Source organism: Spea bombifrons, chromosome 12 (assembly GCF_027358695.1).
Source record: "Spea bombifrons isolate aSpeBom1 chromosome 12, aSpeBom1.2.pri, whole genome shotgun sequence".
Classification (NCBI taxonomy): domain Eukaryota; kingdom Metazoa; phylum Chordata; class Amphibia; order Anura; family Pelobatidae; genus Spea; species Spea bombifrons.
Genome location: NC_071098.1, coordinates 33,277,001 through 33,328,504, shown reverse-complemented (window position 1 = coordinate 33,328,504; position 51,504 = coordinate 33,277,001). Strand labels below are relative to the sequence as shown.

Genomic DNA, 51,504 nt, shown 5'->3' with positions numbered 1-51,504 from the left:
GGCTGGATTGGGGCAGATTAATTCTTTATTTTGTTGTGCATGTCTTCACTGGAGATTATGCAGCGAGACGTACACCAACGCTGACCGACGCGTGTCGCTAAAACTGTGGCGGTGAGAGCCGAGTCCCGGCACTAGGGGGCAGCAGATTAACACACGAAATGGACTTCGCTTGTGAACAGGAGCCTAACCTGCCGCTCCCCGCGGGGTGACCCGGTGACGGCCACGCAATGATGGGCTCAGCATGGGGGCAGTTTAATAATCGAGACCCCCTCGGCGTTCAGTGCAGCAGGGGCTAATCGTGCGCGCTCTCATTCCTCATGAGTAGACAAGGCTTTTCGGAGCTGTCTCGCGTCTCTCTCTCTGCCTTTCACCGAGCGCCGGTGGCAGGAGACGCGTTCCTGAAAATGACAACATCGCCGAGGGAACGAGCCCTTGTTTGGTGACGTCGGGTGACCTTGGGCAGTCCTTTCATCGTTCCGTGTGTTTACTGCCAGTTTCTAAGAGCGTGGCTGACATACAGTGACAGTGACACCTCGCGTTAACCCCTTCCGCGAGAGCCACGCAAAGCAGAAACATATATTTATATATAACGTGAGCACGGAGGGGCCCGCTGGGGTTTGGACCGATTCTACCCGCGTTACCCCTGAGAGGGAACCGCCGTCTCTGCCCTGACGCACCTAATCAAAAACATGCAGCAATCTGTGGGAAAATTCCATTGGTTGCTATGGTAACTGCACCAGTTTGCAGTAGTGTAGCTATTTCAACATAACTCCCTCTGTATAAGAGATAAGGGAGCATGATGAGTTATGCTGGGGGATAAAAAGCGGGGTACAGAACACCCGGGTAAACTCAGCAATGTCAGCCCCAAGGGGTATTTGATATTAAGCACACAGAGTACATGGCGGGCAAATCCAGGGGTGCTGGCACCATATTACCTAAATATCCATGTGCTGGTAGTACATACCTGTATCTGTGTATTAGGCGTATGCTGGTAGTACATACCTGTATCTGTGTATTAGGCGTGTGCTGGTAGTACATACCTGTATCTGTGTATTAGGCGTATGCTGGTAGTACATACCTGTATCTGTGTATTAGGCGTGTGCTGGTAGTACATACCTGTATCTGTGTATTAGGCGTGTGCTGGTAGTACATACCTGTATCTGTGTATTAGGCGTGTGCTGGTAGTACATACCTGTATCTGTGTATTAGGCGTATGCTGGTAGTACATACCTGTATCTGTGTATTAGGCATGTGCTGGTAGTACATACCTGTATCTGTGTATTAGGCGTGTGCTGGTAGTACATACCTGTATCTGTGTATTAGGCGTGTGCTGGTAGTACATACCTGTATCTGTGTATTAGGCATGTGCTGGTAGTACATACCTGTATCTGTGTATTAGGCGTATGATGGTAGTACATACCTGTATCTGTGTATTAGGCATGTGCTGGTAGTACATACCTGTATCTGTGTATTAGGCGTGTGCTGGTAGTACATACCTGCATCTGTGTATTAGGCCAGTGTGTGTTACTAGTTGTAATTCTCCTCTATAGCCACAGGAGGGAGCCTTTTCGCTATCTAAGTTTAGAATGGTAGACCCTGCGCTCTCGATATATTTCCATATGTGTTCCTTATGTTTCTAAATGTTCCTAAATGTTCCTGTACGTTCTTATATGTTCCTGTATGTTTCTATATGTTCCTGTATGCTCCTATATGTTCCTGTATGTTTCTATATGTTTCTATATGTTCCTATTTGCTCCTGTATGTTTCTATATGTTCCTGTATGCTCCTGTATGTTTCTATATGTTCCTATATGCTCCTGTATGTTTCTATATGTTCCTGTATGCTCCTGTATGTTTCTATATGTTCCTATATGTTCCTGTATGCTCTTGTATGTTTCTATATGTTCCTATATGCTCCTCTATGTTTCTATATGTTCCTATATGTTCCTGTATACTCTTGTATGTTTCTATATGTTCCTATATTTTCTTGTAGGTTCCTGTATGTAATCTTCTTTGAGGTGACATTGAAGGAAAGGGGTATATTTACAAAGTTTAGAGTTGGAGGCAAGTCAAACCTCCTAGGGTCATCTGAAGAGGGACATCTTGTCTATTTAATTGCCATCTTCACTTACAAATTCCTGCTCTTCAGCTGACAGCGACTTCCCGTGAAAAGCATTATCACCGCGTCCGTCAAGCTGAAAAATGCCCCAAACTCAACCAAATCAGGCCCAGGAGGAGGCAAAGTGACAAAGAACTGATTAAACTCAACTCAACGACCAGCGTCCAACCCAACGACCGGCCAACGCTCTGCGGGCGAGATGCTGATTGCAACGGCCCAGTCCAGCGGGCTCGAGTTAAGTCGGTTTATCTTTATGGGATAGATGTGATCGTCGGGTGAAATGTGAATATAGAGAATACATTCGGGGGGTTTATCTCTGTAAATTATACCGGGAGCGGCGTGAATGATCTTTGCGTTTGGGGGGGGGTTCTTCTAGAGACTGGGGGAGGCAGCTGGTAAGGCGGGTTTCTCAGGAGCGGATTGCTCGGCGGAGCTGGGGTCTGCCGACAGGTACAGTAAAACCTGGCACTGGCAGCGGGGATCGGCGAGGCCGCCAGCTGGAATGCGTCTGAGTCACGTCCTGGCGGTGCAGGAAAGCATTCCTCGCATTCCTGATAATTACCCTGCCTCTCCGCTGCTTATTCATTGTCTGTCTCCATAAACTGATAACGTCTCTAAGAATACAGAGCGAGCCCTTGCCAGGCGTGCCGTGGACCCCCCCTGCATTTCTCTCCTTCTCGGGGGGTTTCGTGGGACCCGGCCATTCGCGGATCTGTCCCGGCCGGACGTGGAAGACGCCGGGAAAAGACAATAAATCCCTAAGATCCCTAAAATGTAGCATTAGAGCCCCAATCAGCGCCGCGATAGAAAGCGACTAATGAATAAACCGTGGGCAGCAAATGGCGAATTATCCAACCCGCCGCACTTTGCACCTGGAAAACAATGGCCGCCATTAACCCTTTGTTCTAGGCATGTCGTTTGGCCACCTGTGCCAAGCGCTGGCTTGACTCATCTCTCCCGCCTACTATTCACAGGGGATACGGAGGGGGATTTTGTGGCCTCGCAACTTGGAATGTAAATAGAAAAAGGTTTTAAAGCCTTTGTTTCTGTAAACAATGTGCCCGATCCCAGGTGTCCTCCCGTTTGATCCGAAGACCAGCGCAGGTAGCTCTCCCAGCTATTCATCGCTCACCTTTCGTCATCAAATAAAACAGCTGTTTGTGATCCGGTCTCCACGGAGACCAGATAAGAAGCCGCTGATAGCATTGTCCCGAAACACGCAAATCACCCCCATTATTTATTTGTGTTTTCTAAACTTTGAAACGCCTTTACAGAAGAGCAGCGCCGTGTCACTTCCCGCCGGCCCAGCCATTGCCAAACAGCATCGCCCACGTCATTCACCGATGAGCCACGACTGCCGGCCTAGGAACTATCTGACCAAACGTTGTGAACCAGGATTGTTCCGGCCGAATGGAGCTCCAGCTGAAATGTACGCCGCGTCTCGCCCCGACCTGCCGCGGATCCCGCTCTCCGGCGCCGTCCGTTTCCGGGGTTAGTTGATTTGGCAGATGGCTTCTTACGCGCCTCTTAGCAGGTCCCGTCTTCCATGGCCATCTCTGTCGTTTCTGTAGCCCTCCTATACGTCTAAATGGTCATAAGCGGTGACCTATGGGCGTGTGGCCCCGGGCCCTGTCTGTTATTAACCTGTAATCATCTGTCCTTCTAAGACTATGAGCCCCGCTCTAGGGATTATAGTTCAAGGTTCTCCCTCTATAGAAGCTCTGGCAACGTGTTGTAATGCCCAGACACCTGACAGGCTCCCGAGTTTAACCCTTTCTCTTACCACACCCCATAGAATTGCGATGATACAGCGGGGCCGGTGCAATGCGGTTCTGTGAGAGGTCTCTGGGGTTAGGGTCGTGGTTTCCATTTAATGGCGGATAAATACCGCTTTTGCTGTAGGTTTATTAACGAGGCTTTGCGGTCCGTGTCTGTATCCAGAGGAGGTCAATAAACAGATAAATAAATACCAGCAGGCTGAGATCACGCCGCACGAGGACGGCTATCAACCTTTAAATACAGAGATGTCCCAATTTTCATGCCCTTGGGGCGCGTGATTCATCCCGCCTGCTCTGTGGCTTCATTCGATGTAATTATCAGCTATTAAGTGGAATAAAAGGAGGTCATTAAAGGGACAGCTCATGTTTTGATCGTCTTTGGTTCCGGGTTTACAGCCGCCCACAGGTAGGGTCTCTCAGACATACCAGCGGGACTACGGAGCCTGCTCTGGGTGTATTTCCACATGCCTGGGCAGAGCCAAACCCTGCGCGTTTCACAAGTCTGGACGGCTGTGTCATGTGCGCTTTAATACCCCCCCCCACTGCCTATTGTTTCATGAGAATGAATCGGAATTTAATGCTTCCCTGAACTTTCTCCGATCCTACAGCAGGGGGCGCCAACGAGACCCCCAGCGACAGAGCAGTCCAAGGGGCTCAGAGCCCAGCGGGCCGGTGATTACTATTTATAGGGGGTAACATGCTATGTAGTGCTGTATAGCGCTCCATATTTCTAAACCTCTACATCGGGGTCGGTGTAACAATATTTAGTCCGGGTTAAATTAAAATATTTCTAATCACATCATTCTGTAAACATTAACGCAAGGGGCCGATCAAGACACAAAGGGGCCGATGTAGGCGCAAGATGGCCGATCCGGGCCCAAGGAACTTCCCCAGACGCAAGGGGCCGATCCACCCGTAACCGGAAGCCCAGGGCCAGCCACAAGCTGCATCCGCCTACAGGCACCCTCATCATTTCACGGACCTTTAGAGGTGTTTGATGCAAACCAACAGTCAGAGTCGTTTACGACAAAACCAGCAGCGGCCGCTGCCGGTACTGCCATACGTACCAACTACTCTCTCTGCGCTTTGGGGCGCCCGGGAATCTCCCGTCCGTTTTGGAATGCAGCTTATGGGGTATTGTTTTGGGAATTAAACCTTTTTCTTGGATCCTTTCCACATATTTGCTGCCGAATGAGTGGGAGGCCATTTCTATAACCCTGCCACGTGGCTCTCGTTTGTACTTTCATCTCCTGAACATGCCCCCACGCGTTCCAGACGGCACCTCTACCCAGGGCAGTAAATATACATTCAGAGCTCAATCCTAAAAGCCCTTTTGTCAAAGCGATAATTCCCAGAGTGGCGGCCCCAGATAACGGGGTCAGAGCCTCACACGATGCGGCCCCCCGGCCCCGGTGTCTGGACACGTTTAATAGGGTGACTCACGGGGAGGGTGCTGCGGTCCCTGCCATGACTCCTCTCGCAGGTTTCGTGTTATGGGAAACGATGCAGTTTATGGGACCTTTTCCCAGCACAGAAAGACTCACTGATAATAACATAAAATCCCACCCGACCGCGGGGACCGGAGCAGCCCCATCAGGAGCCGCTGGCACATAAACAGTTAACCTATATAAAAGTCCAAAGAGCTAACATCTGGAAGATGCGAGATGTCCCCCAGTAATTAGCAAACGCAAACATTTATCGGAAAAAACCCTTCTTTAGCATTCCCAGTAAAATCAGAGGAGACGTTCTGCGGGGCATCAAAAGCCTCGACCGCTTAATCTCGACGAGCTGTCTGAAGATCTAAATATTTGGATTTGGGGCCACAGCGTGAGTGGTCGTGAAGACACGCTGCAGATGTTCACGGGCTGGTTGCCTCCAGCTTGGCCGGAAGCTCGGTGAGACCCCCTCACCTACAACGCCATCTGTATCTCATTTTCCCAATCACGTTTCAGATGGCTCTACTGAAGCCAAGCATCGGGATATAGTGAGTGTAAGCTCTGAGGCCAAGGTTCACACATTTTACTTCTTTATGTGTTAGGTGAGGAGATAAATCATTGACTGTATCAGGAAAAGCGCCTTTACTGGCGTCTGTACGATAATCTTTGGCCCAAGGAGCCGGTGGAAAGGTGGTCTTCACTAAAATTGGTACCAGGTCATCTGCTGACTGCCCACCCAACGGTGATCAGCCGGGATCCTCCCAGACGTCTCGCTCTGTTCACCTTACTCCAGGAATCCGGCGTATTTCAAACTCATTAATCTTTTACAAATAACTGTCACCGTGGAGTGTTTGAAGAACGTGTTCAGGTAAATTTACCCTGAAGCATGGAAGGGGCCGGTTATGATGGATCTGTCGGCAGAGCCACTTTACAGAGCAGGCGGTTCCTGCGGACGTGTATCTGTCACTCGTTCCCACCGGCCGTGTGGATAGATATACGTCCTGGGCCCATCCTTCCTGGCGGCCATTAACTCAGTCAATAGCCAAATCCACTACTGCACCAAGATGGCCGTCCCAATCCGGCTCCTAATGTGTCCACTGCCCCACCGAAGTGGCGCAAAATACCTGCACCTCTGCTGTGGGCATAAAGATGAGTGAGATGGCGTTGCAGGGCAAATATGGCTGCAGACCCCTGGTTCATAACTCTTGCTAGTATGATGTCATACTGGAGAAGCGGTTGTTGAAGATGGCAGAACATACGTTATAAGGCTGCGGATGTAGGAACCTGCGGGTAACTGGCACACAAATCACACAATGGCGCGGATGGTAAAGAGCAGGTGGTCAACCCAACACACTCGGGGGCCAAGGGCCATGGGTTAGGCCAGCCCTGTTTTCGTCACAGTGCCCCTGCACCCCTACATTATATACATTATACAGCATGTATACAGTATACATTAAGGTGGTTGGACGACATCGCTTGAAATAAGAAAGTTCTCTGCAGATCAAACGTTTCCCAAACCTGATGTCATCGAGGAGATCTACCCCCTTCCTTCCTGACTGAGAGGGATGCAAACCAGTAATGACATTCGTACACCGCGGGGTAAGTATGTTAAAGGAAACGGCACTCCCTGAAAAAAGGGGAGAAATCTGATTTTTGTAAAGTGCTTCAGGGAGTTCAGTGTTTAACCCCTGCCCTCCCAGACGATTGAACTCTTAAAACATAACCATCATCGCCTGATAGGATCTGAGTCTGTCAGCGCTGTGATGTCATCAGGTTTTCACAAGTCCTCGGGGTTCCATCAAACGTCACGTGTTACAGTATCAGAGGAGAGAAGGTATGAAACGTTCTCAGGTCCACTGATGGTTCTTCTCAGTAGACCCCCTGGTCATGTCAGAGGCCGTAAGAGCAAACGTTAGATCTTCTTCTTATTATTATTATTATTATATTTAATGGGTTTTCTTGGCATTTAATAGTCAGGTTTATGGAATAACACAGAAGACCCAACGCGTTCCTTGCCACGGGTCGGTCTTATAGCCCCACGACTGAGCTAGGGTGGAAATCTAATGGGTCTTATCCACAAAGATCCCACCTCTGCAGTCAACGGGAAAGGGACAGTCATTTAATAAACCTCGGTGAGACATTTTGACAGGAGCTTGGTAACTTCTCCAGGGCATTGAGCTGAGCGCACACTCCATACTTGTGGTGATAGACACTCGCTCAGAGCAGAGAAGCCGGTCCCGTCCACGTGTGATGGTTTGTGGTGCTACACTTCGGGATGTCTCTGGTCTATTGCCCCCGGCCAATCCCCCAGGGCACCAACGTTAGGGGATTCTAGACCTGCCAAGCGTTTAACACAGAGGCCAGGGGAATAACCTCTTATTATGTGATAGTTTAGTCCAAAGCATGGTCTGAGTTTATTATTCCGAGTAAGAGGTATAACCGATCCTGAGTGTCCTAGTAAATTAATAATAATATAATAATAATAATAAAATAATGAGTATTTTATCCAGAGATTATATTATACGGGGTAAAAAATCCAATCTCTGGATTACTGTAGGATTCCGACAATACTCTGAAATGTGCGTTTCTCGGTCAAATCCAGATGGTTTTAGATGAAATAAAGGACTCTCAGATTTGGTTATTGAACATCTTAAGAACACTTGTGACAATTGTATCACAGTTACCGTGGTTACCAAGAAAGCTCATTCTGTCGCGTGAATAGCGATGAATTGTGGGTTTTGGGGAATGGAGACTCTTATCGGATATCTGGAGCTGAGATTTTGTTATGATGACATAATGATTCCTCCTCAAGCACATCAAAGAGACAGGAATCCGTCGAGGAGCCAGCTTATCAGGGAGAAGACCACAAAGCCACTGAGCTGAGCAGGATTTCAGAGACACAAGTCTGCCAGGTCTTTCAAGCTTCATCTGCGGTCCTGAAGGAAGAGGAGCAGTTTTCCGCCGTACTGCTCGGTTTCAGCTTTGAAACGCTGACCATGAGGTTAATAATGGAGGACTTCACCTTCATCATGTGGCATCTCTGAATAACGATGAGAGAAAGCTGAGCAAAAAGCTCTCCTTCCTGAAGGAACCCCTCTTGGAGCTTCAGATTCTCCTTCGTTGATAAAGCAGGAGGCGACGCAAGGAAATAAAGAACATTTTGGAAATACCACCCTTGCCCCATTTGGACAGGTTTCTGCCCCAGTCCTGTTTACACGCAGCCTTGAGTCTTCCTTTAAACTCCATGCCCGTCTGCAGGCCGTGGCGTCCTGGGCAAAGTGCGGCACGCTGGTGGCTCCAGTCCCTGGCTGGGTCAGCGCCTGCCCGCTGTGGCTCTGAATGGCCACCCCGTCTCTGCGTCTTCCACCTGGCACAACGACGTGGCCTGAATTCCTGAAATGCTTATGGCGGAGATTGTGTCCCGTACCCTGTAATTGTCTGAGGGTCTGAGGAACAGAGCGTTATTATTCATGCTGGGTCATTTCAGGCCTAATTGCAGCTTATTTAAACTTCCCTTTCCAAAAATTACTTTCAAACAGAAGTCTATTTTTTTTCTGGAGAAAAAAAACGCAATTTATTCCTCCCCTTCGACCCCCAGACAGATGAAAGTGTCTCTCCTTATTAGACTGTCACATTTGTCCTGGGTCTTGGGCTGTGACGGTTTTCCCGACGTAAGACAATGGCTGCCGAACACCAAAGGGAATTTGGGCAAAACCAGGAGACATATTCAGTAATGACTGTCGCTGGTCGCGTTGAGATGGAACTCGGTGTCCGGTTAATAAAGGTCCCTGTAGGGAAAGATGTACTAAGCTGTCTCTTTCTGTCTCATAGCCTTTCTCTCCTTCTGTATATCTCTTTCTGTCTCATAGCCTTTCTCTCCCTGTCCCTCTGTCTCTCTCTTTTTCATAGCCATTCTCTCTCTCTCTATCTGTCTCATAGCCTTTCTCTCCCTCTGCCTGTCTCTCTCTGCATCATAGCCTTTCTCTCTCCCGCCGTCTGCCTCTCCCCAGCCCCTCTCTCTTTGTGCTGGCTGGGGGGGGTATTAGCGGGTGTCTCTTGGCTGCTCCCGGCCCAGCTGTGTTCGCTGCTGGAATTTCTCTAACCAGATGGAATGTATTCTCTGGCCTGTAATCGCCTGTGGTTGGGTTCATCCATCTCACAATAAACTTACTTCTAATCTTCTCGTTCCTCCGAGGCTCGCCCCGTCCCCAAAAAGCTAATTCCTGGCTATATATAGAGATTTATTCCGCGTGCCCACCATTTCATTCCAAGAAAACCAGATCAAACACTTGGACCCCGCGCTGGTCCGGTGAGCTGTAGTGGGACTTTTCTCTCCATCGGTTGGGTTGTGCGCTGTACAGGCAGAGAAGGGGTTACTTTGAGAAGGAAGGATTCCTTGTTGTTACCCATACTGTGTGATCCACCGTGTGGGGGGGGGGGTTTAGAGAGAGATGACCTGTTCAGACATGACTTGTCTCTGGCAGCAAAACGCCTTCCTTTCAGCACGGGCAAGCGGCTGCGGACTACAATTCTTATTATCCCTCAGCATATTCCCTCATACCCCGAGTTTAGCCAACCACTTCCAAACAGAGACCCCTGAGATCCTCTCTCCTGTAATACTCAGGTATTGGTGTCAGGATTGTTTGGGGTCTTGTCGAAGGTTAGACAGGGGTGATCGGTAACGTGGTTTCCACGGGTTCTGGATTAAATTTGCTGTTACCCTTCTGAGGAGGTCACTGGGTGATGATAAGATCTAGAGCGGGATCTTGGATGTCTTTATCCAAATCCCACTGGAAACGTGTGGATTGAATTAGATGACATCATAGCAGCGTGGGCTTCACGGGCCCCAGGAGTGCACAGTCTGTGGACGTTACAAGGACCTCCAAAACTGAATATACAGGTTCCTGACTCTGCAGGGACCCCAAAACAAATGCAAACATTACAGTCTGGAACGAGACACAGGGTCCACCTTAAAACGCGTTGTAGAGATACACGCTTTTCTAAACCCTTTAATAGAGGCCATGACACCTTGAGAAGAGATGTGGGTTCTTGAGAGGTTAATGGTCACCTAACTGCCCCCACCTCCAAGCCACCCCCCCCTTCCAGGAACCCGCAGAGCAAGTGGGCAGATAGGGGATCTGAGGCCTGACCGGCCTCCCTTTAATTTACATTCCTCGTGTCGGTGACAGGAAGCCTCTGCTGTGGTGGAGCAGTAATTACCTCCCAATGTGGGCCCTCGTTTACATTCTGGGATGTTTTATCTTCAGTTGAAAATCCCAAGAAAGGGGAGATGTTTGTGTTACAGCCGGACCCAATCTGACACCCGGTCCGCTGTTCATATTGGGAAAGGTAAGAAGACAGTAAGGAGGAACATCCATTTCTGCTTCCAACTTGTTCTGGATCAACAATAGACTCTATGAGTCCCAGGGGCCAGATGCCCTCCTGTTCCCCCCGTCTAACCCTGCCGATAACTCAGTGAGCTGCGGTCTGCCTGGTTATGCCAGGTCCTTGTCACCTGTACCAAAGAAGCGCTACTTGCCAGCAGGAGGCCATGAGACGTGACTCCACCATGAGGCCAACTGTCCGAGGGTCTTCCTAAGAGGTCTCGGCCACGCGTTTTCTCAGCTGCCGTCATTGAGACGAGAAAAGCTGAAATAAAAGGCCTTTGTGCGTTAGCGACAGGCCGTCCGTGGCCCGGTGACACCAACCCCATGGAGTTACTGACTCCGGCATGGTGCTTGGGATCAAGGCCTCTGCGAGGGGCCATTAATAGCCCTTAACAGTTGCAGATAGTGGCCGTGGGGTGAAGCTGATATATTTTATGGCACAGAGGTAATGACTGGTCAGTTTATTGTGGAATTGCTTTAATACCCCCAGGGTAACACAGACAGGTCCCTGCGGCAGCCAGTGACGCTGTGCATGTCCAAGGCTCGTGGGGCTGAAATGGTTACAGCTCCCTGTGATCTCCATGTCGTTGGTCAACATCAGTCGCATTCATTGTGAAATCGGCTCACAATTCGCTATATTAAGAAATGATTAACTTATACGAGTGTGAATCAGACGTGGCGCACACCCATACCAAAGCATTTTAATCGGCATCCCTCGCATGTTAATTGACTTGTGTACAGAGACATTAAGAGACATTCCTAGCTGGGGATGTAATAATAAAGATGCCGGTCACATGGCTGCGCTGTCTGGGTACACACCGTGCTTCGGCGGTCTGTTCAGCGCTGTACATACCACACACCCCGTTTATTTCCAGGTTCAGACTGTCCGTATTTGTCAATCTTATCAGACAGCATTCTGTACGGTAAACATTCATCCACACGCACATTCTAAACATTCTATCCTGAGCATTCTGATTACTCAGTTATTATTCTGCTAGCTGGTTCCTCGGGTGTCAGAAAGAGTTTACCCCTATACACCGAAGGGCAGGAGGGAGACACTGGGTAGGTTGGTGGGGGGAAATTGCCCTAGTTTTTATTCCATGAGAAACGATTGCCCTGATTTCCTGGATCAGAGAGCGTGGACAAGTATGGACTTTGTTTCTGGGGGCAGCTGTGTTGCCAGGAGGGCTCTGGAGGTTGAAAGGCACCAACCTGCCCCTGAGATGACACGGGTGATGGGGGCACCAGTTTAGCGAGGATATTTCAAGCACGGGAGGGTATGACACCCACTCCGCGGCTCCGATCCGTACCATGGAACCTCTTAAGGTAACCGGAGGAGATCCGAGCCACGCAGGAAATGTTTGGACGCATGAACCCAAGTCTACAGGCCAGCTGTGCGGTCATGTTACGAGCGCGTGGGAAGAGGAGAAGTAGTAATTCGGACAATCTGGAGTGGAACAGAGAGAGCAGAAAACATCTCCATTCCCTCCGTTCCCACAAATCACCCAGGACATCACAAAACACATTACTAATTGTGCTGCGGGGAGTCCAGCTGCCAGCTGCCCGTCAGCCGAGAAGGACTATATCACAATAACAGACATGGCACATGAATCATATGGAAAAATGCAAAGAGGGGGGCATTTATCACCAAGATGCATTTAAACGGACCCCATTATGATGATGTTTCTAAACGTATTTGTCTCAATACTAATGCCGATACTAGAGCTATTTACTATTACTCTGATAGAGATTATATGGAAGGAACACAATCAAGTTTAGGCATCACAGGCATCCTGAACCTCTTCAATTGCTTAGCTCCTCCCCTTTACCCTCCGGGGATTTAATGCCCCGGGGCTAGAAGAGGCAGGGCTCTTGTCGTTAGCGCTGGGGAGTTTAAAGCACGGTGGAGTTGTGATACTTTGTCATCCTACAAGGAACGCCGGCTTTGTGGGCAGAATTGGCACAAACGCAATGATTTTTTTTATGGTCCCGCTGGAAATTCGCAACAAAAAGAATCACACGATGCGGAATTCTTTTGAAAAACTAATGTGCAGGTTTATTTCTGAGAAAAGTAAAACCAGCCTTTCAAGATCTATCAATAAATATAAAAAAATAAATAATTGGAACGTACAGCATTAACACTGAGCGCACTGAGAGAACAAATCTATATACAAAAAGAACAAGGCACTGCAGGAATAAATTACAAAAATAACAATAAAAAAATAAAAACAGAGATTCGGACACTTCGCTATGTGGGAAAAAGGCACTTTCTATTTTTGTTCATAAAATTCCACAGAGTGTACGAGGAGATCCGAAACATCTGTTGTAAAATTGTGTGACATTCCTGGGGAATTAAAGAATAAGCTTTTCACCCAAGAACTACGCGAAGATTATAAATAACAGAATAACTACATGTCGATTATACATCAGGGGAACGCTGCGAGGATTGCCCCTGGAGCAGTTTGGCAGGATAGGGAGGTATCGGGCATCTTAGAACATGGTTTAGCTATAAGAGGCCTCTTCAGTTTCCCCAACAATGGGAACTGGAAGGGATACCCCGTTGTCTGATCATCACAGCACTTGTTTGGGGACAGAATGTAAGATTTAGGAAGTTAATAATGATTATATATCCGTATCAGACGTAGGGGAACCCAGCTATGGAATGGAAAGTGACCCAGAACGTCGTGCTGCTGTGCCCCATGGCGGCAGAATACGTCATAAATATAAAAAAAAAAAAGGATAATAATGCCACTCTGGACTTTGCCCTTTTTGTACCATTTTAGAAAGACAGCAGTTGTAATAAAGGTTTTTTTAAACGTAATAATTTCTGTTTGCCGGGAATGTGTGAACGCCTAACGGGCGGGAGGTTTCGCATCTGCTGCAGCTCCGGATCAGGCGGCAACCAGGACAGTGTCCAGAAAAAAGTGCTCAGGTCCAGCAAACGCACCGCATTCTGCAGCAACGGACTCGGCTTATATTTACACAAAAAGTTAAGAGCAGGCGAGCTTTCCACCCCCGTGACGCTCCGAGGGTCCTAGATTCTGAAATGTAAATCACATGGACCCGTGCACGTGTCTGTCCCTGCCGTGGTGGTGTAGCGCAGTGTTGCGTGTAATCATCCCGTGTTGTATGAACTGGCAGGTCTGCATCAAACAAACCAAAAAAAGACCACAAGGAACCGAAAACGAGAGCAGCTCTAGAGTCCACAGGAGTCCACGTCAGGAGGGAAGACTTTCTGGTTCTGGAACCAAATGGTTTTCAAGTACGTCTGTATCTGGGGTGGCCCCCAGCACTGGTTATACTTTTGTTCACAGGAGATGGAGCGACCATATCTCCGAGCTCTGGTGGTTCACTGGTCTTTAGATGGATGGGGGTCCCAGTGCCGATTTGGGGGCCCGCTGGTCCTCAGATCGGGATGCCCATGGTACTGGCCTGCTCCTTAAGTCCCAGGATACTAAAAGCCACTCGTTTCTGGTGTCCCGGGAGCCGGATGCCAAGTTGCTTAATGTCCCTGGAAGACAAAAAGAAGCCATTAAGACGCGAAACAAGAGAAAAAAAATGGACAATGTGTGTTCCTGATCTGCACATTCAAAGATCACGTGTACTTTGTGTGTTTGTTCTTGAAAAGTAAAGGAAAAGGAAAAATCTACTGACAGAACCCTGAAGTACCCACTGGACACAATCATTGGCAAGAGAACAGAAATCGGTAAGACGGGGGAGACGAGTACGGGTGTGGAGACACTCACTCTTGGTTCATGAGGATGATCTTATCCATGGAATTAAACTGTGAGGACATGAAACACTCCGTGTACTGCTGCATCTTGATGGATTCCAGCCATTCCGCGACACTCCTGAACGGCATTCCCTCCGATCCACTGGTGCTGGGCAGGCGGATGGAGATCCTTAGAGAACAGAAAAGACTGGGGGTTACTAAGGCACCCAAAATACCTATGCCTCTTCATCATGGGTGTAACTAACAGGGGAATGGGTCTAGGCCCCCCATAAACTCTGCGCCCAAATCCATGTTCCAAAACCACCAAACCCATGACTCTCGACAGAAAATTCCTGGACCTTTCCAGATGACAGACCATCCCATACTGATATCATAACAAGGAGCAACTCACCTTGGGTCAAAATCAGCCAGTGTCTTTAAGGAGTCTGGATTTCTGATCAGCTTGTCCAGGATGCTGACGATGTCTGTGAATTTGGGTCGTCGGCTGCGGTCCTGCTGCCAGCATTGCATCATAAGCTGGTATATGGCGGAGGGGCAATCCATTGGCGCTGGCAGCCGGAACCCCTCATTAATGGCCTTCATGACCTGCAACACACAGACGGGTCAGAGAGGCACATATCATATATCCGTACCAACTAAGTGCGTCTTTGTAAGACCATCAGATTTTTTCAGGAACCTGGAATTCTCACCTCCTGATTGGACATCTCCCAGTATGGACGTTCTCCATATGACATCACTTCCCACATGACTATGCCGTAGCTCCATACATCACTGGCAGAGGTAAACTTTCTATAGGAGATGGCTTCTGGGGCCGTCCAGCGGATGGGTATCTTTCCACCCTACAGGAGAAAAGCAGCACAAACTTTTAATACATGTGATCAGATTCCAACACGGGAACCCAAAAACTATACCGAACTAGGACGGCTTAAGGAGTTAAAAAATGAGTGTTTTGCAGCCCCATCCAGAACACCACCCAGGAAAAGCAAACAGAGTCACCACCCTCCTATCTGGCTATCCTGCCCTGCTGAAAGAACGGCAAACACTAAAAGCTTGCAATCTAAAAAAGAGCTGAGAGGGAGCGGCTCTTACAGGCGATTCTCGCCATCTTCTCAATGAGATGCAATCTCTGCCCTCCCCCGGCCATTAGGTCCCACTTCGATACTTACACTGGTTGTGTATGTGGCCTCTGGGTCGTCCTCCAACACTCGAGAAAGGCCGAAGTCGGACACTTTGCACACCAGCTGGCTGTTCACCAGAATGTTACGGGCAGCCAGGTCCCGGTGGACGTAGTTCATATCAGAAAGATACTTCATTCCAGACGCGATGCCTCTCAGCATACCCACCAGCTGGATGGCACTAAACTCGTCATCATTGTCCTGTGAGTGGGGAAGAAAGAGCATTGAGGAAGAAGCTCTCTGGATACCCACAGCAGTTAGTTATGCCCTCCGGCACCGAGCAAGACACTCACCTTAAGGAATTTGTCCAGGGCGCCATTCTCCATGTGCTCTGTGATGATCATCATTGGCTTATCTGCAGGAGCAGAAGACAAAACATATAGAATTATAAGTAAAAAAAACTAAATAAGTGAGATAACCAATAAAACAAAAATAATTGAGAACACGCTGGGGAGGGTCCCGCAGTGGGAATATCGCCCTTACATTTGGAGACGACTCCTTCCAAATGGATGATGTTGTGGTGGCAGAACTGTCCCATGATGCTGGCCTCGCTTAGAAAGTCGATGCGCTGTTTCTCGGTGTAGCCGGCTTTCAGAGTTTTTATGGCCACCGGAATTTCCTTCTTTCCTGGCAGCTTCAGGATCCCTTTATACACCTCACCGAACTCCCCTGTAAAACAGCACATCTATTGTCAGGTTTGGCAGGAAAGTCCCAACGAGGGCCAAAAGGTCCGGATCTGCTACTCCCATCCCCATAACAAGTCAATAAAAACAGTCAATAAAAGATCAGAGACTTAATTAAACCTAAGACAGGAGACAGCACAACGTACAAGACAGCTGATCCAAACACCCTGCGCCACGTGCACCAATTCCGACAGCTTACCTGCACCAATGACCTTCTGCCGAGTGACTGCGTTGGGAGGGATCTCAGTGGTGAACTTCAGGACGGCTTTGTTGGGGTCCTCGTACGTGTGCGGATCCACATACGTCTTAAGGGGTTTCAGTTGTTCTGTAAAGAACATTAGAATTTCTGATGAGGTTGCGAACCAGAGCCAGGCACGTCGGAGCATAGACACAACCACACGCGTGTTACATGCACAGGACAGCAGGGAGAAACCTCATTACCTGATTTGGAGAAATAGACATCTTCAGGGGACTGGCGGCCTCGACCGTTCCTTCTACTGAAACAAGGAAGCCGAAGTTAAATGGTTGCGCAATAAAGCAGCATTTTGGGAAAAAGAAGAAGTGAGGATCCTGGCAAGAGAGCTGCAGGGAGGTCACATAGTAGCGCATGACACTAAACGTACCTTTTGTGCAGAATAATGACCACAATGATCAAGACGACGATTACAGACACGCCGGCGGCTGCTCCTCCAATAATAGCTGCCTGGTTTGTATCATCTGATTCTGAGGACAAAAAGAGTGACCACAAGATTAGCAAGAAGAGTGAATGCTCACAAATCACGCGGAGGTGGGTTACACAGAGAGATCATTAGGATCGGTCTTTGGCCCCTATGGTTACTCACCAGAACGCAGAGTGTCAAATTCATACTCCATGCTCCCGACGCCGGTTGAGCCGTCCGGCATGATTGCCTGAATGCGCACAATGTAGGTGGTCTCTGGGACAAGTTTGAGAATGGTCACCGAATTCCCCTCACAGCGTTGAACGGAGTAACTGTTCTCATCATTCTGGAAAATGACATAAAACAAGAGATTATTCGAGGGATTCGATGCAGTAACTGGACACGAAGCACGAGGACGATAGAGAGGGGACAAGTACCTTCTTATTATAGGTGACCTCATACTTCCAGACCCGGTTCTGCTGCCGCGGAGGAACGGTCCATGACAGGCTCAGAGAATTCGTGCTACGGCTGTCCAGATTCACAGACGTCACTTTAGGGGGTTCTGAAAGATAACGTGGGGTGCTTAGTATTCAATGCCATGAAATTACTCTACCCGCAGAACCTCTCAGCCAGAGACCGGCCCCTTACCCGTCTGATTCACGCTGACACGCAAAGTCGCATAGCTGCGTCTGGAGCTGGAACTGGACACCCCATTTCTGGCTTCCACAGAGAAGGAGTAGTTCAGATGAGGTTCTAGGTCACTGATGGTTAAGGTGGTCCCCTTCAGATGGCTGGGGTTCTCTGAATATCGCACGCTGGCGTCGCACGGTTGGCATTCGCTCTGCTCAGGCCAGCATTGCTCACACGTTACCACGTAGGTGACATCTTCGCGGCCACCCGTGTTACTAGGTGGAGACCATTGTAGCATCACCTTGGATCCTAAGCCTACGGCAGTGAGTTCGCGCGGGGCAGTGGGGGAACCTAGCATAGAAAAGGCAAGGAAAAGCGAGTTTACATCTCCGCACATTAACTCCACACATTACGTCTCCAGCACGAACCAAAACAATAAGACTCACGGGTGCAGGCGGATGAAATGGGGTCTGCGGCGGCACGAAAGTAGCCGTCCTGGCAAGCGCAGGTGGTGGCGCCCTCTGGTGCCAGCTCCGTGTGATCCGGGCACGGCAGACATGGGCTGTCGGAGATGTCGGTTTTAAAGAACCCAGGTTGACAAGCTGAAGGAGAAAGAGAAATGACCATTAGAAACACTCAGACGCCTTTGTTTTTTTACACAAATAATATAAAAAGTTACTATTCTGTGAAGGGGGTTCCTCCTATCACACCCTGACATGTACCAGCGCACAGCAACAAGCACAACCTGCGCGGCTTAGGCTCCCAAACCCCCTTCCCATCCCCGGACGGGATTTCACGAAGGGACGCGCAGAGTTTTATTTGGGAGTTTTACGTGAATTTGCTTTCATGGAGATTTAATGGGATGGGAAAAGGTGGGTCTGGTGAAACCTATTAATTTAAGGCTGCCACCCCCTGTGTTACAGCACCGCGCTGCACTACGTCGACGGATCTCTTCTGGGAGGCCTCTCTAAATACAAGGTGCAGCCAGTTAAACCAGTTTGCCTGCATGGCCGGCTCGTCACCCCAGAATGACCTCATTCCTAAACGTAAGAAAAACGCACAAAACGGTGAACGGTCTGTAGAATTGTGAGCCTTTGTCTGAAAACGTGTTGTTTCAGAGCAAAGTCTTCAGCAGGTACTTAAAGCCTGTCCTTTAGGGGTAGCAAAATACACTGAGCGCCCCAGGGGTCCTAAACATTTCTAAACTCAGAGTCAGCACAACCGGGCTGCCGTACCGTGATCGTAATCTCGGAAAAGCGGAGCCCTCTCTTCCTTCTGTACCAGTATGTAACGTGCGTTGCGTCATTTATCTTCCCCACCTCTGATTGTAAAGCGCTACGGAATCTGCTGGCGCTATATATATATAAAGAAAGGTTAAATAGGTGGCAGAGGACTCCTACTGAGCTACTTAGAAATGAATTGTTCCTTGTAGTCTACGGGTCGGAGGCAGGTAAGCGGATGTGGAAAGACAAGTGGAGTGAAAAGATCAGAGGAATAAAGGGAGGGGAGGACACTGGATTAGACCCCCTTTGTCCTTTGTCTTTGAGAAGCAGAAGAGGATTACATTGGGTGGAAGGGAGGAGAGTCAGCAAGTGTTTAATCCTTAAAATAAACTTGGGTTTCCTGCCTTAGGCCGAGGCTCGGAGCACAAAGCAAACCAGCAGGATACAGGCTGAGAGGGTCTCTGAAGACCCCAACTGTACAGCGAAGAGGCTCCCTGGAGGGGGACAATTTAATCCCAAATTCAACCAACGTGGGCTTCTCCTGGAAAATTGGCTTAAGAGCGTATGAACACGGCTCGGAACAATGGAACCAGAATCCAGCACATTCACAGCCATTCTCTGAGAGATCATAATGACCCTGCAGAGGACCGGGAGTAATAAACTGCAACTCACAGCTTAGTGAATACCGAGCACCATACAAACAGCTTAAGATATCATTAATCACCTAGAGGTGATCCCACGCATAGGAACATACAACCAAAGGGTCCTAGAGGACTGCAGTGCCTGACACTTCCCGGCTCCACTCGAAGATCCACCAAAAAAGAAAAAAGTTTTTCCCAAGACAGATTGATGAAGGGGTCACAGGAACCTCTTGACCCGACTTGTCGGCAGCAGAGAAGCACAAGCCCCTCTACCCGACCGAGTGTGAGTCATTGTAACCAGATGAATGGATGGTGGGACAATAGAGCGAGAAGGGGGGCTCCAAGCATCTGCTGACAGCGAGGGGGGCACTCGAAACCTGAATGGAGCTGAGACAAGAGAATCAAGACCCCGGCTCGGCTGTATCCGTGAGAATGAGCTGCGGAGGGGACACCATTGTCTAATAATTTCATTAAAGTAGTCGGGGTCTTTCGCTAGCGACAGGCTCTGCGGAGCGGCTTCGACAAAGGCTTTCAGAACTGTTCAAAAATAAATCTCTATAACCAGCTCAAAGGACAAAAAATACACTACAGGGAGGAGCTTGGGGTACAACATTATACCCTAAAGCCCCTTACGGCTGAACCATGTGACCTCATGCCAGGACTTGGAGTAATCTGCCTCTGATCTTCACGGTGGCAAAAGTTTCGGTAGCCAATAAAACTGCCCACCCAGATTTATATAGCGTGTGGAACGGATCAGCCAGTCTTTGTCTTGGGGGTTATTAAGGAACAGCTTGGGGCCCCTGGGGCCCCTGCGCTACCCTTCTACGCTCTGTTATGGCAGGAGCGGGAGGCACTTGTTTGAAAGACTCTTCTGGACTCTGGCCTCATATGAAGTCCAAATCTGCCCTGCGGGGCGAGTATTACAGAAATCCTAAACCTGTAACACGGATTAACGTGTAATTAGCCAATTACCCCCGTGTATCAGTAAACACTCCGGTGTAACAATAACCCACCTGGTAAAAAATATGTTTACAAATCCAAGCACCGGAACCTCTGATTTACTGCGGGAATTTCACAGGACGGCGCTGATCGCGAACCCGTCACGCCCGAGGTGCGGAGTCCACAAAACAACCGGCTCAGGCAGGTTTACAATGAGCTCATAAAACACTCCTGGCCGGGGTGCTGTGGCAACTCTTTCACGTACTGTACATGAAATGTTTCTGCCCCTCCTGCCCCCAACATCTTGTAGAAGTACCACCACGCCAATCTTCCAGAAGTGCAAAGAAAAGGAATAGCTCCTCCCTGCCCCGGGGCACAGGACTGGCCTTAGAAACAGCTGATGGGAGGGGTAGTCCTCAGCCTCTGGCCTCAGGCTCTGCTTACACCCCCCCTGCCTCTTGCCCAATGCTGACCTCTGACCCCAATTTGTTATCAGAAATACAAACTTTCTGTGCACCAGGAAAAAGGGAAATCCAGAATATTTCAGGATCGGGATATTTATACCATAAAAAGTGACCCGAAGCCCACCGTACTTTCTGCCTCCCACCCTGGATCTTAGGTTAAAATGTCGAGTTAATATGGACCCTGGGAGGGCATGTGGGCTCTTCAGGAAGGTTAATGGGAGACATACGAGGGGCAGATAAGAAAGACATATTATTGTAGGAGAGGCCCGAGGAAGGAGGCCGAAGAGGGTATGAAGGAGTAAACGCAGAGGGGGAGCTGGAATTTAAGCTTCTGGCCAAAGACAGAGAAAGATACAAAGTATTCATCAAGGTCAAGATGGACCCAAACCACAAACCTCCCCCCACCGGCAGCCCACGCAGACACGTGGGCAGATCGCTTCTGGCTTCGCTCCTCCGGGAACAGGCACGGTATTGTTTAACAGTAACGAGTACAGCAGATAGGACCAGGTAACAGACATTAGAGCCGACGGTCAGATCTCGGAGGTTCCTCTAGAACACTCTGTGCCGATCCAAATCCCCATAAGTGGTCTCGGGTGGCTCCTAAGAGCCAGGTTCCCCTCTCAGGTGCCCCATAGGTGGGTGATGAGTACCTGAGGACCATGGCTGCCCTATTGGCCATTTTTTCTTTCCTGTACACATCTAACTACGGGTCGCTGACCAACACATACAGAGCTGCAGGACGTCGGCCGTAACGCAGGGAAGCACTCGGTGACCATTAACGTTAAAATTAAATGTGTTCAGAAGAACAGCTCATATGGCAACCCCTACTGGTAGCCAGTAATTAATGAGGAGGGGAGGCCGGAACACGCGTTTCTTCATGGAGCTCCCCGACCACCATCCGGTACAAATTCCCTCATATCCATATCGGATTTCCCACTCAATTCAACCTTTCCTGTTTACGGTGCGGCCGGATTCCTGCGACTGACCTACGGCTCACGTGGCCTATTCTCAGCGGGAATTTGCAGACCTCGCAAGGCAGAGGGGAAATGGAGCTTCCTCCTCGGAGAGCCCCTCACCCGGCTTCGGGAGGCGATTCGCCCATTTAACGTGTGATTACGTGACGGCTCAAACCTGTCTGCTCATGACTTCTACGGTCATTTTAGAGAAAGGTTGGTCTCGGATTATACTGGAGCGCTGCCAGACGCCTCCGTTCGTGGCTCTTAGAATGCGCGAGTGAAACGTTACCCGCTTTTGATTGCAAACGCGTCTCTAAATATTGTTTCCGGAAGGTCTGTCACCTGTGTTGTGGCAATGAAAGAGACTGTGTGTGCGCGGTGTGGGAACGCCGTTATAAGATGCTGGCGAGGGTCTGCGGTGACGGACACTACTGAAAGGTACCAGTCACCGATCCCTGCGCTGACTCCCCGGCAGCGACTGCGCCTCCCGGTTCCCACGGATCTTGTGAAACTCACCTGTCCGGGCTGACTCACGTCCGGGCAAACAAACGCTGGAAATGGGCCAATAGCCGGCATTCCTTGCGCCTGCAAGAAGTAGGGCAAATATGCCTCCCGTGGGGGTCCGTGGACGTGGGGGATTCTCACAGCTGCTTTTTTTGCGTGTGGACATGCACTGGGTATACTATCTCTGTGCGGGATGAACTACATACGTGCACAATGTAATTCGTGTCAGTTTAACCCCTTCTTCCCCAGCGGGGACTGCTATAAAATGAGTCACGTATCCGAGGTCCCTACGGAGGACCCCCAGCGTTTGTTCCTGGGTGAGAATTCCCGGACGGAATTCCTACTGACCACAGAAATATAAAAATATCCTTCAAGTCCGGTTCCCAGGACCTCGAGGTCGGCCCCCAGTGGCTCCCGCCAGCCCCATGCAGAAGGGAAGCATCCAGGGGCCCCCCTCGATTTATTTAGACAGAGGGATTACTTACGGGCAGAGATGATGGGGAAGATTATTTGGATACAAACAGACACGAGATATACACAGGCCAAGTAGCCCCCCCGTCCTGGGACGCCACGTACGCTTCCGGGGCTAAAGGGCAACATCAGGCACCAGAATGGGGTCAAACACCTCAAATTCAGTCACCTCAGGGGTAAAAGGTCTTGCAAACAGGAATTTTTCCCTCAAACAGGGCTGACGGTCATACCGGGGAGGCCAGGAGACAGGCGAGTTTGTGCTCCATTTTCGGGGCGCGGGTACCGCTCAGTCACCCCCTATGGTCTGTCCCTTTCCCCCCAACCACCTGCTCACTCGAGTTCCTTCCTTCCCAGCCGAAGCTCGAGCGAACCTCTAATTATCACCGGCACTAATCCCTCCGAACGGCGGAAACTTTGCTACGCGTTAAACCGCCCGGCGTCCCCGGGAGACAAACCGCCAGCCCGAGCCTCACGGAAATCACGGCTATTCAGAAGAGAAAGCGCCTCCTATGCCTTTTAACCTCCTGGCCTCATCGCTGAACAAAACAGACAGGTTATTAAACTTCCCTAAATAAAACTTGGTGTTTTTCAGACACCTCACACCTTCTTGCTCGTTAACGAAAGCCCCCCCGTCTCATTCTAAATTCCATATTTTACTTGGCACCCCCATCCGTGAACGTGCCTGTCGGAGTTACTCATTCCTGGCATATTTTACTCCAGCCCCCATCGACTGGGGGTTCTGGGACACCTGCGGGGTAATTGTGTGTCTGCTTCCCAAGGCTGCATTGCTTGGAGAATTTGAGCCTCCGTCCTCTCAAGGCCCTCGTATTGTCTCTGAGAATTCAGACACAGACAATCTGGATCCAATAAAAGGATCGTTAAATTCAGGCTTCTGAAGGCGGCATAAATCACCTCCGAGCCTCGCAGGGAGAGACGGAGACTGCGTTATTAACTCACGTTACCTCCTTAAAGGGGACTCGTTACACGCGTGTCCTGAGACGGCACGCGGAACGGAGAGATGGGGAAAGCGCTCCGGCAATTACCGAAACGTGCGCAAACGCTATGGATGGGCGGAAGAAACCCAAACCATAGAAACCCGACTCTGGAAATGGCATTTGGCAGAATTCTGCAGAAGTGGCCATGTCCAGGTGAAGGTCCAGGTGAGCGACAGGTACGCGCATGCCCGGGAGCACGCGCCGGTCTCCACCCTTCCCGCATTCCTCAGACCTGCGGTAAGCTGGGAGTTGTCTCTCCGCTCTCCAGTGAGACGGGAACAGTGACAGCCATTGTCTCCTGTGAATAGACCATACAGGCTGAATCCCAGGGGCCCCAGTGAGAGCGGAGACCGGGGGAGCCAGCACCGTACTGGGGTGGACAGCCTTTGGCATTTCAGTGAGAAGGACGCAGGTTTCTTAAATGTCTAAAAGTATGTCTTACCTCGGCACTGGTCGCCGACCTTCTCGTAGCCGGCCTGGCACAGACACTGCCCAATCGGAACCAGCCATTCGCCATCGGTGTTGCAATGCATGCTTGGCTCCTCTCCGCCAACGGACACGGCGTTTGTGACGCACTTCCCAGAAACCTTTGCCAGGGGCTGCGAATCGGCTCCGGCCACCGTCTCCGGGAACTCTGCCATCCCCTGCACCACAGCGGGGCATTTCTTGTAGTAGATCCTCACTGACAGCAGTGCCACGCAGGCCCCTATGTCCTGAAACGCCAGGTAAAAGCCTTTCCGGCTGAGCGGCCCCACGGAGCGGACTTCTACGTTTATCTTGACGTTACGCGAGGCAAAGTCATCCCGCACCGTGATTTCGTCGGGGGCGATGGTGTCGATTTTGCGGAAGAGGCGTTTCTGGAAGTTGGTGCCGTAATCCACGTCGGACTCGGCGTAGTACAGGTTGAAAGTCTCTTTGCAGGCGCCCGAGACCCCGGGGAAGCTGTTGCAGTCGCGCACGGTGAAGCGGAGCTCGATGAAGATGCGCTGCGCCTCGCTGCGGTAGATCCAGTTGGTGCGCAGCCAGTTATCCTGGTCTCCCTCCTGCACGTTGCACACGGAATAGATGTAGATCATGCTGCCGTTCATCATATTCTGCAGCAAATCCCACTGCGGGAGACACAGAGAGCGTCGGGGGTTAAATATTGATATAAATATTCGCAAAAAAACATTGACTTTTATTTTCTCTCTTGTACCAATAAAATGACCTCACGCATTACAGACAGAAATATATTTATATATATACACATATAGAATATGAGATGTAATATACATCATGTACATATGGGATATGAGACATGTAATATACATCATGTTGCGTTGCGTTGCGTGTGCTGCACACGGCTCAGAGTCACTGTTCCCCGTGGGACAGCGTGTTGTATGTTTCAGCAAATGCAGCTCTACATGTGAAAACAAAGTGTCAGATCACAAGACGACGGCTCCCGCTAGGCAGCTGCTAATTAGCGCGAGGTCGGGGCACTCCATCTGTCAGCGAGGATTGAGAATCCAGGTAAATATCAATTAACCTCCTCGTTGGGCGCGGAGGGGCTCTCTGCGGCCCCCGGATAAACGTTACGGCCCGCGTTCCCGGGGGAATCGCGCAGCTGGATCATACACTCTGGGAACACAGCTGCCGGACCTCGCTGTCTGCCGACGGCGTGTAATCCAGAGGTGGGACCCCCAGGAGCAGGTGCTGAGGAGAGCCAGGGATTTGGGGTAATGGCGTGTAAATTAGCAGCCGGTGCGGCCACGTCTCCCACTAACATACTGAGCACACGGCACCCAATGCGTGGCTGCGTGTCTAGAAGTGAACGGTGACCTGTGCGTCCGTCAATACACTATAAGGCCCACTATCCCCAGTCGGCTGATCAGTTGGAGCCAGACCAGAGCTGCACCTCCGCAACCCTCGCTAACACCTCATATCAAACCCCTGACTATCCGCAGCACACGCGCTCCAGGCGCAGGGGATGGGGTAACGGGAGAGGGGGCTTTAGGGAATCTTACCCCTTTGCCGTAGGGATGGGTGAGCCAGCCGAGTTCTCCTTGCGTCTTCTCGAAATCCAGCAGGACAACTGAAAGGGAAGCAGAGCAGATTATTACCGGGGGGTAACTTTAATTCATTCACCCCAATGAGCCCCGAGAATGATCCCACTAACACTAATGCCCCCGGCGTTCCAGCCGCTGCAGAGACCATCAGACGGAAGCCCGACATCTGTTCCCAACGCAGTGGGAAGACAGGACATGTGTTTCAATGCCGCAGCATCGTGCCCGGACTTGCCCTGAACTCAACGCAGTAACTCAAGGGGCCCGGGACCCGGTGATTGGCACCGAACTCAAACTCGTGACTCACTACAGTCAAGTCAAGTGCCCCCGGAGAATTTTTATCCCCCCTCGCCCCAGGGACAGCAGAATCCCACGCGGAGGGAACGCGCATGCATTAAATCTCCCGTTCCCAGCCTGTTATTAACAGAATTATAGCGCAGATAACTGAATACATTTACATTCCATGCGTTACACCCCTCCTCTGGGGATGATAGGAGTTGTAGTCGTCGGATACCCCTGCCCTCTACCATCCTACCAGTCCCATCTCCACAAAAAAGCACCAAAGTCGCGTGTTTATTTAATGTATATATTTGCGGATAATCAGGTCTCTCTAAACCAATCAAATTGCCACCTTTTTGCCGTCTTGCGCTGCGTTTAGTGGTTTTGGGACCAGCTTTGACTTTGGTGGTTGGCTGCGCCAGTTTCACTTTCACCCAAATACCTCAAAGCCATTTTACCCCCCCCGGCCAGGAGAGGACGTTTGCCCCAGGCGGGGCTCCATCGACCTTGAATCTTAAACACTTGGCATTCCTGCCCCCTCCCTGGGTAAACATTACAGCGCATGCATGGCGGGGGCGGCTCTCAGAGGGCACGTCGCTGGAAGGGGCTACTTGTTGGCGGGGGTGATGGGTAGACCCCCCCCCATCTGTGCAGGAACAGCAGTTACAATTTGGGGTTAAATAGTATAAAGTCTGTCTCTGGGGAGGGGACCGCAAGCAGCGCATCTCTCTCTCCGCAGACCTCCCAACCCCGGCTCGTCTCTTCCAGAGACTGCTTCCTGCAGATAACGCTCTGTCGGCTCGGATGAGGGAAAGCTGCTGTTTTTGGAACCCAACTCATTTTTTTTCCGTACAAATAATGAAACCGGGACGTCCTGTAATCATCATTTCACTGTTAATATCTGAAATTAAATGTCCGGGCAGGTGGAGGACTCCTGCCCCAAGCCCGTGGGGTGGTTTGGCCCTGGCTGGCATTGGAGGGGTTAATGAGGTATTTGCCTCTCCGTTTCCTCCAGAGGTTGCCATATGCAAAAATACAAGAGGAGGGGGCAGCAGGCGGGCATGTTCCGTCACGGGGCAGGAAGGGGAGGCTTTCAGGATTGTGCACGGAAAGAGCTTCGATCCAAACCGGATAATCCGAGTCAGCCTTCCGGAGCTGGAAAGAAATGAGACTATTGTCTCCGAGACCCCCCCCCACCTGCATCTCCCCCACTGTCCCAACTACCTGCCCCAGCCCCTCACAGTACCCCAGCCCCCTGCATCTACCCTACGACCTGCCCCAGCCCCTCACAGTACCCCAGCATCTACCCCACTGTCCCAACTACCTGCCCCAGCCCCTCACAGTACCCCAGCATCTACCCCACTGTCCCAACTACCTGCCCCAGCCCCTCACAGAATTTATTTTCAAACTTTCCAAATATTTAAGAAAAGGAGACAAATATTTTGAGGCTCAAACTATAAAATGAGAAAAACAGAGGAGTTCTCCGGTTACAATCCAGACACAAAGTAACTGCAGTCCTGCAACGTGAAAGAGCCGCGGCGTCAGAGGAATGCCTTTTATTACCTGCCCCCAGGAGAACGCATCGGGAACGACGAGGGGCAGTAACAGCCTTTATTATTCATGATGGGGGCCATCAGGAAATGTGAGGCGGCTCATTAGCAACTCAATGGCGCTGATGATTCTGCGTCCCACCGGAGAGAGGATCGACGGGTCACACGAAGCACCGGTGCGGAGAAACCGAACTCCCACGAGGACCCGCTCGGGCAGAACAAGCCCACCGAGGACCCGCTCGGCCAGAACAAGCCCACAGAGGACCCGCTCGGCCAGAACAAGCCCACCGAAGACCCGCTCGGGCAGAACAAGCCCACCGAGGACCCGCTCGGGCAGAACAAGCCCACCGAGGACCCGCTCGGGCAGAACAAGCCCACCGAGGACCCGCTCGGCAAAACAAGCCCACCGAGGACCCGCTCGGACAGAACAAGCCCACCGAGGACCCGCTCGGACAGAACAAGCCCACCGAGGACCCGCTCGGACAGAACAAGCCCACCGAGGACCCGCTCGGACAGAACAAGCCCACCGAGGACCCGCTCGGACAGAACAAGCCCACCGAGGACCCGCTCGGCCAGAACAAGCCCACCGAGGACCCGCTCGGACAGAACAAGCCCACCGAGGACCCGCTCGGGCAGAACAAGCATGGCCAGGATGATGGGAATCGCTGTCTGTCACAGCTGGACAGCCACGTGTTTCACACCCCTGCCCTGTCGCCCAGCGGAAGAGGCCTTCACATCCGTGTGCGAGCGGCTGCTTTCTACATACATGTTACACACAGCCCAAAGGTTTACGGCTCGTGTCGACTTTACGAGGGGCCGCGTCATTTTGTGAATGAGGCATTCCTGAGCGTGACTCAGTTTAAAGGGGCCGCTCCCTCATCCCAATACTATGAGCTGTCCCTTCGTCAAACCACCTGAGGCAAAGCACCCACTCCAAATACCCTCAGCCGCGCTCAGCCCTCATGTCCAGCCCAGGGGTAAAAGCAGCGCATGGCTTTAAAATACTGGATATCACATCATAGCCTATAATGGGGGCCACGGAGCCCCGAGCCTCTCGAGCCACCAGGAGCCCCTGAATTATCTCCCAATTCCAAAGGAGGAGGCTGGTAATTAACCATTGCCTGTCCGGCCGCATTAGAAGGAATTACACAGGGGGTGTATGGGTTCAAAGTTATCAGGTGTAGGTATCAGAGGTCCGGTGGTCCTAACATTTGTGGGGGGGTGGTTGTAGGAACAGAAGATGGTTACAATCTGCCCTATGACACTAAAATTCCTGGCTCTCTGGCTATAAAAGAACTATTTTGAGGGTCCACTGAATGAAGGTGAAGGGGGGCAACTGCTGCTAACACACAAAATCTCAACACGAACATGGCTAGAACACGGGCTAGAGCACGTCTACAGGCCACGGCTCGTTAACCGTCTAAGTACCAGGGGGATTGATGTGCTGCACCCCCCCCCGACCCTTGCGAGATTAGCATTAATCCCGGGATTTACTCGCCCGTAATGAAGGCTTTTACTCCGCTGGATGCAGGAAACTTTTCTGTCGCGTTCAGATCGTGTAATAAACACGTTTTAAATTGTCAGCTTACAAAATAAACCAATTTACACAAAAAAATGGATAAGTACCCCCCTGGGGGTAATTTAGGAGACAGCGTGAAACGTCACATCTCAGCAGACCAACGACTTTGGAACATTAAAGAAAGTTTAACATTCTGCCCCGGAGATCACAGAGCAGGGGGGCGTACGAGAGCAAACGCTGCCCCAATGCAGAAAACGGGGCAGATACCATAAAAAAGGGGCAAAATAACCAACATTTCACTGGAGATAGGAAGTCACGCCGACCCAGACCCAGCGCTGCCCACGGGCCGGGGTATTTTTGGGGTGTATTTTGTAAAGTTTGAAACCCCTGGCACGCGGAGTCTATAAATGAGACGCTTTTTCCTCCCCGAGGCTCGCTGCACTATTTTTGAATCTTGCACATTCAGCACTCGTTTCCCAAATAAGCTCAGAACTGGCACTTTTTCCATGAATTGCGGGCGGCGCGTGATCTCATTCCTGACACCGCGGAGCGTTAATCCGAAATACGTGAACTCAATGGAGTGATCAGCGGGGACTCAACTCAACGTAAACTCCTACTCAATACCTTATAAAGGGGGGGGGTACGGATAGACAGCCCTGGGGTGGGTTACTCCTCAAAGTGACCAGCCTGCGGACAGAGTGCGGCAGGTACAGGGAACGGCCCCTGGGCAGGACAAGTCTGCCCGACTTCTCCCAAGGATCCCAACTCTCTGTGAGTGCCGGGGCAAAAACTGCGCTCCGCAGGTACTCAGAGGGTCGGGGGGCCAGAATAACCCCCGAAGGGTGGGACACACGGAACTGAGCGGCGCGGCCGTGAGAACGGGAAGCCAGGCTGCCAAAACGACACATTCCCTAACTAAACAAACCGGTTCCCTGCCACAACCCACACACCAGCCCCCGCATTACTCACTCGCAGGGCCGCCACCAACCCCCCAACTTACTAGAAATGGGGGGCTATGTCACCAGGGAGGGTGCGTGTCTAACAGTGCTGCCCCTCAGTGCCCTAAGAAACGCCTGTAACACCCCTGTGCCAACTCATCGCCCTGACTCCCCCAACAGGTACCCATACCCAACATCCACAACCTGAACCCCGAATCTACAGGGTGACATCACAACAACCTCAAACACTACCTGGGGACGGATTAACACATTCAATGCCAACTGCCCCCAATAAACAATGCCAACTTCTTCCACTCTGACAGCCAACAAGTCTGTACCCCCAACTCCCAATACTCTCAGCCAGAGACACTCACCTTCTTTGGTCTGGAGAGAGAGGAAGACGCTGCTGATGAAGAAGGTGATGAGAGTGAGAGTCCTGTGTGGCTCCATGCTGCCAGCTCCCACCCGTGTGCGCGTCCCGGACTTAGTGATCACCGTGCGGGATCTGCAACTCATTCATGCCTACTTTTAGACACGCCTACCTCTTCATGGGCACGCCCACTCTTGCCAGACCAGTTTAAAGAACCAGCCCAGAGGCCCCGCCCCTCGCCCAGTTTAAAGGGACAGTGCAGCGGCAGGGGGAGGGGTCAGGGTGCCTTTGATGCAGTTATTCAGGGAGCGCTTTGATCCTCCTCCTGCCTGACAATTACCTCTCAAAGCAGCCATTGTTGTGATGTTCCTGATTGACAGCCTTACCCTGGAAAACACCTCATTCATCTTCAGCTGCCTCTCTATAACCATCACTGGAATATATACCTCCGTATAACACTCCCCAATCACTAGAATATACACCTCTGTATAACACTTCTTCTATCACTAGAATATACACCTCTGTATAACACGTCCCCATCAGAAGAATATATACCTCCGTATAACACGTCCCCTATCACTAGAATATATACCTCCGTATAACACTTCTTCTATCACTAGAATATACACCTCTGTATAACATGTCCCCATCACTAGAATATACACCTCTGTATAACACGTCAGCCATCACTAGAATATTTACCTCTGTATAACACGTCCCTATCACTAGAATATATACCTCTGAATAACACGTCCCCTATCACTAGAATATATACCTCCGTATAACACTTCTTCTATCACTAGAATATATACCTTCGTATAACACTTCTTCTATCACTAGAATATTTACCTCTGTATAACACGTCCCCATCCCTATAATATATACTTCTGTATAAAACGTCTTCTATCACTTGAATATATCCTTCCGTATAACACTTCTTCTATCACTAGAATATATACCTCCGTATAACACGTCCCCATCACTAGAATATATACCTCCGTATAACACGTCCCCTATCACTAGAATATATACCTCCGTATAACACTTCTTCTATCACTAGAATATACACCTCTGTATAACATGTCCCCATCACTAGAATATACACCTCTGTATAACACGTCAGCCATCACTACAATATTTACCTCTGTATAACACGTCCCTATCACTAGAATATATACCTCTGAATAACACGTCCCCTATCACTAGAATATATACCTCCGTATAACACTTCTTCTATCACTAGAATATATACCTTCGTATAACACTTCTTCTATCACTAGAATATTTACCTCTGTATAACACGTCCCCATCCCTATAATATATACTTCTGTATAAAACGTCTTCTATCACTTGAATATATCCTTCCGTATAACACTTCTTCTATCACTAGAATATATACCTCCGTATAACACGTCCCCATCACTAGAATATATACCTCCGTATAACACGTCCCCTATCACTAGAATATATACCTCCGTATAACACTTCTTCTATCACTAGAATATTTACCTCTGTATAAAACTTCTTCTATCACTGGAATATATACCTCCGTATAACACTTCTTCTATCACTAGAATATATACCTCTGTATAACACTTCGTCTATCACTAGAATATATACCTCTGTATAACACTTCTTCTATCACTAGAATATTTACCTCTGTATAACACGTCCCCATCCCTATAATATATACCTCTGTATAAAACTTCTTCTATCACTGGAATATATACCTCCGTATAACACGTCGGCCATCACTAGAATATATAACACTGAATCCCAGGTTTTATTTTATAAACCATTTCCTGCTGTATCTATACACTGTACGGGGCTCTTAGAACCCTGTGATATCCTCATACCCAACCATGTAATATTCCCAGCATGCACCACTCCCCATAGTGCCCTCCCCACCATTTAATAATAACTGGCCTCTGTTATTACACAGCATGCATCACTCCCAATGTGCCCAGAGTGCCCTCCCCACCATCTAAAAGCTCGATTTATTTGGCTTCTGAGGAACCTCCTGGGAGGGAAAGGCTGTGAGGTCTGTGCCGATTGGCTGCTGCTTGTCATGTGGGTCTGGGGGATTCTGGGAGATGTAGTTCTGCGCAGACGCCGTCTCTACCACTGACTAAAGTACGGTCCCAGAATCCTCTGCGGGAAAGACCGCGATGTCGTTTCTCTCAGAGGCCTCACTGATTACCTCAGAATGGCACTCAGGGCATGTGGATGTCATGGCCTGCTAGTCCACACATTTACCTGTGTATTAGGCATGTTCTGGTAGTACATACCTGTATCTGTGTTTTAGGCATGTTGTGGTAATATATACCTGTATCTGTGTTTTAAGCACGTTGTATTACATACCTGTGTCTGTGTATTAGGCATGTTCTGGTACTACATACATGTATCTGTGTGTTAGGCATGTTCTGGTACTACATACATGTATCTGTGTATTAGGCATGTTCTGGTACTACATACATGTATCTGTGTGTTAGGCATGTTCTGGTACTACATACCCGTATCTGTGTATTAGGCATGTTGTGGTACTACATGCGTGTATCTGTGTATTAGGCGTGTTCTTTGAAGTATTATTTAACTGGTTTGTTTTGTCTCTTCCCAAATCCAGGAGCTGTTTGTGTGAAACACCTGGAGATCGGCGAGAGCGTCCGTCAGTGTAAGTGATCCCTCTAACACGCCCGTCCCTCCATCCGTGATCCTCCTAATCCCTGTAATCCCGACACGGAGCCCCCTGGACCCCCCCTCGCGCACGCCGGACCCCCCCTCACGCACGCCGGACCCCACTCTCCTTGGTGATAAGACGTCCGGATCATCTTCTCATGCGTTATGTGACACAGCAGTCTCTCCCACGCTGCGCCTGTCCGCCTCCGATCACCTCCGAGTTATTTCAGGTTTAAATAAATGCCCCTGGGGGCAACTCTTCCGCCATAACAATGCAAAATAAAGAGGTTTTTAGCCTTGTGGCCGCGGGGCGTTCTCCCGGCAAACAGAAGCCGCAGATGGTTCTCGTTACCTCTTCGCCAAGGAATTTATTAAACTTTCACGCGCCAATAATTCTTTTTTTCTCCCCAATTAAAAATTATAGATAAATCCGGCAGTTGTTTGCCCCGGAGTAAATCTCCAATAACATTTCTCACACCTCTGGGAGGCCCCCGTTTGCCCTAACAGTAGCCGCACCAAACAATGCACCGCCACGCGGGCTCCTCTGTGTCAGTGAATCCTATCACCCTCAGCCATCTGCTGGCCATCTGCTGGCTCTGTGGAACTGAGTGATTACCCAGGAAGCTGCATAGCAGACCTGTGTGCTATTCCTGCTGATCACTCTCAAAACTCTTAGCCGAAATCCCAACGCTGGCTCAGTGCCATGAGAGTTACAGTCTGACCTATAAATAACAGATCCGCGGCACGTCTCACACTTTAAAAATGCCCAAAGTGTAGAGATTTTTTTTCCCCTTGCGAGTTAAATGCTATAGGATTCCAGCGCTCAGAATAGTCTGGGAGGGGGTGGGGGGTAATAAAGCAGCCACCAGCAGGAAACTATTTGTAGGAAATGTCTCCCAGAGCATCTGTAAAGCACCCAGACCCTTTCAGAGCTGCCCCCCCTCTCGTTCCCATAGTGCGCTCTCGCTGATTAGAATGACTGTCTAGGGCCGGCATTGTGCGCCGTGTCACGTCTTTACACGGTAACAGCATGCATGCACAATGCAGCGCTTACACCGAGAGGGGCCGGGGGGACAGCCTGTTATTAGTGCTGAAGGGGGGAATTATTTGCCTTTATAGATAAATTCCCTTGGACAGACATAAGCTAATAACCCCTTCCCTGCCGCCCCCGCTGCAGCCGTTACACAAGCCCCGGAATCAGCCTTTTAGGGGTTCTCAGGAATTTTAGTTTCTCGCCTTTTTTTATCCTGATGCATATTTTAAACATTTTCCATAGATCCTGCAGCGTGACGCGGGTTTCATGGAACTGGCAGGGGCTTATCCTCAAAATTTACCATTACATCAAATTAGAAACACAGAACCTGCAGGCAGATCGGCCCCATCCGGCCCCCGACTAGTCTCCCGTTTCTCCTGCTGTAGACTCAAACCTTAATCAGTCGTTGGTCTCGTCTTAGGTTCAGGAGCCGTATGTCTATCCCATGCATGTTTAATACCCTCGCTGTATTACCCTCTACCACTTCTGCTGGGAGGCTGTTCCACTTGTCTACCACCTTTCCACATAGTGGGTCTGCAGTTTCTCCGCCTGTGGTTCCCCCCGGTTTATTGTGTGAGGGGCATTTGATGTGTTTAGAGACAGTTTGATAGGAAGGAATTTGATTCCATGGAGAATGATCACATGCCCCGCGTGCACATAAAAACCCCACAGAGCGCTTGGCATGGGGGCAGGAATGGGGTCTTTAACCTGCATGATGCGGTCAAAGCCGGGGCAGAAAGGTGGCGTCCTAGCGTCCTGTACCCGATAGGAAACATTTGGAGTCTCTGATACCCCGCAGTCTGTAGCTTCATATATGTGTGGAGTGTTTTATTAGCGATGTAACGGTTTCCTCCTCTTCTCATGCAGGTCATCGTGTTGGCGTGAGGATGCTGGGAGGAGGCGCCACGTTCCCTCTGGGACACCGGAGGTATCGAAATAATTTAACTAACTTCATGTGTCGTATAAAATCACGCCTAGTAGGAGCCATGAGTTCTGCTTACATGGTAAAGCCTGCTAGGGGCTGGTATCCCGGGTTATACACATAACATACACATGATGATTTGGGCCACACCTGCACGTCTCTACCAGGACACAAAGCCGAGCTGGGTAGAGATTCATCCAAAAGGGTTAAATAGAGCAAACTATCAAATCTCTTCCAACCGAGAACTCGATTCAGACAGTGGAGCCGCTGGAGAGCATTATTCAGAATGTCTCCGCAGTGACGCTGGCCTAGGGATCTGTGATTAAATGCGCCAAACGTTGGGCTCCATGGCTCCTTGCTTTCTTTTTAGAACGTGTGTTTTTTATTGCGATCTCTGCATGTTCAGTGTTTGTTGCCACCCAGTGCGCAGAACACCCCCGGAGACTCAGTGTCCCGTGCAGTGTCTGACACGGAGTCTCCCCGGCGCTGGCGGTATGGCTGTCCGGACACGTCTCTTCATGCCGTGTGGAAGCAGGGGCTCTGACATTAGCAGGGCCCGTGCTCGTTACTTATGACTGTCACCGAGCCTGCGGCTCCCATGCATGTAATGCAGATCCCGTGACCTGGGGACTCGCAGCTATACTGTAGAGGAAAATGTTGTTTTAGAACACGCCGTCCTTAAAACCTCTTGGATTAAGTGACTGTCGGGGAAAAAGCTTTTTGCCACCATAAGAAGCCACGGAGATCTGCCTGGCTGCTGCGGAACCTCTTAAACATATACTGCAGTCAGCTTAATGCGATCCGAGCTCTGCCAGGAACTTAAGCCCCAGCTGAAGCCGCCCCGGTGAGGAGGGCTAATGAATATTCCAGACGCTTTAGTAACGAATGGGACAGAGAGATTCCCTCTGTATTTCACCACGTTATTTACAAAAACATGCAGTCACGGGTTTATCCAAAAAGTCACTATTCAGTAACAAATATAAAGAGGCCGTTTGCGTGACCTTTTTGTGTCCGTGTTATCTTTCATGGAAATTTAGTAAATTCCCCTCGGCCCCTTTTTTCTCCCCTGCGTTTCCACGTGACACTGGGTGGACGGTGGGCTGTTATTTGGGGACTTTGTTGTTTACACAGTATCGGTCATTGTCCCCGTTGGTTCTCTGTGCTGACACCGGCCTCCTGGATGAGATTCCCACATCCTCTGCTCAGCGTGACGCACTTTGGGAAGGCAGCTGAGTGAGGACAGAAGTGACAGATGGGAAGTGTATGTGTTGTACCTTTTCATGTCTATCCTTCATCATTATAAGGACCTGTAAGGGACAGGATGACAGATCTGGCAGTGTCAGTCAGCAGCGGACCCCCCTGCTGAGTGTCCTGCCGAGTCCCGGCCCCCGCGAGTCGCTGACACACACACGCGGGATGGGTGGACATAGATTCACAAAAAATGGGCCACGATACTTCACTTCTCTGCCTATGGAAAGTGGGGTCCCTGTCAGGTCAAAACATGGAACGCGGTGTTCTCCAGCGCACAGCCTGTTATCAGGACCCCAGAAGATCCAGTGGCCCCCGAGGTAAACCCCAAGACTGCTCAGTCATTAATCTCCACCTTCAGTTTACAAAAAATAACCAGTTCCAGGTGGAGGAGATGTCTGGCGGTGAGAGCAAGATCATCCTGAATGCTGATAGAGATGTCTTTCAACCGTGTTTAAGTGCTGGAGGGGAAAGTTTCACGCCTCCCAGAACGCTTGGGGTTAAAAAGTTAAATTAAACCTTTCTATTGACTATTAATATCTCCGGCCCCCAGTAGCTTTTACACTTTGCACTCAGATGGGGTAGGTGTGATGACACATGAGTCTCTCTTGCGTTAGTCACGCGGAATTGTGATGGTGTTGTTTCAAGAATGAGGCACCTTTCATCGTTAGAGGGGAAAAAGAGAGACTTATCACCCAGAGCTTTCTACTAGAGAACCTGCGCAGCGCTGACCTGTGCTCGCCTACACGCTCCTCTAATCCTGAGGATTCCCCCAGTGAATTCTGGGTAATCGAACAGAAAGCTGAGAAGACGTAATATGGTCCGTTTCCAGGGACTTTGTGTGCATGCGCTAGACGCTCTACTAGTAACGGAAGGGACTGTTAGCGTAACTAACATATCTTATGTTTTCTCAAAATTTCAGGGTTTCCCCCGGCAATGTTTCCCCCGGGTGTTTGCGTTACACTCTACGGTAGCGCCGTGAAGCCAGTCCGGTAATTCACACTCCAGACCTGGTCTGAGACAGATGGAGGTGAAACGTTCTGGGGGGTTTGGGGGGCAGTGTATGAAAGCGGAGCGGAATATCCCGCAGTCTGAGGGATTTTGCACATTGTGGGAACGGGATGCTCCGGAGCAGCGCATGTGTGAGGTCGCTCCGGAAATAGCCACGGATGCCACACACGCTTTCACTGAGGCATTGTGTGTGTGGAGTCCGGGTAAAGGTGGCCCCTGTGTGGTATCGGTGAGGGCCGGGACAGGAATAGCTGAGCGTTGGCAGCAGGTGCGGGAAGCGGCGGGATAGTTTTGTTGGGTTTCTCGCATCCTCCTCTGTTCTCCGGTCTTCCTGCGTTTACTTTCATGTCTCACAGATATTGTGTGAAATCCCCTAAACGTCATAAAATTTCTGGCACAAGACTCATCGAATTCCACCACATTTCTCAGCCGCACCCAACGCATTTCCACGTTGCCACAGCAAGACATGCCACAAACAAGATGGGAACCGATCGAGGGGGGGCGGGTTTCCATCGTCTGCCTTCACAGTTACTTATTAAACCGTTAATGTCATAAAGCAGAATCGCTGATTGAAGACACAATGTATCAAGATATTTACTGTTAAAGGTCACAGCAGCTCAGCAAACACCGGGAAAGCGGACTTTAACTCATGAGACTCTATAGCAAAGTTTTAAAATCCTTCGCTCCTTTATGATCTTCCGTAATACAGGATTTGCCCGACGCACCAGATCCTGACTTCTACTCGTGTTTTTGCAGGGGTTACGCTGGAAATAAAGCGTGCGCGGCCGGCGCAGACCGGTTCTAGAGGAGGGGAAGCAGGAATTGGATTAGGTGATTATTAGCCTATTAGTCGAAGGTGATAACACAATCAATGGATGTCAGGTCCAGAATCCCCGCTCCACGCCCAGGTCTGCCTAATTCCCTTCTCCCTGAGGACGCCGACAGTTTATACGGCGGCTTCCGATTAACATTGTTACAGCCGTTCAAATTCCATGCGCGGCAATTTCATAGGAATTAACCCTTCAATGCATCGTTAACCTTACAACCCCCAAAGCAGCTGCCTGTCCTGTCCTGCTCAGTGTTATCTATTACACCGAGAGGAGTCAATTTGGGGGAAATTAGAGCCTTAATTCCCTGTTTTTGTATTTTTTGCTTTGAGAACGTTCATAAAGCAATTGACCGAGATCAGCTCAGAGGCTGTCATTAGCGGGATCAGATAAATGGGGATACTGCACATTCCGGAGCTCTGATCTGAATCTCTCCCCTGCCCCCAATGTGAGGAATTCATGTCACTTCACACTTTCCTTCCTGTCCTCCTGAGCTCCGCTCTTCTATCAAAAGCTGCGAATGTAACAAGAGCTTCCTAAAAAAAGCACACGGAGGAGGAAGTGTGTATTGTCAGGGGTGGGAAGTGACAACAAACAGGCGGGGGGGGGACTCGGGGGCCGGGGTGCCGAAACACAGGCGCCGACGCAGCCTTTAAATCTGCTTCTTAACCTCCCCGTCACCTGGTGTACAGCACAGTAACGCATTGTCTTTTAGGGGGTACGAGTTTCTTTCATTATATTTTAATAAATTCCGCAGCATTGCGCAGCCACGCGCTGCTTTAGGGCTCGATCTGCAGCGCGTTCATCTTTGACACTCATTCAGTTTTAACATTTTAAGCTAATTTTATGAATTCTAACGCCAGGTTTTGAGAAGTGCATAGAGAACGGGGGGGAACTGGCAGCATCTCAGGAACTTTCCCAATTCTATCTTAAACACTCAAGCCAATTACCCCCCTCCCCCCCCCAAAAAAAATATATAAAACCCCTCTGGGCTTTTGCTGATTTTTTAACGGTCAGGTTTTAGTGTAAAAGGTCTCTCCAAACCACCTAACAAACAAACTTACAAATTAGGCCATTACCGCCCAATGATTTTATAAATGTTCCTGTTATTTGCAGAGCAAACTGTGACTTCTGCATCCCTGGCAGGGGACAGGGCTGCCGGGATAATCAGGCCTGTGTTTACTGTCACGCCTGCTCTTCCTGTGTGGTTACAGGTGTCAGGAAACCCGATCTCTGCCCCGCCGTGCAGCACACTCACGCTTTGTAGTGCACCCTCCATTCTGAAGCCTAATTTTAACTTCCGATGGTCCCCGAGCCCCAGCTGTCCCAGGAATGCATCCCAGGCTTCACCTGTGTTTTGGGGAACACACAACGAGCCCGATCGACTTGTCGACGACTTTTAAGAAGTTTTATTCTGGTTATAGTTACGCTGCCTGTAAAAGCCGTAAATACATGGAAGATAACATATGATGTCATAGTGATAGGGCCAGTATAGTGTATTCTATGTTACACTCCTCATGATCTCCACCCTGACATGTTGAAGGCGACATGGTCTGTTTGGGCACTTCCCGTGCACCCAAGTTCAGGGGGTGCTTGGAAACATCTCCGGAGTAAACCTTTGGGTAGAGCTGGTGTTTGCTAGCATTGTGTGGTTGGGGTTTTATGACTTGTTACATTGTATCGTTTACCCCAATAAAGAGACAACCAGGTGATCCTCTGTCCTGAAAATAAAATTGGAAGCCAACGTGTCCATGAACAGAATATTCCCATCATCCACCAGCTCTTCTCTTCCCGATTTTCTGCTCATTGTGTATATTTTTAAATATAACTGGTGGAGGAATCGGAGAAGGAACGGGCTTAGTTTAGCCCCTACGAGTCCTGTAGCAGGCAGGTAGAATGAATTCTAAAGACGGCAGAGGGCCGAGTGGACAGGCGTCGTGCAGTAAGGTTATTATTTTGGTGACAGGTCTCCTTTCAGTTCCCGTCCATCCCGCTTCACCCTCCTCCTGTGGCAGATATAGGGTTATATTAAGCAGAAAGACAAATTTGCCCCCTTTCTCCTGTTACGCCGGTAACAATGGCAGTTAACCTCAGACTAGCGTGAGATCTTATCTCAGTACTTCCCGTTGGGTCCTGCCGTCTCCTACATCTCCGTCGCGTTTCAGGCTCGTGTTTCAACCAGTAACCCGGCTTTACTCACTCCAGAACCTTTACATGAAATCTGATTTCAGAAAGTTGTTATAAAATTTCCAGTATTCTGCTAAATGGAACACAATCGGTGCAGTCATTCAGTGATAATCCCCATGGTAAATTATACGTTACCTGGATACTAGGTATTAACTCTTTACTGGGCAGGTGGGGTTGGGCAGCTTTTCCGCCCCCCAGGTGTAATTTGGAATCTTTAGAGTTTCTGGGGAGTAATGAAAGGAACGAGTCCTGAATGAAGAGGCAACAGTAGGAGAAGTAACCTCCCAAAAATCATGGGACTGAAGCAAAAATACAAAGGTTTACAACAATATACAAAAGAGGACAACACAATGTATAAAGTGAAACCCTGAAGGACATACGGACTCCAGGAATGTCTTCCAGTCAGAGCAGTAAAGATAGAGACTGTAGTAATGTGCAAATGGCGGATATTAGGAAGGAAGTTTTTTGAAAATTTTTGGCTCAAAAAAGAGAAATGAGTCCCTTTTTGTTTCAGAATGTGCAACGATCCACACCCTGCTGTGTAGGTTTCGCAACTAAACAGCCACCCCTGAGTCTACCTACAGTGTCGTTAATTGCCGACTATCTCGGAGATTGTACAGTTATTGTCAGGACTGCGATCCTTTAGCACATTCCGTGGTATCAGAGTATTAGTAATAAAGATATACCGACCGACATGATCTAACCTTGTCGAACGTCAGATTTTACACAGACATGAAGCGGCTTGCCTGAAAGAGGTTCATCTCTTGGTGATTATTCTGTTTGTCAAAACAAGTGTCAACAGGTACAATAAAACTGGCTTTTCTCTCATCCTTTGAAGCACCTCCATCCTGCCGAGGAAATGTCAGACATTTTTACGAGCCATCTCCTGCGTGACACCTGTGTCAGATCGTTAGCCGGCGATCAGCGTCTCCTCGTTTAGATGTCTCATGGCGACCAGAAGAACCGGGTCTGCAGGTGGTCAAATTCCAAGGTCCAACCCACCAACAGAGGGCTAGCGGTCCCAAGGAGCTGGCAATTATACCCCAGGAATTGACCCGTCTAATCCCAGGAGCTGGGTCACACCTAAAAAAACAAATGGGACTAATTACTACCGGCTTTTATTTTCACATATTTCTTTATATTTCGATGGCCTCAAATCCTACACACCACGGAATGGAGCCCGAGCAGCTTGAGTCAAACATGGCGTCCATGACATTTACATCTCCTGTTGGGTGATGTTTTCTTTTGCAACTCCAGGGACATAGCTTTATATTAATTGGATTAAAGGTGCAATTTATGCAGCCCGACGGCTAGGCCTTAGCCAGGGTGCGATTATCACACAGGGATGTGTAGAGTTAAATGAGGGGGATTAGACCGTACAGTAACGAGGCTACTAATTGGCCATCATTACGCACCGACAGTCTTTACCTGTGAGTTTCTCTGAAGTCACCTGGGAATATTTTGTGAAGGTTTTTAATGGTCTGACACATGCACCACCTGTTAAATTATTACCTTGTGTGACTCTCAGCCCACGGAGCTCTAATCCCCCAGCCTGGCCGGGAAGGTGTGACGGCCGCCTCCTTCGCAACATGCGCCTTAAATACATGGCAGAAGCTTTGGGGGATGCCTCCGAGCCCTTGGGAATATAATATAAGGGTATCGATACAAGATTATCAACATGAGTAGTTTATACCTCTCTTGTGGGCATTTCTTCTTTTAACATTTGGGAACTGCCCCTCGACTATTTACTGATATTCCAAAAAAATAAATAAAGCACATTCCACATTCTGAAATTAAACTAATTCCGTGATTCAGGCTGTAAAGTGACGCCCTGGCCTTGACCCAGCTCCCGGGGGCCACCTGTACTATTGCTATTGCTTTTTCGGGATTATCCTTGTAGAGAGATCTATCTCTTAGTCATTGTTTGTGAATAAATAAGATTTAGGCTCTTCTGTTCATGGGCTTAGTGAACACAAATAACACAAATCCATATGCAGCATGGAGACTTTCTCTGGACAAAATAAGAAGCTTACAGCTCCTCATCTGACTGGGATTGTGGGAGTTGCAGTCCAAGGACAGGAGCAGAAACAGGCTGGAGACGTTTCCCTCCTGTGAAAAGTATCTCCCCAGCCCAACTACTAAGGTGTGAGAAGTCTCTCCAAATCAGAAGCTTGTGATGTCAGATACTAAAAAGATAACGTGAAAAAGGGCTGCAGACTACATGGCCGATGGGTTCTGTTCTACCATCGATGTATCTGACTCTGTTCCCGGGACACAAGGCTCTGCTTGGACCTTCTTTTACTTTGTAAGACTGAACTCTAAATAAAATGCTTTCAAACCGAGGAATAGCGAGGAGGTGAACTCATGGCATTAAAGTCTCTCTCTGTGACGTGGAGGGATCCGTGCAGGATGAAGCCAAGTGCGTTTCAGATAAAATGTTCCCGCTAAAACAGAAATCAAATACAAATTGATAGAAAAAAGTAGGCTTATTAAAGCCGAACTTGTAAAAGGCAGCAGCGCGAGTGTGTGTGTGTGGGGGGGCGGCTTTTAGGCACTTTGGTCCAGTTTTGTTCCCTGAGCTCTGCTAGGTTAGCGATCTCTGTAACTGGAAGGACATGCATTGTCCAGATATCAGGACAAATTTCTCTTTTAATCAACACTTAACACTTATTCTAACAAGGTGAGTCGTAAACAGATCAGACCATTGCGACTCCTTTTAACTGTGTGTCAAGGTTTATTGATGTTACACAAGGCTCTGTCACTGGGCACCAGCCCTTGTTCTGCAGGTGATTAGTGGCTTTGCTGATAAGCTGAGAGTCTTCAGCGGAATTGAAATTCTATTGAGACCCTTTCACCCCAAAGCACTGCTGTCTTGTAGCACTTTTAGGTACCTAGCCGTTATATATGTGTCGGAGATGGCTTGTGGCTACGAGGAGTTACCCCTATGAAAAATAACCGAGGGTACCATAAGAATGAAATTGTTCTGTTGGGAGGTCACTGAAGCTCGTACAGATTAGGCCAAACCGCACGCAGCCCGTGGAGCAGGAGATGGCTTTTTGAGCAGCTCCGACCTCAGAAGTAAAAGCAGATGCCACGTAGCTGCTCGTCTCTATAAAGATTCCTTGTGAACCAAAGGAGCAGCGCAAGCAGGGAACTGCTCCTTGGACAAAGGACTGGGAAGTCTAGGAACTTGGGCACTGATCCCAGCAGACCTCAAGGAGAAAGGATCAGAAGATTCCAGGACTGCATTACATGAATTGTATGAGATTTCCATCCTGAAGTACCGCGCATGCTGAACCTACCAACTCTGCTCCAACAGGCCCCCTGGACATCCCGCCTAACCTCTTGACACATGATATTGTTTTCACTTTACACACAAGTAGTGCTAATTCCGTGTTAAGGTTATTCCTGAAATGAAAAACTCCAGCCCCTGCGACGGCACAGCCACGTTAACTGCTGACTTACATGCCAAGGTGAGTCTGAACAGACGACAAACTATATTTAATGTCACAAGAAAGAAGATAAACACAATGTCAAGATAAAGACAGAATGGAAATAAGAGAAGAAAAGCTATGTGCAGACATCAAAGAGCCAGCGTCAGAGAGGAAGGAGATTAATCTAAAACAAACACATCCTGCAAACCACAACGCTAGGAAGTGAGAATACACGGGGCAAGAGCACTTACTGCCCCAGGTACATACCTCTCTGCCCCTCTCTGCCCCAGGTACATACCTCTCTGCCCCTCTCTGTCCCAGGTACATACCTCTCTGCCCCTCTCTGCCCCAGGTACATACCTCTCTGCCCCTCTCTGTCCCAGGTACATACCTCTCTGCCCCTCTCTGTCCCAGGTACATACCTCTCTGCCCCTCTCTGTCCCAGGTACATACCTCTCTGCCCCTCTCTGTCCCAGGTACATACATCTGCCCCAGGTACATACCTCTCTGCCAGACTACACCATAGAGCGTGACCAGTGCACGGGAAACATGTGACATGGACGGATCATTACTAGCCATAGGTTTATACGGCGGCAGGACATAACAGCACATGTGAGCTGGGCACTAGTCTCAAGAGCTTACACTCAGTGACCATAGAGAGTGCTTGTGGCATGTACAGGTAAAAGACAGCACAGACAAAGACAGACACACGACACAAAGCACTAGTGCGAGAGAAATACATATGGTGACGCATAGCCCCAGTGACACAGTGCTCGTGAAGTCATAGCCCTTTCAGTGATTCACATCTGGTGTTCAGTATTTAGTGAACTTGCCCCAGGGGAGAGTAGTTAAACTGTCTGGTCCAGGGGGGGTTATCCTGGTACCAGGACTGGGGTTTAAAGTGGTAATGAGTTCCATCTCCAGACATTGCTCTTTGTCCTGGAATTATAAGATGGTTTTCCCTAAGTTTGTTGGCATGTAACGCGTAACCCATCTGTCCGTCCCTGTTACTATCTCCCGTTTTATCATTTGGTAACATTTTGCCCCATCAGGCTGTTGCCCTGGTTCTGTGCCCCTTCGTTAGCAGACGGCAAAGAAGATCTGCCCCGAGGATAACCCACTGAGAAGCACTTACTCCATCGCCCTTATTAATGTCAAACACAAAGGCGCTGCGCTTTGTACAAAGAAACTCGTTCTATTGTCTGACCGGGGCTGGGACTTTCAGAATTAGGAAAATGAGTTTGGTTTTCCCTGCTGCTTCCAGCTCCCCCTGTGACCTCTGTCCCCCGAGGCGTCCGCCTCTCACTGTGACTTTGAGAGAGGACTCGGGACCGTTAAAGGATCTCTGGATCCTCCTGTCCGGACAGGAACTCAACAAAAGACAGGCTTATTCTGCATCGCTGCCGCCACAGCTCTCATTAGGCGGGCGGTCTGTCCCACGGAGAAACCACGTGGCCGGGACAACGGCTTCTTCACGACCAGCCAACCTCAGGCGGTCGACCTCTGTGAAAATACTATGAACGGGGCGGCGTGGATACCTCTTCATTTACATGCCTCCGCCGAGGCTGCCCTGTTTCATGGGTCCGGCCACTCATTGTGTCTACGTACCCTCTGTGGGAGATTTACGCGGCGGATGTGTTTCAGTGTCACGGTTGTCTTTTAGACATTTGGTGTAAATTTCGTGGTGTGTCTCCCAATGTTTAGGTTTGGTGTGTGGTCTCTACTGCTTCTTTATCGGGGATGAAGGGGACTGTCAGGAGATCACCTGAACCAAGTATTCGCAATAGACCTAATTTACCCTTCCACTAAGCTTTTCACGTGACTTGTACTTCTGCTGGTCCGTGGCCTTGGAAGTACCAGTAGCCGGACATCTATATAGATCAGGCCCAAACCAAGTGGAGAGGATTCGGGGATAGCGCTCTGTACGTCGGATCCTTGTCTGTGGAAGCCACGTCTCTTTGTCACCATATTGTCACGTACATCATTCAGAAAACTGGCGTCCCCAGCCGTACCAGTGACATGAGCCCAAATCCCAGTCTTACGGAGGCTGACCCCTGAACTTCCTGTTTGCGTTAGCGGTTGGGCAGCGCAGACTGGAATGGAAGCAGCTGACGAGGGAAAAGAATTGGGCCAGGATGGACAGTCAGCCGGATCCCCCGCGCCCCATTCACAGCGCTAAGCCCAGCAGCTTCCAGGCCATTGTCCCCTAACAAAACAGGAGATCAGTTTATCCCAGCATGCAGTGCGGCGGTGGCCACTCACACCCCCACTTTACAGAATATCCTACTATTTTACCCTTAACCCCTTCTGCTCCAATGGGGGGCATGTAGCATTAACCCCTGTGTCAAGTACCCTGTGAACATGTTCCATGCCAGCACAAGGAATTATATGTTACTTATATATGTGTCCCATTAAGCGCCAATAATAGTTCCAAAGACATTCTGGCATGGCATGCAACCAGTGAGGATGGGGCCCCTGAGACCCCGTTCCAGCCCTGATTCTGTATAACCACAAGGAATTCACCCAGGGGGTCTTTTTTCTGCTTTTGTTGTTTTCCGCCTGGAAGCTCATAAAACGTTCTCTGAAGAGGTCCGGGGTACAATGTGACCCCCATGCAGCACAGCGAGGCCACACAGGAGGCTCCAGAAGGCCCTCCCGGGGACACGATATCACCATTATTTGTGACTTTTATAATTTATTATCATCCTACCTGCTTCATAAATGGAAGGACTAGGAATATAAAGGTGACTGCACGCCGCAGTGCATTCTGGGACGTTCCCCTGATAACGGTACAGAAAGATAAGCCTAAGGTCACCAGGACGCGTCCAGCCCCGTCGGCTGCAGCGTCAGATAACATGTACCGTAGAGATAAACGCTGCTCCGATAGAGAGCCGCGCCAGGAGCGTCTACGCATTATAACCTGGCCCAGACTCCTAGGCAATTGGCTCTCGTGGTTGCCTTCCCCCAGGTGTGATGGAGATTATTAGCTGTCATGTACCGTAAATCTGTCAGGATGAGGCAGGTGCGGTTCTCAGCCGGTGGGCACAACATGATTTCCGAGGTGATCAGGAAATCGGGCCACAGTGTGTTCTAATGTGCAGTCCGTATAGCGGATGTACGGTACCTGTCAGGAGCCCCCTCACACCTCGTTATCACTGCGCTTTCCCTTTAAATGGCTTTACGATACACACCATTTCCATGCACAACGTCACCTTCTCCTAGCTCCTACCGACTTTACATACTTTGCCTTCTGTCTTCACCTTTCACAGAATTGTACTGAGAAGGGCACGGAGTTTGGGCAGATATGGAGACTTTCTGCAGTGTCACACGAAAGCTCTTGGGGTTATAGTCGCCTGTTTCGCCGATACTTCTCTATAAATGGCTGAAATGGGATTATCCGGCTCCCCGGGACAATGGAATGTAATAGGAAGGGTGGCCAGCCATTTGGAACAAGGGCAACCAAGCTCCACGCCATGATAAAGCCACTGGCATCTCGATGTGGCAACCCTGCGTCACATTCTTTGTGTTATTAGTTGTGTCGCGTATTTACTAATGTGACCTTGGGCCAGATAGCAGCCAGCAATTGGGTGCCTCGGACACGACCACATCCATGGAAAATCAAGACTTGTGGCTGCCATGCCCCAGGTGCTCTCGTATTTACCCAACTGTCCTCATCCTGGGGCAGTTCTCTGTGAGCCACAACTGGGCCATGCGGGGCACCTCTGGGGTTAGCACGGGCCACATTGGCAAACATTAGCCAATTGTAGCTGATTACATTTTTCTGCTCCATAAATCCCATGAGTGAGTTTTTATCACCGTATGGGCAGCCCTGAGTATTTAATTACCGACCCCACGAAACATCTTGTGTCCTGCGTACTTTACAGAGACAGGAAGGAGGGCAGATGGACCGGCCTCTGGGGCCCGGCCTGGCCTGGTTAACAAGCCGTGGCACATACTTGTGAGCCCAGCCATAAAAGCTATATTCCGTACTCTAGAAAAAAACAACTCAGCTGCGTCTCTGGGGTTTTATGATGGACTCTTGTAGCCGTTAGCCTTTTGGTTCCAGATTGAATGGACCATTGATGGTTCACTGTTGGTTTGCCAAGAGTAATGGATTGGCAGAGTCTCTTTTATCTTCAGATCATAATTTACAGAACGTCTGACCCCAGAGAAGGTCTCATCCCAGCCGTCACCGCGGCTCTTCTACGAGGTCACTAGCCAAAGAAAGAGGTTGTGGTACAGTTTTTGGTCTTATCACCATAGAAACCAACAGAATGGTCCAATCAGCAGGAACATTTCATAGTTTTCTATAGTGATAAGACTGATCTGATTTAACAAGCATTGGGGGGGGCGCAGAAGTCCTCTTCATGGTTACTTGGCAGGGGGTAATATTCAGCATTTGAAATGATTGATTTCACTGGATACACTGTTACTCGCGTCTGAACGTGTGACGGGCGAGTCTGTGTAACCCGTGTCCCTGTGCGTGGCATTTATGAGCTTCACGGTATTATCTGCTAATCAGTTTCCTGTCTACCTGCATATCCGGGACGGGCAAACCGACCGTGACACCGCGGAAATCTGGCACAATCAGCACATCCCTGTGATTAATACAAAGAAGTCACCTTGGGACAGAAGGGACACGAGGTCCACAGCAAGGAAACCTCTCTGCACTCATGTGGGATTTAAATGTCTTGTCCTACACGAGTGTGATTTAACTGCGTCCCACCGGAGAGCGATGTCTCGGTGAGAGCTCAGCCGGTGTCTGTAATAAATATAATGATTTGGCCAAAAAACATTAGACTTTGTAAATAACATTATTTAAAAATATAAATACTTAGAAGCGTTTTTCAGCGGTTTCTTTGTCTGTTTTTGTATCTCGAGCCTGTAACTGGCTTTCAGGGTGGAATAGTGGGTAATATGTCGCTCACCTCCCTGGTGTTGAAAGTCCTCAGCTCCCTATCCGTTTTACAGGAACAGATCGTATCTCGCGTCTCGCTATCACTGACATGTTTGTAAATGCTTGTTACAGTATCTAATGCTGAGCCAGACACAGCAGATTGCTGAGGCTTGGTCTAGGGGCTTGCACTCTAACAGGGAAGGGACATGGTACTGAGGTCTAGTCCATCACATGACTGCACTAAGCACCCCTGTCTGATACACAGAGGGTTAAACTGTAGGTCTGTTTTATTTGAGGCTGTATAAGGCACTAAAGCCTTTACGGATATAGATTACCAGTTATTCCAGTATAAAGCACAATAGGCTGTACAGCGTGTTCTCCCCTTCCAGGGCTAATCACCTGTGTGCAAGCTGTATACTTTACCCCAGCGCCAGGGGTAATTGCACCCTGCATCTGTGATGATGACCGGATTGCAGCCCAATTTGTGAAGTGCTTTATTGCCGCATACAACAAACTGTGAGAGGAAGTGGCCACATGCTCAGGTCTGTGTGCCCAGCCTAACAAGCCCCTAAACCTTTAAAGACATTTGCCCCCACCCTCCCCCCAGCCCCCTAACAAGTGCTTGTGAAAAAGGCAGAATGGTGCTTTTTATGGCCCGTGAACCATACTTCTCAATTGTTAGAAAGAGGCCTGTGTTACTTCGGGAAGGTGAGCAGTCCCATGAATATTCAGGGACCTCCGGCAAAGGGTCACAAACCCCCCACACCTCTTCAGCTCACTGGTTGCCATGCGCAGGTAATTATGCCCTGATTTAAATGCATGAAGAGCCTGCTTTTCACATTCAACGCTGAGTGGTTTTGGGAACTTTGCCAAACACAAAGAGACCTGTTATCTCCCACACCCCATCTCGTTACCATGAAAGGAGCCTAAAGCAATGCTTTACAAACTTCCAAGGAGGCAAGGGGTTAACCCCCAAAGCTTACAGTCAAAGAGACAGTTCAGAGGGAGAAGAGATTCCCCAAAGCTTGCAGTTACAGAGACAGTTCAGAGGGAGAAGAGATTCCCCAAAGCTTACAGTTACAGAGACAGTTCAGAGGGAGAAGAGATTCCCCAAAGCTTACAGTTACAGAGACAGTTCAGAGGTAGAAGAGATTCCCCAAAGCTTACAGTTACAGAGACAGTTCAGAAGATACGATTTCTCAAAGCTTGCAGTTGCAGAGACAGTTCAGAGGGAGAAGAGATTCCCTGACCTGCTTTCTACAACGTATCTGAGATTTGTGCCCTTCAGGAATAACGCTGGTGCAGGCCATGGTGCGAAGTCTATCTGTACAGGGATCTGACGCAACAAGCGCGGTTTGGGTTGAAAGTCACACGAGATTAAGGTTTTCCGATGTCTTTTTAATCAGAGCTGAGCAGACTTTTCCACCTTAAACTGAAGTTGGAAGACATTGTTAGCTACAAAGTTACTGTTGTCTTTCCTGCAAAAATTTCTGCAGCCAAAAGAAGTGAAATCTTCATGTTTGTGCCCCGATCGCGGTGTTAGGTTTGAGTATGTCCCTCTGTTCCTCTTCAGTAGATGAGTTGGCCTCTTTTTCTAAACGCCAGCATGTTATGGGGTTAGAGCTTCTATTTGCCCCATCCAATGAGTAAAAAAACATACCAAACTTTAAGTGAAAAGATGTTTCTGGAGGGTTTCTGGAAGGCATGTGCTCAGCGATTACGCATTAGAAAAGCAGAGGTGAAAGCCGGACCCTTGTCACAGAGGCTGTGATTGAAGACCTGGCCTGCAGAGAGGGGAGAGCGGATTAAGCAGGCAGTTTCTCCATCACAGGAGAATGGAAGGTGATGGATGGGACAGGCCGCCGATGCTCCATCATACGTCGGGCTCTCCCTGCAGGCCCACAGCTTGCCACATACAACACACATGAAAGGGGCCGATGAGTTACATGTGTCAGGGCTGAAAAGCGAGGGGACGGATGGGTGTTTAACGCCGGCTGATCAAAGATGATGGAGCACTCGGGGACAGAGCAGCGTATCTGACGCCAGACATTCCAGCGTCACCAATCTCCGTAGGACGCTGTGGACATTAAACGCGTGACATTCCTGGCCAACGCATTATGGAATTGGCAGCCATCGCTCCAGGTCTGCACGGAAGAAATAAATCCTGCCTTTTATGATACGGCTGTAGAAATACTTTCCATGCGAGTAAATCACCTCTCTGTACAGACGGGAGCTTAGATAAATATTATATGCGTTATTTAAGATATTTGCAGCGGAGTCCGTGGCGCAGTAATTAGTTTATCAGAAGGCGAATCCGTTGGCGGACGCGCCGTCGTACGGAACCGAGCGGGTCGTGGCGCAAACACCTGGCAGTTTGTGGTGGAGTCGGCAGCTGGGACAAATTACCGAGCTTCAAACAGGAGAAGGAAAACCACCGCCCGGAGCCAAACCGTGACTTCAAAGATGGATTTCAGCCGAATCAAAATTAAAAAAAAAAAAAAAGTAGATTTTTCCAACAGTTCACTTTTTTCTTAACTATTTCTTTACTTTGCCCTCGGATACAATCGGTGCTTTGGCCCCCAGTTCTGGATAACATAATAAAACAGAGTTAATAAAAATCACGTGACATTCAGTCTTCTTACGATCGGATCTAACGAGAGTTGTAGCGTCAGGCTCGGATAATATTAAATGTACAACCTGGTAGCGTCCAATGGCATTTTCACAATTAAATGAAGATAAAGCAGTGAGATGGGGTTTCTGAGGGTTTATTTTGTATAGT

At 49.4% G+C, this 51,504-nt stretch overlaps 1 protein-coding gene across 1 annotated transcript; it reads right to left on the bottom strand.

Annotated features, from left to right (window-relative positions):
* Positions 1-12,749: 12,749 nt before the first annotated feature.
* Positions 12,750-30,609, bottom strand: EPHA2 (EPH receptor A2). Its single transcript, XM_053451923.1, has 17 exons — positions 30,495-30,609; positions 25,796-25,863; positions 24,235-24,901; positions 18,046-18,201; positions 17,618-17,950; positions 17,407-17,531; positions 17,153-17,315; positions 16,934-17,033; positions 16,752-16,807; positions 16,510-16,635; positions 16,111-16,296; positions 15,921-15,982; positions 15,619-15,828; positions 15,142-15,291; positions 14,844-15,037; positions 14,466-14,621; positions 12,750-14,230 (listed from the first exon to the last, which is right to left on the bottom strand). The coding sequence occupies exons 1-17, from the start codon at positions 30,568-30,570 to the stop codon at positions 14,125-14,127; spliced, it is 2,934 nt and encodes a 977-aa protein (XP_053307898.1). The 5' UTR covers positions 30,571-30,609; the 3' UTR covers positions 12,750-14,124.
* Positions 30,610-51,504: the final 20,895 nt, after the last annotated feature.

What these genes read in the sequence shown, in the direction of transcription:
- EPHA2 (XM_053451923.1), bottom strand. Translation starts at nt 30,570, where the DNA reads ATGGAGCCACACAGGACTCTCACTCTCATCACCTTCTTCATCAGCAGC. An exon ending in CCCATCCCTACGGCAAAGGG is followed by an intron (nt 24,902 to 25,795) that starts GTAAGATTCCCT and finishes TGTCTCCCGCAG; the next exon opens with TGGGATTTGCTGCAGAATAT. An exon ending in AGGTCACCTATAATAAGAAG is followed by an intron (nt 17,316 to 17,406) that starts GTACTTGTCCCC and finishes GTCATTTTCCAG; the next exon opens with AATGATGAGAACAGTTACTC.